The 72,089-nt window shown below is 42.9% G+C and overlaps 1 long non-coding RNA gene across 1 annotated transcript; it reads left to right on the plus strand.

Moving 5' to 3' along the window:
- The first annotated feature begins 37,991 nt into the window (after positions 1-37,991).
- On the plus strand, positions 37,992-42,264 carry LOC308535475. Its single transcript, XR_013997270.1, has 3 exons — positions 37,992-38,033; positions 39,235-39,296; positions 42,198-42,264. It is a non-coding gene; the product is annotated as an uncharacterized lncRNA (long non-coding RNA).
- The last annotated feature ends 29,825 nt before the right edge of the window (positions 42,265-72,089 follow it).

The following is a 72,089-nucleotide window of genomic DNA, read 5'->3' on the forward strand; positions in this document are numbered from 1 at the left end:
ACCTGCGGAGGATAAAGTATCTCTGGGTCCTGAGGAATGACCCTACTTGACTCCTTGTGTCTTTGAAGGTTTTGGTTGGATTTCTTGTTGTTTAGGTCAACTCTGAACTCACTATAACAGATCCAAGCGCTGCTCTGGCAAAATCGCTTTGCAAACTGATAGGAAAGTCCCAGGGTGAGACTCCGCACCTTGTCACAGGACATACCTGTTCAATGAAACCTTCTATTCGGAAAAAGGTGGGGGGCAGTGTGGGGGAGCAGTTTGCCCTAATGGAATGGCTTGATTTTGACATGATCTCAATTCAATTGGAACTGCTGTTCAAAAGAAAAGAACGGAAATAAACTCACCCAGCACATGCCCCAAAGAATGGAGTTGAAAAGGGAAATCCATCCACCCCAGGCCCCTCAGTAGCTGCTAAATTTCAGCCTCAGCGTTGTAGGCCTTAATGTGGATGAGTGGGCGCGTGGGTCTGTTGTTTTGTAATGGGAACATGTTTCCATGATGAGCTTCAACCGGAGTCACTGTGCAATTGGACCCATCTTTGGCATTTAGAAGAAAAAAAAAACATTGCAAACTCGAACCCCAGCTTGCTAGTGTCCCGGAAATTCCGTGCTTTAAAAAAATGAATGTATCTGAGCAACTTTCTCTGAGGAAGGTCACATTTTCTTCTCTTTGAACTCTTTCAGGCGCCCAACCTGGTTTGCATATTGAGCTTCCAGAACTATTTTCAACTACCCGGAGCAGCTGGGCATGAAGAGCACATTCTTATGTCTTTAGCTACAAATTGGTAAGCAAATGGGCTCTGGGGGCCCTGGAGGGAGGGGGCACCCCCCCCCCGCCCCCGCCCCCTTAAACCCAGTCTGTTTATGACGGAGGAAGTTCTGATCAGGTTTATAGTGTGAAAGTCTCCAACATATCAGCTCTGTCGGAGAGCGGGACAAGCCATGGTAAATAGGAGCCATCAAAGCAGTAGCCATTGCAATGAAATGAAGCAAATCAATTGTTTTTGAGAAAGGTGCCTTTCAGGTCTCCTTCCTCAGGTTCTGCGCTTCTGAGCCAAGTTCATAAGGAAACAACTGGCGCTAAGAACTTGGGGTTTCAGCTTGGGATCTTGGAAGGTCAGGGAGTTGGCCGGGAAACCATACTTTCCCTAACCTGTGGCCAGGGAATCAGCTTGTGACTTGAAAGCCATTTAAAGCAATTCAGTGACATTAGCCTCAGAATAAACAAATGCCAAAGGGCTCAGATGAGTATAGTTTCAAGTGTGGCGAGTTGGCTTCTACCCATCAGTTGCCTGCTATTTAATACGGCATTAATTGCTTTTCCCTCCAAAATAGGTTATGGTTGATCAGAATTGATAACTATGTCAGGTGCGTGTAGACTTAGAGATGCTATTATTTTTTTTTGCGGGGGGGAAGGGGAGGGGGGAGGAATCAAAACATCTTGGGCACCTTTATCCGAGCTTTGTGTTCTGTAAGATAATTTCAGCTGCCAAGAGGAAGCAGAGTGTGGTTTCTCTATAAGCCAGTAGGGGAGTAATTACTATATCCTGATGACTTCTTTTAACACAGCAACAGACTGCCTTTCATGTAGCAAACACTGAATCACACTCCCTCATATGTCCCATCATATGTCCCTCATATGATCACCTCCATCCGCTGTGGGGCTTACAGATCAGAATCTTGTTTTGTAAATCTTTGCTGAGCCTTAGGACCAAGCGAAGTGCCTGGCCTGTCATAGGTACTCAGTCTTTCTATTAGACTAGAGCAGTGATGGCGAACCTATGACACGCATGTCAGAGGTGACACGCGAACTCATTTTTTTGGTTGATTTTTCTTTTTTTAAAAAATATATATTTTTGATTTTTCACAGAGAGGAAGGGAGAGGGATAGAGAGTTAGAAACATCGACGAGAGAGAAACATCGATCAGCTGCCTCCTGCACACTCCCTACTGGGTATGTGCCCGCAACCAAGGTACATGCCCTTGACCAGAATCGAACCTGGGACCCTTGAGTCCGCAGGCCGACGCTCTATCCCTTGAGCCAAACAGGTTAGGGCTGATTTTTCTTTGTTAAATAGCATTTAAATACATAAAATAAATATCAGGTTAGGGCTGATTTTAATAAAGAAGATTTTATAAGTCTTTGTTTTACTATGGTTGCAAATATAAAAAAATTTCTATATGTGACACGGCACCAGAGTTAAGTTAGGGTTTTTCAAAATGCTGACACGCCGAGCTCTAAAGGTTCACCATCACTGGCCTAGAGGCCTGATGCACGAAATTTGTGCAAGGGTAGGCCTTCCTTCCCCTAGCTGCTGGCACCGACTTCCCTCTGGCACCCAGGTCCCGGACTTCCCTCGCAGCCCAGGCTTTTGTCTGGAAGGACGTCCGGTCTAATTAGCATCTTATGCTTTTATTATTATAGATAAATAGAAATCAATGTAGTGAGCATTTAAGAAAATTAATTTCAGGACTGAGAATTTGAATTCAAATGTTTAATCCTTTAGAGAGGGCAAAACCAAAGGGATGAACTGGCAGACCTCGCTTTCCCCATGTGGCCACACCAACATTCTCTCGTGTTTTGGAGGCGAAGGCCCCTTTAAAGTTGGGAGGGACTGACAGGTAAGCAATACATGTGTTTGTGTTTCAGAATATATTCAGCATAAATATGTACCAGTAGTGAGGTAGACAGTTTGGTGCTTGTCATTGTGGCCGGAAGGCAGCCGGCTGTCGGCCGGTTCAGCGGGGGTGGGTAGGAGAAGGGTTGGGGGCGGGGGGCGGGGGAGGGGGAAACTGTAAAACCTAAAAGGTTTGCCTTCCCGATTCACCACCTCGAGGCAAAGAGGGGCTTCTCAAAAATGTGTGCGAAGGAGCGTATTGGAAAGAGCCCTTAGCTGCAGGGTGGACACCGACCGGATAACAGGTACGTCTTTTAAAAGGTGGAGAAGAGGAGAGATGCAGGGATTTGAACAAAAAGTTCCGAGAGAGAAGGTTCAAGCAGGACTTGGAATTTCTGATTTGGGCCACGAGGAGGGGATGGGGTTGTGGTCCACGGACATGAGTTAGAAAATACGCTCACCTTAAACACCTGGATGGTTGGGAATTGGGATGGAATGAATACAAAATACTTTAAAAAAACCCCACACCAAATAACTGCCCTGAAGGCTTGACTTCAAATTCCAGAACTACTTCTTGCTCAGTTTGTGATCTCAGGAAGTTACTTTTCTTTCGTTCAGTTTTCTTGTTTGTAAAATCAGGCGGTTGTAAAAGTAAAGCATTGGGAAGAGACAGTGTAGCAGGTAAAGGCTCAGGCTCTGGAGTAAGGCAGCCCGAGATTGAGTCCGGCGTCTGTTGTCACCCAGCTGTGTGACGGTGGACAAGTTACCTAACTTCTCTGTGCTTCAGTTTCTCCTTTATAACATGAGGGTAATGATGACCTATTTCGATGGTGCCAGGAAGGGTTTAGTAAATAAATAGGCTGCCGTTTCTTCACTGACTCGAAATACCACCTGTATGATAGAGTCATGTACTAACTACATAATGACATTGTGATCAGTGACGGATTGCATATACGATGGTGGCCCCGTGAGGTGATAATGGAGCTGAAGAATTATAATTTCCCAGTGACATCGAGGCCATTGTAACGTGTGGTGCAACTTACTACTTACGTGTCTCTGATGATGTTGGTGTAAACAAAACAACTTCACTGCCAGTCTGACATGAAGTGCTGCATACAGTATTTCCACTGTCCCCTTTCTGTGGTTAGAAATGTCTAGATACACAAATACAGCTGTGTTATAGTTGCCTACAGTGTTCAGTGCAGTAACATGCTGAACAGGCTTACAGCCCAGGACCAATAGGCTGTACCATGCAGCCTGGCTGGGTCGTAGGCTAGACCAGTGATGGCGAACCTTTTGAGCTCAGCGTGTCAGCATTTTGAAAAACCCTAACTTAACTCTGGTGCCGTGTCACACATAGAAATTTTTTGATCTTTGCAACCATAGTAAAACAAAGACTTATATTTTTGATATTTATTTTATATATTGAAATGCCATTTAACATAGAAAAATCAACCAAAAAATGAGTTCGCGTGTCACCTCTGACACGCGTGTCCTAGGTTCACCATCACTGGCCTAGACCATCTAGGTTCGTGCGAGTGCACTCTCTGATGTCCATGCAATGATGAAATCACCTAATGACACATTTCTATAGTCCCTGCTCTTTTTTTAAAAAAAATATTTGTATTGATACAGAGAGGAAGGGAGAGGGAGAGAGAGATGGAAACATCCATGATGAGAGAGAATCTTTGATCGGCTGCCTCTTGCACACCCCTACTGGGGATCGAGCCTGCAACCTGGGTATGTGCCCTGACCGGGAATCGAACCCTGACCTCCTGGTTCATAGATTGATGCTCAACCACTGAGCCATGCCAGCCAGGCCATCCCTGTCTTCAGGTGACACATGGCTGTATATTGATTTCTAGGTGAGTCACTGGGTATTTGCCCAACACATCTGTATGACACAGGCAGAAGGTCAGTGTTTGAGGATGATGGAACTGGCACAAATCAAAATCTAGAAATTCTCAGGACGCTCAGATAAGTGTGTAGCTGTTCCCATCCTCTACGGTGGAGGGATAATAGTACGGTGTCTTGGGTGGTTAATTAGCGCTCCCACTTCTTGGTCTTGTTGGCTAATACACACTCAATAATAATTCAGCCCATCTTAAGTTATTTCCTTATCTAGATGGCCGAATTGGCAACTATAACGGGAGGAACAAATGAAACATGATTTTTAAAAATTATGCTACATATGTCTCTCCCTTTGGTACTTGGATCCGTATAAATGAAATGTGAGTGGCCAGTATAAGAAGTCGGAGGTCTTGCCCTGGCCGGTTTGGCTCAGTGGATAGAGTGTCAGTTCTCAGACTGAGGGTCCCGGGTTCGATTCCGGTCAGGGGCACCTTGATCCCCAGCGATAGTCGGGGCATGTGCAGGAGGCAACTAAATGGTGTGTCTCTTTTACATTGATGTTTCTCTCTTTTCTCTCTCTCTCTCTCTCTCTCCCTCTCTCTCTCTCTTTCTCTCTCTCTCTCTCTCTCTCTCTCTCTCTCTCTCTCTCTCTCTCTCTCCTTCCCTCCCTCCCTCCTCCCTTCCACTCTCTCTAAAAATCAATGGAAAAATGTCTTCTGGTGAGGATTCACCTAAAAGAAAGGGAAGTCAGAGGTCTTTAAATTTACATCTATTCTTTTTTATTATTATTATTAAACCCATGACTCACCCTGGTCGGTTTGGCTCAGTGGATAGAGCATTGGCCTGCAGACTGAAAGGTACCGGGTTCGATTCCGGCCAAGGGCACATGCCCGGGTTGCAGGCTTGATCCCCAGTAGTGGGCATGCGGAAAGCAGCCAATCAATGATTCTCTCTCATCATTGATGTTTCTATCTCTTCCTCCCTCTCTCTTAAGTCAATAAAGAAATATATTTAAAAAAAAACAACGAAAAAAAACCATGACTTAAAAAATAATCTACTCTTCCCCTTTTCCTGAAGGAAATATGGAAAAATGTGTCTGAGTGGTTTCTGACTATGTGACTGTGAAAAAAAAGAGACGTGGCTTCTGGCCTATAAATCATTCCTCCCCTTCATTGGCTACTGTCTATTTTATGAGCTTTGGCTGAGCCACAAATACTCGACCAGCATCAAGCCCTCATTTAGTTGAGAGGCTAATGAGAGAAATGTCTCCTACATTCTACAGGCAGTGAAACACCCTTTCAGGTAACATGGTGATGGTGTTTGCATCCCCCCGCCCCCACGCATATCCAATCATCCTGAATGAATTAATTGAGGTCCGAGAGTAGAAAATGTACAATTACCTGACACACATACGCAGCTCACAAGTATAAAATATTCGCGTTGAGCTCCACTCATCACATTTATGGTATTTCCCACATTCGTTATGACTGTAGGCTCAAATGCTAACGGCGCTTCGCCTGGCGAAGACACTGGGATGCAAGCAGTTGTGTGGCAGTGAATCCTTCTAGATTCATCTGGTTTCCACAGGTTAATGGAGAATTTAAAATTATTATCTGTCGCCCTAGCCAGTTTGGCTCAGTGGATAGAGTGTCGGCCTGTGGACCGAAGGGTCCCAGGTTCAATTCTGGTCAAGGGCACATGCCCAGGTTGTGGGCTCAATCCCCAGTAAGGGTGTGCAGGAGGCAGCCAATCAATGATTCTCTCTCATCATTGATGTTTCTATCTCTCTTTCCCTCTCCCTTCTTTTCTGAAATCAATAAAAAATATTTTAAGAAATATTATCTGTCACCTTAAAAATACATGAGTAATTCTTAGCACTGAGAATATAAGAGTAAACGAATATAAGATGAATTAGTCTTTTCGGGGAACTGGGTTGAGTCAGAATATACTATTTCCAGTTCCAGCTGAGTGGTCCTTTCCCTGAACATCCCTGTTTGGCTGATCCCCCAACCCCATGTTCGTCATCTGTCTTTTATTACCTACTAGAGGCCTGGTGCACAAATTCATGCACAGATGGGATCCTGCGGCCTGGCCGGCGATTGGGGCCAATCAGGGCCATCAGGCCCAGTCCCAAACAGGGCCATTCAGGGCCAGCTGGCCAGGGGGAGGGACCACAGGAGGTTGGATGGCTGTGGGAGCACACTGACCACCAGGGGGCAGCTTCTGCGTTGAGCATCTGCCCCTTGTTGGTCAGTGCATGTCATAGCGACCAGTCGACCAGTCATTTGGTCATTCAGTCACTTAGGCTTTTATATATATAGATAACCCTTTGTGTACCTTTCCATCGCTCTGATTAATCATATGGAAATGACCTATTTTTCTAACACATTAGCCTATAGTTGTTATTTTTCTATGACCAGTGCCTAGAAAAATACTTGATGCATACATACTCAACAAATATTTATTGAACTAACCAGCAGGATAATTTTTATAGATCATGTCTATTAAACCAAGTATTGTATGAAGATATATAAATTGAAATAAGCTTTTCTGAGTCTATAAAATATAAGCATCTCACCCGGCCGGTGTGGCTCATTGGTTGAGCCTTGACCTGTGAACCAGGAGGTCACGGTTTGATTCCTAATCAGGGCACATACCTGGGTTACAGGCTCAATTCCCAGTAGGGGGTGTGCAGCCAACCAATGATTCTGTTCCATCATTTTGATGTTTCTATCCCTCTCCTTCTCCCTTCCTCTCTGAAATCAGTAAAAATATATTTTAATTTTTTAAAAAATATAAGCACCTTTAAATCATTTTCCTCATAATTTGGCGGGGGGGAGGGGGGCCTGTATGATTAAATTTTAGAAGGGCCAGCTGATGCATCAGCCTGCAGAATGAGCAAGAGTGGCCTGGAGGTAGGTTGAGGCGATGCTGGTCAGACTGGTGAGGAGTGCACAGACTCCCAGAAGCTCAAAGGAAGATGGGCTCAGATGTGTGTCCTTACAGGTGACTCCTGACTGGGGGCTCCATAAAAGCAATAGCAAGTATTCACTAAGAATGAGTAGATCTGTGCTCTGTATTGAGAGCCCCCCTCCTCCTGCTCCCCAAATCTACAAACACCCGGTATGATAGACCCAGACAGCTCCTCGTGCCTTCACGTTGCCAGGTTGGTGCAACTCTAACCTAGAAGCCATGAGAGAAAATGTGTCTGGCCCCGTCTTACGTGAATTTGCTTGTATTCTCTCTCATCATCTTGATTTGTGTTTTCCATTGATTTTTCTCCTCTGTAACCTGTACTGGGGCATCTGTTTTCTTGTATCAGGAATTTTAGGACTGGCAGAGGGAACTCTTGTTCTCGTTGTTTGGACTGAGACTGTAAGGAGAGCCTCTTGGGCTGTTAATGGCACAGAAAGTGGGAGACTTCTGCACAGTGGTTACAGGTTTTTATTAGGTCGGGACCAGCGCCTGTGTCCATAGAACAGTTCTCTCTGCAATTCTTTAACTTAGGGTTTCTTAATCTGGCCTGCAGAGGAGAGCTCTGGGAACCCATGGGGGGTATGCAAAGTTTAATAATCTTTTGAATAAAAATTGTCTGCTTTACCTTTTCACCTCCCTGATCCTACCAAGGTAATCACTTTTAACTGTTTGTTTTAGGCCTTCATGCATTGATTCTTTTTTAAAAATTACCCATTATTATCTGAATATCTATGGATATCTATCTATCTACCTATCTAATTCCATTTCATTTTGAATGCACATGGGGATTAATTTGGATTGTACTTGGAGATAGGTAGGTAGATAGATGATAGATTGATAGATAGATAGATCTAGAATTTAATGAGCGTTTTCAGTGTGCAAATCATGTTTTTTGTTTTGTTTTGTTTTTTTTAGCTCTGGAAAATGTTTGTTATCACTTATCTGTTTCTTATTTAGCTTTTTCTATCTGTTTTCGCTTCTGGGCTTTTGGGTTTGGTTTTGCTTTTAACTCCTTTGGACTGAGCATGTGACTTCCTTGGTGCTTCTCCATAGCTCTTAACATTTACCTGGCTCACTTGCATCTCATCAGCTCTGAGAGCACAGGCTCTGCATCATCATCATTGCAACATCTCCAGCCCTTGCCTGACTTGGAGTAGTTACACAGGAAATACTTGTTCAGCCAAGGAGTAAAGGGATGGACTTCCCCCTCACTTGTCGATGCTCTACATTCTTCATTTTTTAGCCTTCACGTCCAGGGTTTTTTATATATATATTTTTATTGATTTCAGAGAGGAAGGGGGAGGGAGAGAGAGATGGAAACATCATCAATGAGAGAGAATCATGGATCGGCCGCCTCCTGCACGTCCCCTAGTGGGGATTGAGCCCACAACTCAGGCATGTGCCCTTGACCAGAATCAAACCCGGGACTCTTTGGTCTGCAGGCCGACGCTCTAGCCACTGAGCCAAACGGGCCAGGGCAACATCCAGTTTTTTTTTTTTAATAGTATTTTGATTTCAGTAATCCTATTTTTAATTCATGAGAGCTCATTCATTTTCTTTCATTGGTCTTTTCTCAAAGAAGCGCGTTCTTTTATGAATTGCAGTATTGCCTGAGCTCTCTCTAAAGACACGGCTTGAACATTTGCAAGTGTTGTCTTCTGTTCTCTGAATTACATGTTTCCTTTGGCATCTGTGTGTGCTATTTGATTTCCTCAAATCAATATTTGAATGAATATTGATTCATTGACTCTCAATATTTTTTAATGAAAGAATGGTTTATTAACATAGGGATTTGATTCTTTGTAGCTATTTCCCCCCTCCAAATAGGTGTTATTTGGGACAGGTTTGGCTGAATGAAAAATTGTTCGGATGATGAATGATGAGAGAAACCTCAAATCCCTTGTGCAGGAGAACGGTGCTTCTCCAACTTTGATGTGCAGCATGTTACCTGCGGGACTCATGAACGCAGATTCTAACTGAGTAGGGGCCTGAGATTTTCAGTATCTAACAAGATGCCTACATAGCTGCCCTGAAGATCACACGTTGAGTACCATGGCCCCAGCGATCCTCTAGTTCAGTGGTTGGCAAACGGCGGCTCGCGAGCCACATGCGGCTCTTTGGCCCCTTGAGTGTGGCTCTTCCACAAAATACCACGTGCGGGCACGCGCGTACAGTGCGAAGTTGACTTAAAACTTTAAATAAAGTTTATTAAGTTAATTTTAGGGAACGTTGTGGAGTGAAAGGAGATGTAGTGTCAAGGATTGAGAAAGGCATGTTGAGGTGGTTTGGACATAGAGAGAGGATGAACGAAAGGAGACAGACGAAACAAGTCTACAAGACGAGTGTGGATGGGAGAGTTGGAAGGGGTCGACCTCAGCGAACGTACCTCAATCAGATTGAGGACGTTTTTAGCAAAGGCCAGCTTAGGAGTGCCCTAATTAAGTTCATAACAATGTACCTACCTATATAGTTTAAGTTAAAAAAATTTGGCTCTCAAAAGAAATTTCAATCATTGTACTGTTGATATTTGGCTCTGTTGACTAATGAGTTTGCCGACCACTGCTCTAGTTTCTGAATGTTGAGGATTTTCCTAAAGCAATTATGGCCAGGCATGTAGATTGTGGTTCTGTTTCATTCCAGGTCATTTTAGAGTGGCTGTGGGGATTAATCCGGATTGTTCTTTTATACATTTCACATGAATAACACAGTGATGGTCATGGCATGACACAGTAATCACTGGGGCGCGGGGGGGAGGGGATAAAGTCATTTTAGATCAACAAGGACATATTCGGGAAACATTTCCTCCATGAACATTAAGCCTGATCAGTCTTATCAACCGATCCTTCTCTCCTAAACTGGAACACTGTTCGGCAAGAATGATAAAGGAAGCAGCTTTTGTTGAGCCAAAAGCCATCCGTGTCAACCTACATTCATTTGGAAACTCACCATCTTCTAGAACAGCGGTTCTCAACCTGTGGGTCTCGACCCCTTTGGGGGCCGAACGACCCTTTCACAGGGGTCGCCTAAGACCATCGGAAAACACATCTATAATGACATATTGTTTTTGTGATTAATCACTATGCTTTAATGATGTTCAATTTGTAACAATGAAAATACATCCTGCATATCAGATATTTACATGACGACTCAAAACAGTAGCAAAAAATGACGGTTATGAAGCAGCCACGAAAATAATGTTATGGTTGGGGGTCACCACTGCATGCGGAACTGTATTAATAAAGGGTCGCGGCACTAGGAAGGTTGAGAACCACTGTTCCAGAAGAAAGAACGGAAGTGTGCGTACCACATGTACAGGGAGCAGCCGCAGGGCAAGTGACGACAGGGTTAACCCCCAAGTGTGTGGGCCGCTGAAGCACAGGCCACTTTGGAGAATAAAAATGGTGTGTACCTTATTAAAAGCCGCCCGCCGGGGTCAGCGGCCGAGTCACAGACTACCTACCAAGAACAATTTCAATTTTAATGGGTTTTACTATGTATTTCATAAGCCGGGCCCATTGAAATTGAGTCATCAGAGCTGCCCAGTTTCCTCCAAGACAGATTTTAGCCTGAGAGCGCGGAGTAATTATCCCACTGGATGTTAGCCTGTGTCGCTATTTCAGCCTCGTCCATCATTTCACACAGCGACATCCTCTGCCTGCTAATTTCTTCCAATGGATTAGCTGCTCTCGCTTGTCTATCTTTTTTTTTTTTTTTTTTTATTTCTGGGGGTGGGGGGGTAGGGTGGGGGGGTGAAATATTGCCTGCCGCCCATGTTTTAATAAGCTGAGCCAGGCATGCACCGCTGCACCGCGCCTCGCTCCTATTTCTCCCAGCTCAAAGAGTGATCTGCTGGGGGGGGACAGCCGGCTGTGAACGTGAAGGTGAAAGCTTGGCCGGGGCTCCCTGCGGCCCGAGACCGGCTGCTCGAGAGACCAGGGCTGCAGGCCGTGCTGAGCTGGCTGCTCGGCATGGATCTGTTCCCCATGCATCCTACGCTGTGTCGCTCTGTTACTTATCTCCTGCTCCTCTCGGACTCTGATCTTCATTCCCCTCCTATTTCTTCCCCCCGCCACCCCCGTTTCACCTCTGCCCCGCCCGCCTGCCTCCCATCAGAAAACCACAAGCACCCGTTCTTTACCATAATGGCCCTGTTTGAGCGTTTGAGTTCCAGGGTCCCGTGATTTCTTTCTTCTTTGACCTCTCGGCGGGAACACAGTTTCCCAAGCTGGGACCATCACCCCTCCTCAGGTGGGAGGTAGGAAGGCAGGGGTCCTGGAGCCACTCCGACGAGGGTTTGCATCCTGTCTCTGCCGCTCTGTGGCCTGCGGTGAGGTATTCGACCTTGCGGAGCCTTCCTTTTCTCAGCCTCCTGATAGGGATAAGTACGTTTCTCGTGCTAGGGTGAGCGCAGTGGTTCTCAACCTTGCTGCGACCCTTTCAACCAGTTCCTCATGTTGTGGTGACCCCCAACCATAACATCATTTTCGTGGCTACTTCATCACTGTCATGTTGCTACTGTTATGAACCGTCATGTAAATATCTGATCTGCAGGATGTATTTTCATTGTGACAAATTGAACATCATGAAAGCATAGTGACTCATCACAAGAACAATATGTCATTATAGAGGTGTTTTCCGATGGTCTTAGGCGACCCCTGTGAAAGGGTCGTTCGGCCCCCAAAGGGGTCGCGACCCACAGGTTGAGAACCGCTGGGTTAGAGTGAACGTTAGCAAGTGCGATGGATCCTGTGTATCGGCCGCATAGTAGGCCTCTCAGCACCTGGAGCTGACGGTGTTTTCTTTACCCCCGTAATTGAACAGACAGGCTTTCCCCTTGCACTTGCTGTTCATGAGCGACTAGGGCTTTGAGCTTGGCAGTGGATCCTAGAAAGTCGGATGGAAGGGAGGCAGGAGCCGAGGGGGCTTGCTTACAAGTCTGGTCTCACGGTCACGGCCGTTTCCGGGGGGGGGGGGGTCTGAAGCTCTGTGGAACCTACCCGTCTACAGGACTAGACTTCTCTCTCAAGATCCCATTTGAATGTCTGGACGCTGGTTTGAAAGACACATGTGCCCGGCCGGTGTGGCTCAGTGGTTGAGCATCAACCTATGAACCAGGAGGTCACGGTTCAAGTCCCAGTCAGGGCATATCCAGTAGGGGGCGTGCAGGAGGCAGCTGAGCAATGACTCTCTCTCGTCATTGATGTTTCTATCGCTCTCTCCCTCCCCCTCCCCCTCTGAAATCAATAAAAATATATTTATAAAAAAGAGGAAAAAGAAAGGCGCATGTTTTCCCTGATTGAAAACAGGTAACAAACAGCCTGGCCAGTATGGCTCAGTGGTTGAGTGTCAACCTATGAACCAGGATGTCGCTGTCCCACATGCAGGAGGCAGCCGATCCATGATTCTCTCTCATCATTGATATTTCTTCTCTCTTTCTCCCTCTCCCTTCCTTTCTGAAATCCATAAACAATATATTTATAAAAGAAGGTAAAGGGGATGGTGGACGGACCGCTCTCTCAGATAAAGTCTTCAAACCGATCAAGGCCAAAGTCACGGAAGCTCAATCTTCCAGCCTTTAGAAAAGGCCAGGCCCCCGAGAGCTGGCAAGTGGAGGAAAGGCTGATGCGTGGACTCTGGGCCCCAGAACTCTCATGTAGCTGCTGATAAATTGGAGATGGATAATTTCTGTCCCGCACAGGAGGAAGTGGGCAAGACAGTAATTGGTAATTCTTAGAGAGAGTGGCTCAGCTCCCAAGTCGCTCTCAAGGGAGGTCTTTGGAAACGTGCTATCATTTGGAATTAGATTAATAAGAGCACCGCCTGGCATCAGAAATGTTGGAATTGGTTAGAAGTTTTTCTTTTTTTTTTTTTTCTCTCTCTTTTTCCCCCTCCACCTCTGCAGAAACATAAAGCGCCCATACTCTTCATTTACACGTAAATTATAGAAGTGGATAAAATCCTCCTCATTAGCGAATGACCTTGATGTTAGGACACATTGATATGATAGGTGATGCTCTCTGAAATTTTGCAAATTTTTGACATTAGTGATGGTTCAGCGGCAGTATCGAGATCATTAGTGTTGAGTCAAATACTTTTGTATTCGCAAGGCAGTAATTAAAATGACGCGTTCCAACTATTTATCTGTAGTTCATCCAATGAGATGTTATAGAGACTTACAGAGGGATAGTTCATCTTCAGTTTGTCACTCTCTGTGGGCTCTCCTTTCCTTCCCCCGTTTTGGGGGCCATGGGTGAAGTAGGATGGACAAGCTGTATCCGTATTGGCAAAGAAAGGGCATAACCCGAAGTCTGGCTAGAGAAACTCACCCACCCCACGGGCCCTTCATTCACCCCACTGAGAACATTCCCAGCATACGTGTTGCTTTCTTTACTTTTCTTGCTCTCCCTGCTCCCTCCCTTCCCCAACCAATGGAACAATGTGAAACAATTTTATTAAGAAAAAAACAAAACAAAAAACCAACAACACTGTCAATGGTCATATCATGATCTACTACTCATTTCATTTCTGTTGAACTTTTAGGCTGTTTCCAAACTTGCTGTTATAAAAAATATGCCTTTGTATGTAGCTCTGATTTTTTTATTTTTATTTTTAGGATAGGATTCCAGAAGTCATATTACTGGGTCAAAGGCGGTGCCCTTTTAGGAATTCATGTTTTTCGTTTGCTTTCCAGATCAGTCATATCAAGTACAGTGGGGCCTTGACTTACAAGTGTCCCGACTAAGGAGTTTTTTGAGATACGAGCCGTCTCTCGGCCGATTTTTTTGCTTTGAGTTGAGTTGCGAGCCAAAATTCGGGTTACGAGCCAGCTTCAGATACCCCACCGCTAGTTGGCGCAGCGAACGTCACAGTGATTTGACATACGAGTAATTTGAGTTACGAGCTCCGTCACGGAACGAATTAAACTCGTAAGTCAAGGCCCCACTGTATACTCTGACAGTACCTGAGGAGCCTCAACTCATTGCACCCTCAATATTTTATTTTTGTTAATCGTCACCCCAGGATATTTTTCCCATTGATTTTTTTTTTTTTTTTTAGAATAGAAAGAAGGGAGGGAAGGATGGATGGAGGGAGAGAGAGAGAGGTGCCTCTACCAAGGCCTGGGATTGAACCTGCAACCCAGGAACTTGCCCACGACCAGGAATCGTACCCTTCAGTGTGCGGGTCGATGCTCTGACCACTTGGCAACACTGGCCAGGGCTCACCCTCCATAATATTTAATCACATTTTCAGATTTTACTACTTTAGATCATTGACGTGAAGAATGACAGCTCATTTGAAAGGTGTTCACTCTTTTTTTTTTTTTTTTTTTTTACTTGTGAAGCGTCCTTTCGCCGTGTGCTTCTTGGCTGTGTGTAGCTTTCCATTCTGCTTGTTCATGTTCTTTGCAAGCTGGTGGTTTTCTCAGTGATCTGAAAGTCATTTTCATACACCACACACTTCATTCTTCATAGTTTTGCAAATTTCAGTTGCCTTTTAATGTTATGGGTATTTTAGCACAGAGAGTTCACATCTTCATTTAGTCGGATATTCATGTTCTTTCTTGTTTCTTTATTTCTCCTTTACGTAGGTATACTGAGACTAAACACAGGTTGACCTTTATTTTTCTAGTTTTACTCACCCCCCCCCTCCTCCCCCTCCCCGTTTGTGATTTAACTCTTTAATTCTGTGGACTTGATTTTGTCTGTGTTTTTTCATTTTCCCTGTGGCAGGCCTTTTTTATCAAGGCTACACAGAAAGCCAGGGAGCTCAGGACATGGGCTCAGCAGCCAGTTACCAGGGATCTAAGGCTTTGGAGAGTGGGGTGCAGTGCCCATGGTTTTGAGGGATTCAAAAGTTATATGTGGATTTTAGACGATGGGGAGGGGGGGTCGGTTCCCTTAACCCCCACATTTTTCAAGGGTCAACTGTATTTTATATCGCCAATCATATAAAAAGGGACTTTATCCTATGTGCTCAGATCTATTTGAAAACTCATGGGAGACAACATTAAAAAAATGTCATCTTATTTTCAGCTAAATTCGCTGTGTTTCATGCACAAATACATACACATGGGTTTGTATGTACAAACATTGTTAATATGAATACTATCCCTAGCCAGGTGATCTTGATAACAGCCTGTGGGTATAGCCACATTGAATTGTCCCAAGTTCAATGGAAAGTCGCGTTGAAGGCACTGTAAGGAATAAAAGCATAATAATATTAGGTTTAGAACTTCCACATTTTTGGTCTTCAAGATCCTTTGCCAGTGTTAATTAATTAGTATTCATAGTGCCTTGGGAAGTAAATATTATCATCTCAATTTTAAATAAAATGGGAGAGCGAAGGTTAAGTGGTTTCCCTCCGGCTGCAGCGGGATTACGTTTTATTTTTTATAAGGAAAATGAAAATGACTATCTAATAACATGTTAAATAAGATCAAGGATGTGGAAGTCCTCGTTTCCAACACCTGGCACCTAGTAGGCTTGCGATAAACATCTTGAATTTTTAAAATCAGTATCTAGTTAAGGAGAAAAAGGTCACTATATCTGTTTCATATAGATGCATATATATTTTTCTGTTACTTTTACATATATATTTAGTTATGGATTTGAAGGAACTAGAAAAAAAATTGAATGCATAAACTAGTTTATTCTTTTCTCTTTAGAAAGATGTAGCCTCTTTGAGACAAGAAGGCAGTTATATTTTTCAACATCTCCATAGAGTGAGATTATAGAGTCTTTTTTAAAAAATGTTTTTATTGATTTCAGAGAGAGGAAGGGAGAGGGAGAGAGAGAGAGAAACATCAGTGGTGAAAGAGAGTCATTGATTGGCTGCCTCCTGCATGCCCCCTACTTGGGATTGAGCCCACAACCCGGGCATGTGCCCTGATCGGGAATTGAACCGTGACCTCCTGGTTCAGTTCAAACACTGAGCCACACCAGCCAGGCTAGATTCTCTTTAGTACCTAATGACACCCACATTGATATCAAATTGTGTGGAAAATTCAATCAGGTCAATAAAAAATTCAGTAAATCATGAATAGGCTTTATAGATCTAACTATAGGCCCGGTGCACGAATTCGTGCACAGGTGGAGTCTCTTGGCCTGGCCGGCGATTGGGACCGATCAGGGCTGTGGGAGGTTGGCCGCCAGGGGGAGGGGCCTTGGGAGGTTGGCTGTGGGAGCGCACTGACCACCATGGGCAGCTCCTGCATTGAACGTCTTCCCTCTGGCGGTCAGTGCACATCATAGCGACCAGTCATTTGGTCGTTCGGTCGCTTAGGCTTTTATATATATAGATACCACCATATAAATGGCCTGGTTGGATTTTTCTCTCTCTTAATCCAATTGGCTAAAATATGATCTAAATGTATTTGGGAGTGTCATGCTGAAACAGTCTCCCTGTCAGGCTCTTCTTCCTTACAGCTAGCCTAGATCTTTCTGACACCTTCTTGAATATTTCTTCTGGTCTCTGTCGGCCAGGAGCTCGGGAACGGGGTTCTGTGGGTCTTGAGGGACATCGCGAAGAGCCTCCTTCCCCACTGTGGAATTCAGTTACGCACCATCCTCACCCTCCTGTGTGGTCCTCTCCTCAATCTTTCCTGCCTTCTTTTATAGTAAACAGTGCTTTCAGCTGTGTTGTTGTATGAAAGAAATTATGACTTAAAACTGCTTTGGGGGCTAGTCTCATCCATCTAAACTCACCACCTCCTTACTTGTTCAGGGATGTTATTTGCTTTAGATAGTTATGAAGTTTCCCAGTTCTCCTGTGGATGCTTGAATCCGGCTGTTGACTGAACATGTGATATCAGCAGAAAGCAACCAGATGAACGATGGAGATACAGGGTTCAAGGCAGAGTGCGGATGGGCCCGGAACCTGGGCCTGCTCCACATGTGTGCTCCGTGTCCTTAACTCCTTGGGGGCAGCTTGTATTGTGTCTGAGGCCTTAAAGAATAAAACATGTGACATCATTGTTTGAGGCCTAGCTCATAAAAGGGATAGAAGTGAGGTACCACTGTCAGATGGGCTCATCCTCCACATTTGCAATTGTATGTATATCAGGACATTTCATCACCACCAAACTAGCTCTTAAGGAATAGTGGAGGCTTGCAGATGTTAACATCTGCTTCTTTATAATACACTTATTATAAAAAGTGAATTTTTGGAGAAATGAAGGAGAGAAATGTCTCTATCTAATTATAAAAAGTAAGCCCCATAGACTTGCCTACCATAGTGATTGAATGGAGTCCTAGGATCAATTTATCCAGATACTTAAGGACCCAAATGCCCTCATTCAGTAAGAACAGTTTGTCAATTCTTAGCTAATAAGCTCCCTTTCTTGACAAAATGGTCTATTAAATAATCCAGGTTAAAAAACTGAGAATTCACTGTATACATATATAGTTATGTATACACATGTAGATTATATTAAATCTATACTGTAGTATATATACTATAGTATACATATAGGACGATATAGTATATATCCTATGGTATATACTAGGATCTGAATACATGTATACAAATACATATATGTAGCTTATACGGTCAATAATATGTTCAAAGTAATTGATTAAGATAACGTGTCAGTCTTTTCAATAAAGTGACTAGTTGTTTCAGTTTATCACTTCATTTTGCTAGTAAAGTTGGTTATTTGGTCCACTTACTAAACTCTTAGCAGGAGGCCCTGGCAGATGCTCTTAACGAATTACTTTAGTAATGCGTTAAACATCTTCACCAATTGGAGAAAGGATGATGGAGCCCGAGGCTATGAAGTAAAAGGCTAGAGAAAACTTTAAAGTTGCTGTGGGTACAGCCTACTCCCATAAACACTTGTGTTTGTGGGTTTTTTTTAAAATATATTTTTATTGATTTCAGAGGAAGGGAGAGGGAGCGAGAGATAGAAACAACAATGATGAGAGAGAATCGTGGATTGGCTGCCTCCTGCACACCCCCCTACCAGGGATTGAGACTGCAACCCAGGCTGTGTCCTTGACCAGAGTCAAACCTGGCACCCTTCAGGAGGCAGGCTGATGCTCTCTCTACTGACCCCAACCGGCTAGGGCTTATGTGTGTGTTTTTAAAGAGCTATTTAAATCTTACTCTCATCCTGATCAATATGAATTGCAGGCAAATTGGGAGACATTCTGGTCAAATTTTGTCGTGGTTTTGTTTTTTTTAAAGCTACATCTATTGTTTTTTAGTGCAAGCACATAGGTATATTAAGAACCATAAAATCACCAAATTCTGCCAGTATTTAGTTACATTTTATAATATGGTATATCAGTTCTGACTTAAAAGAATAATGTTATATACTATAAACTTGCATTAATATGTGCATAAAAATATTCAATGGGACCTATAGTTGTTGCAGGAAAGTATTCCAAGGGTTAAGTGAATAGCACAGTGGTTTCAAATCCTTGTTTAAAATATGCCCCTTCTTAGAAAAAAAAAAAAAGAGAGAAGAAAAATGATGGGTATTCACATGATTGACAACCTTTCCAAATAGAAGTGTTGCTGTAATTAAGCAATAATGTATGAGTGAGTGTACATTATGACAAATTGGAAGCTTGGCTGATTAGATTGAGCATATAAGTTGTCAGTATAATTATCATATTTTAATCATTTTTCTCCATTTTTTATAACAGCATTGTCTTCAGCCTCATTTGGTGCTTATTAGATTGATATTCTAAGAGGAATTGTACAACATAAAACATGTCCTTAAACAGGATGAACTTTAGATAAGGCTTTGGGAACGTCTATAAACATTTATAATGATGGCTGTTATGTTGCTACCTTCTTCTAGCCACTGTTTGCCTTTGTGCAAAAATGGAGATTTCTTTTCAAGATAAAGTGGGTAATCTTGAGCCTATATGTCTCTGTGAAACATCGCTATATTTCAATAGAAGCAGCCAAAATATTTATTAAAACTGCCTTCCCCATATAGGGTTTTCCCCATCCACTGCCTGTTCTTATCTGCAGACAGATCGTTCAGATGGATAACGCAATCCTTAGAGTGGCTTCTTTGCTTCTCTTGCTTGGTTTGACTCTCTGCAATCAGAAAGGCTGAATCTGCAAGACACACAGGAAAGGCACTTTGCGGGGAGGAGGTAGATGGAGGTGAGGGGCCAGCTTCTGCTTCCTCCCCAATGAGGAGAGGATGCTAAAGGGAATGGCGAGACACCACTTAGTAACCAAGGTTTCAATTTCAGAGCCTGAAAACGGGTTATCCTCACGCTATGACATGGACATTTAGGAAGCACATTAAGTGACTTGAATGTATATATTTAAAAAATATTTTTTTATTGATTTCAGAGAGGCAGCGAGAGGGAGAGAGAAGAAACATCAACGATGAGAGAGAATCATTGATCGGCTGCCTCCTGCACGCCCCCCACTAGAGATCCAGCCCACAACCCGGGCATGTGCCCTGACGGGGAATCGAACTGTGACTTCCTGGTTCACAGGTCAAAGCTCAACCACTGAGCAACACCCACCAGGCAGCCACTTGAATATTAATGTTCCTTTTCCTGCCCCAAATCAGGATGTTAGCTCTCAGTAGTCCCAGCAATCCCTCCTCCTACCATGGAGATAAAGTCTTCACCAGGCTCCCAGATCTCTCCTTTTGTCCTGGCGAGTCACAATGAGTTAGAGTCGCCAGAAATGTAGGGTTTGGGGTGTATAAGAATGTGCACGTCTAGAACCTGGTAGAGTCTTATTTCCTCCAGTAGTTCAGGCTCGAAGAGAGAGATGAGGGCTTTAAGGACCTCCCTCCAAAGAGGCATGCCCTTTCCTTAATGAGTGTGTGAGCTACGATATTTTCTCATTTATTCATAATCTTTGACTGAAGTCCCCACTCCCCACCACCACCACCAATGGAACTTGTTAGAGACATTTGTTGTATGGACGTGAATGATGTGACGGTAACGTCATCACTACCTTACAGTAAGAGTGGTCTGGACCACTAGTCAGTTAGCATCCTAGCAGATCCACCCATCTCTGGCAATAAGTGGAGGATACATCACTCCTCAAGACGCCCAAATAGCTAGACCAGGGGTGGGCAAACTTTTTGACTCGAGGGCCACAATGGGTTCTTAACCTGGACCGGAGGGCCGGAACAAAAGCATGGATGGAGTGTTTGTGTGAACTAATATAAATTCAAAGTAAACATCATTACATAAAAGGGTACGGTCTTTTTTTTTTTTTTTAGTTTTATTCATTTCAAATGGGCCGGATCCGGCCCGCAGGCTGTAGTTTGCCCACAGCGGAGCTAGACTCACAAGCTGCTTTTCTGTTGTCCATAAGCCCATTTATAAAAAGATTTAGGAATTACATTGAGAGATTGTCTATATTTATTTTCATTAATGTTTTTCCCTCCATCAATGCGATGCATAAAACATCACAGCGTTTTACATTTTGTTCTGAATGACATGGACTTGGTCATTGACATGTCTGTTCGACCGTGGTCGATTTCACTGTTTCTTAATTTTATAGTTACATCTAACATTTTACTTCTAATTGTATAAAACAGTGGTCTTATACCAAAATAGGAAGGGTTATATTGTTTAGTCACTTTATGGCTCTAAGGTCTAGAGACTGAACTTTTAAAAATATGTCTTTATTGATTTTAGTGTAAGGAAGGGAAGGGGATGGAGAGATAGAAACATTGATGAGAAAAACATTGATCAGCTGCCTCCTGCTTGCCCCCTACTGGGGACTGAGCCCACAACCCAGGCAGGTGACCTCCTGGTTCAGAGGTCAGTGCTCAACCACTGAGCAACACTGGCCAGGCTAGACTCAACATTTTTAAATTAAATCTTTATTGTTGAAAGTATTACATATGTCCCCATTGTCCCCCCATTGTCCCCTTCTAGCCTGATCCCACCTGCCACCCCAGGCCTTCATCACCCTATTGTCTGTGTCCATGGGTTACACATATATGCATACAAGTTCTTTGGTTGATCTCTTCCCACCCACCCATCCACCTGCACCTACCCTCTGAGATTCCACAGTCCATGTTCCATGCTTCTCTATCTGTGGATCTGTTTTGTTCAACAGTTTATTTTGTTCATTAGATTCCACATATGAGTGAGACCATGTGATACCTGTCTTTCTCTGGCTGGCTTATTTCACTCAGCATAACACTCTCCAGGTCCCTCCATGCTGTCGCAAAGGGTAAGAGATCCTTCTTTTTTACTGCTGCATAGTATTCTGTGGTGTACATGTAGCACAGCTTTTTATCCATTCATCTACGGATGGGCACTTGGGCTGTTTCCAGATCTTAGCTATTGTAAATTATGCTGCTAGGAACATAGGGATGCATACCTTCTTTCTGATTGGTGTTTTGGGTTTCTTAGGATATGTTCCTAGAATTGGGATCAATGGGTCATATGGCAGTTCCATCGTTAATTTTCTGAGGAAACTCCATACTGTCTTCCATAGTGGCTGCACCAGTTTGCATTCCCACCAGCAGTGTACTAGGGTTCCCTTTTCTCCACATCCTCTCCAGCACTTGTCATGTGTTGATTTGTTGATGGTGGTCATTCTGACAGGTATGAGGTGATACCTCATCATTGTTTCATTTGCATCTCTCTGATGATCAGTGACATTGAGCATTTTTCATATGTCTCTTGGCCTTCTATATGTCCACCTTAGAGAAGGGTATATTTAAGTCCTTTGCCCATTTTTAAATTGGATTGTTTGTCTTCCTTTTGTTAAATTGTATGAGTTCCTTCTATATTTTGGAGATTAACCCTTTATCAGATGTATCATTGCCAAATATGTTCTTCCATACAATGGGCTCCCTTTTCATTTTTTTTATGATTTCTTTTGCTGTGCAGCTTTTTATTTTGATGGATTCCCATTTGTTTATTTTCTTAGTTTCCTTTGCCCTCGCTGTGGTCAGCAAACTGTGGCTCGTGAGCCACATGCGGCTCTTTGGCCCCTTGAGTGTGGCTTTTAGGAGTACCCTAATTAAGTACCCTAATTCAGTTAATAACAATGTACCTACCTATATAGTTTAAGTTTAAAAAATTTGGCTCTCAAAAGAAATTTCAATCGTTGTATTGTTGATATCTGGCTCTGTTGACTGAGTTTGCTGACCACTGCCCTAGGGGATGTGTGTGCAAACATATTGCTACATGAGATGTCTGAGATTTTGCTGCCTATGGTTTCTTTTAGAATTTTTATGGCTTCACAACTTACATTTAAGTCTTTTATCCATTTTGAGTTTATTCTTGTGTCTGGTGTAAGTTGGTGGTCCAGTCTCCCCATTTTGGCTGCCTAATGGGGTTTGTGTCTATGTATTGGTAGATCTGCTATGACACTCAATCTCTAGTGCAGGGCAATGTTAGACACTGTTTCTGACTGAACCTGGGTCCCCTGTTTTGGGCTATCAGCAGGCGACAGCTCGTGGCTCCCTCTGCTGGGGCTGGGTGCCTTTGGAAAGGACCAAGAGATGCCCCAGGGCCTGCTTTCCTTAGCCCTGCGCCCAGAAGGAGGTCAGGCAAAGACTGAAAGCCTCCAGAGATCTGCCTCTGCCTGCAGTCTCACTGTTCTCATCGGTCCCAGGCTATCAACCACAGGGTGGGGCAATTGCCTTCCCCCCAGGAAAAAACTGCCTGGATAGCAAAGGTCAGAAGGAGAAAGCTGTCCTCGACAGGATGAGGGAATTACTCAGCCCAGGAGATGGGGTGGCTGCCTTCTGAGCTCCAACCCCAGAACCCCCCACCCTGGACTCTCTTCACACAGCTCCAGTCCACTCTGCCCTCCCTCTGCGGGAGTCCAAGGTGAGTGGCTGCACACGAAATTGTGTGTGTTGGCCCTTTAAGAGGATGCCTGCATTTCCAGCCGCCTCTCCCTGGCAGACAGCAGCCCTGCTGCTTTTCACAGCCAGGTGTTCTGTGGGCACCTTTCTCAGTTCCGATGCACTGGGCTGGGGAGCCCAGCTTGGGGTTTAGACCCCAGAGTTCTCAGTGGGGACCCCCACAGCTGAGATATCCCTCGGGGACTTCAGCTGCTGTGTGTGGGAGCCTGGCCAACCCGTTCACACCTCTGCACTTCCTACCAGTCTCCATTCCGTCTCCAGTCTCCATCCTTATTTATTCCACGTACTCCGATGCCATTTCTAATCTAGACTCAATATGTTTAATGTAGAAACAGCATCAGCTGCTTATGGAAACATGGAAAATGGCACCGAACTCCTGGCGAATCTTCACATGACGTGACCATCATCAGGCCTCTTTCTGCTATGAAAAGGGCACCTGCAAGGTCTTTTTAAAAAAATATACATTTTATTGATTTTTTACAGAGAGGGAGAGGGATAGAGAGTTAGAAACATCGATGAGCGAGAAGCATCCATCAGCTGCCTCCTGCACACCTCCTACTGGGGATGTGCCCGCAACCAAGGTACATGCCCTTGACTGGAATCGAACCTGGGACCCTTCAGTCCCCAGGCCAATGCTCTACCCACTGAGCCAAACTGGCTAGGGCTGCAAGGTCTTTTTGCCCCTCCCCCCGGCTTCCCCGCTCGGGTCTCCTGGAATTTGCATACAGATTCTCTCTTCAAGCCTTGTCCTCCATCCTCCTGTAACATTCACAGATTTGCAGGGGGAATGAAATACTGCAGCGACCTTTTTAATTCCCCCGACTTTTTACAATCTTGGAAAAGTTAACGCAACAGCAGGAGTTTAATCATATTCACGGACGTAAAAGACAAAATAAGGCACCTCAGCCTTCTGAGAGCAATGCGACCTCCAGGCATCAGACACTGTCCCTTGGGAAGCAGGAACCGAGCTTGCGCGCATCTCTCAGGACGCATGGCGCTATCCCCGGCTGTCATCCCCGGCTGCCGCTCACACGCCCACATCTGGTCTCTACCTTGAACTTCCTTCTGCATTGCCTGTTTCTTTCCTAAGCACGTCATCTTGATTGATTCCGAGTGCTCTTGATTCACAGGCATCTCGTTTTGGAAATGTATCCTGTTACACTGGATACGTAAAGTTTTTCCAATACCAGGGGCCCTATGGACATGGCGCTCGATGCCAGATTCTCATTTGTTTACACGGGTGTCTAACAACTGGTGGTGATTCTTAAAAATCAAACGCAGTGGTTCCTGCGATTCCCTGGGGGGTCTCGCAGCGCCCCATCATTTAGCCAAGTGTCATTGTGTGTGCTGTTTAGTCTTGGGTCTCAATTGTTGTGCAGTTGGGTTGATGGATGAGATGGCCTAAAGAAAAGTAGGAAAGAAAGAAAAAGAAAAAAAAAAGAACAGTATTCTTCGCAGAGCCCACGGTGACAGAGCAGATCGGCTCTCTCAAATCCCCCGTCCACACGGCCATTGTCACCGAGGTGATGGATGGAGAATCCCATCGGCTCTGAGCTGTTGGTCAGCCTGATAGGGAACTCCAGTCCTTACAGCCCTCACCGTGTTCCTGCCAACAGTCCTGAGAGGTCAGCAGCCCGGACATCTGTGCACTAGAGACGGGCTTCTGTCCTTCAGATGCACGCGAGATTGTCAGCTGGCGTGTCACGAGGGTTTTGCTTTAGGGGTAGTCGCCTCTAAAAAGCAGAGCACTGAATTGCTCATGTTCCGTAACTACTTCAAAGTCTTAAATCGAGCTCTGCTAACGAATGTAGATGTGTTAGTGCGACTGGGAAACTGATATTAATTTTTTTCAGCTTGTGAACACTGTCTACTGAGTGTGTTTTGTGGATTATACGGAGTCTTGCTGCCCTTCCAGGTCACAGTTACCCTCTCAGACACGGGTCCCCATGAAAGCTGGAGGGACAGATGGATGGACTACACATGATTTACCTTTTATTTTATTTTTTTAAATTATATTTTATTGATTTCAGAGAGGAAGGGAGAAGGAGAGAGAGAGAGAAACATCAATGATGAGAATCATTGATCGGCGGCCTCCTGCACACCCCACACTGGGGATCGAGCCCACAACCCAGGCATGTGCTCTTGAGTGGAATCGAACCTGGGACCTTTCAGTCCACAGACCGATGCTCTATCCACTGAACCAAACCGGCTAGGGCACCTTTTATTTTAAATGTTTAACTTTTAAATATATTTTTATTGGTTTCAGAGAGCAAGGGGAGAGGGAGAGAGATGGAAACATCAATATTGAGAATCATTGATTGGTTGCCCCCTGTACCTCCTCCCCCCACTGGGGATCGAGCCAGCAACCTGGGTATGTGCCTGACTGGGAATCGAACCAGCGACCCCCTGGTTCCTGGGTTGATGCTCAACTGTTGAACCAACCGGCTGGGCTATATGATTTATCTTTAGTTCTGATGTTAGTAGGCTCCAGGCATGATATGTTATAGATGCTTGAAGAAAAGATTTTTATTTCTCTTTATACTGTGAAACAGATTTCCAGGAAATCATCAATTAACTCAAACATAGGCTATGTTAGCATAGACCAAAATTAAGTATGATTGCAAGAATATATATTTAGTGAATGTATAGTCATCTTAATCTTTGATAAATATTTAAACTCTAAAATATCATCTATTCCTTATCATTGACCTGAAGATTTTTGACAAGGGAGTCCTTTCTCTCTATTTAAAATTGCTTATTTCTTGGTTGAGCTGGAAGATACTGAAAGAGGGGGGGGAAAAAAAAAGGTGTCATTGCTATGATCTGAGACTGGGGAACTTCAGGCTCCATAAATTTGTTTTATTTGATTTAGATGAGGCAGCAGGTAATGTAACTGGACACAGTTGACAAGAAATTATTTTTTATTTAAAGAACTATTTGAAGAACACGCTCATTAAAGAAAATTTAGGAGGAAAGTAGAAACGTAAGCGGAATGTACAAATACACAGATAGTTCTATCACTCATATGGGCGATATGGACTAGTATTTTAGAAGTGCCATGCGTATTTTAATGTTTTGAAAACAAAAAAATATTAAGATTGAAGGTCAGTAACAAACTTGGGGGAAAAACAAAATTTTAAAAGCAAATCCTTATAACAGTTCATTTTCACCGATTATGTCTAGTTATAAATATATATGTGTGTGTGTGTGTGTGTATATATATATATATATATATATATATATATATATATATATTAGCATCTCCCTTCAAAATGTTACTACCAACAACTTTGTGTGATATGGCTGGTGACATGCATTATTTCATTTCAGAAGCTATGCATCTGATTGATTATTTAAATGTTTATAAAGAAAACCCTTGCAATAAGAAACTAAACGTATATGTTAGAAATAAACAAGCTCTCAACACACACACACACAAAACTCTTTTATGAGAATTATCTTATTAGGAAAATACAAAATCAATCCAATCTTTCAAAAGACCAGAGAAAAATGGGAACAAAATGCAATTCCAGGAGATGGTGGTAACATCCAGTCTTATCTGTAAGTAAACCAGATGTCATAGGCTCTTCTTGGCAGACTGTCCTCATGCCGTGTGACTCTGCTGAGGCCATCCATGTTGTCGTATCTACAAGAACAAACACACACAAGTCCATTTCACAGGTGTTTCTACATCGCGGACCTCTTCTGGGGTGATGCAGAAGGGGGTAACATTGTACCCCCTTCTGTTTGAATTGCCACAACCTGGGGCTTCCTCTGTTCCGGACCAGGTTTCACTTTGGTTCTTTTTGATCTTGTACTTCTTCAGGTATTGTGCTGAACACGTGTTATGACCATAATATGTTTAATGATCTGTCTCCTGTTTGACTGTGTGGACATGAGAGCTAGGATTATCACCTCGCAGAGTGAACAATGTCAGTAATGTTTTAGTAAAAGAGGGAAATAATTGTGTGTGTGAGTGTGTGTGTGAAAGAGAGAGAGAGAGAGAGAGAGAGAACACATATTGGGAGAGGAATTAGGTAGAAATTGACCTGGGTTTGTAGTCCCATAGAGCAAATTGGACCTGGTGAGAATGGACCAGCAAGACAGGTTTTCAGGTCATTACAAGAAAGATCTTATTAAAAACAAGAGCTTTCCCACAATGACTCGGGTTGCCTCAATATGTGAACCTCCGGAGGTGGAGATGCTAGCAGGAGCCACGTGAGTATCTCACAGGGATGATATAGAATGAGATTAAATGAACTCTAAACTCCCTTCTGACACCACGAATCTAATTCTAGTAAGGTGTCAATTCTAAATGGAGTGGCTAAGGGCAAATGACACGACTGAATAAAAAAAAATTAGTTTAATTAAAAATGAACATGTTAAATTAGCAGCTACTATACGCAGTCATGGTTCTAACCATTTTGGATACCCCTCTGAAAATGGCAAAAAGGTCCCTGTCCTTAAGGAGTTTAGATGCTAGTGAGGGAGATAGATGACAAACAAGTATGAGAATCACACAAAATAATTTTAGATAGTGTTTAGTGCTATGGGAAAAAATAGACTACTGTACAGAGAGTCACTGGGGTTGGGGCCGGCTAACATTAGATGAACCATCAAACAAGAAATACATATGTTTAATAATATAGTCTGTATTGTATTTCCGTAGCATTTCTAGAAAAAACAATTTCCAGGACATACTTAGTGTTGGCACTGCAAAACGTTAACATTATCTCTGGGACGCTGGTTCTGTGGATTAGGTGGATACCACAGAGGGAGGCAGCACCCTGATCTGGAGAACTTAGAACCATTTGGGTTTAAAAAAAGTTTGTTCTTGCCAGAACTGGTTTGGCTCAGTGGATAGAGCATCGGCCTGAGGACTGAAGGGTCTCAGGTTCGATTCCAGTCAAGGGCATGTACCTTGGTTGCAGGTACGTCCCCAGTAGGGGGTGTGCAGGAGGCAGCTGATCGATGTTTCTCTCTCATTGATGTTTCTAACTTTCTATCCCTCTCCCTTCCTCTCTGTAAAAAAATCAATAAAATATATTTTTTAAAAAGTTCTTATTCTGATATAGCAATCTTTTTAGAAAGTATTACAATATTAATAATGTTCAGTCATCAGAGGAAATGCCTTAGTAATATTTCAGAAACTAGATTTTTCTATTACTTTTATTCATTTTCTTTTTAAAATTGTGATTGTGATTTACTTACTGCATAATTGAAGCAGGGTTACTGTTAGATAGTATAAACATATTTCACTGTAGTGGGCTGTTAGTCTTGGGACATAGTTTGCTGAACCAATTTTGTGATTCTGTGGACCGTTTAATAAAAAGGTAGTATCATGGCTAAGAGCACATTACTTCTCAATGCTTCTTTCCTATGAATTGTCTTTTTAATGTTTATCAGGAACGAGGGGTAACTTTGAACTGAAAGTTGAAAATCTTCATGTTGTCATTCTTTATGTTCTCACTTAAAAATGACTTTAGCTGTCTTGGTGAAGTTTAAATGTTTTCTTTTGTTTATTGGGGAGATTTAGAAAAGGTTCATTTATTTTTCAAAGGTGTAGTATAAAAATAACTTTCTATAAATCAAGTATTAAACTATTTCTAAATGAACATTATTTTACAAATAACTGCAAACTAATATTTTCCATCCTATTTTTAAAAATATCTTGAATACAAACAATACTTAGGAAATAGAAATATAGAAGAGGACTCATGGTAAAATCATTCAAAGGAGGTTATGTTCAGTGTCTAAAAAATAGAATTCTCTAACTTTTTATTTAGTTTTTATTATATAAAAGCCAGGAGATGCCTTCTCTTCTGATACTCCCCTTTCCTGCCACCAGGTGGCAGACTTTTACTGCAAATCTAAATTCCTGCCTGGCAGTGTAGATTTAGGTATTTTATCTGTAAATGCTAACTGTCCCGAAATCATTTCTCTTTTTCAATTCCAGCACACGACTTAAAAACTGGCCTTTGAATTGAACTCGTAGACATTGATTTAGCCCTTTTCAGACCCACACTCACAGTTTCTATGTAAGTACTCCTCTTCCGGTTCCCTCTTGTGAGATTTGTATTTATTTTGAGATGTCTGTTTTTGTTCATACATGCACATCAGTAAGAGAGCTCTTCGTTTGAAAAGAAGTGACATAAATTTATGGCAAAAATAAGGCTATATTTAAAACAACATAGAAAAAAATGGAAAATGAAAATTTAAGAATATAAAAAATGTTTTTTTTTAATTTGAAAAAACCTGGTGGGAAAATACTATTTGAGTATATTTTTTACATGAAATCTAACTATTGCATGGGTGTTATTTTTCACTAATATCTTAAAGTATATATGCCAAAATTCCTAATTTTCTTATTGGAGAAATAAGTATAATTTGATGTAGCATATTTAATTTAGCATTTTTAAATGGCAAAAATTAAACAGAGTTCTATACTTTTTATTTTGTATATACTTCGGCTCAAATAAATAAGTTATTAAAATTATATATAACTCAGTAAAAGAATAAATTTATATTGTGTTGAGAATATTGAATTTAGTGTAAGACTATACATGTGTTTAAAGGGTCAGGATTTTAATTTTTGTATATAATGCCTGAAATTAAATAGTAATATAGTCTAAGAAACAATATGTAAAAATAATGAAAGAACATCAGTATTGTAGTTTTTATGTATATTAAGACTTTAATAGGTGCTGGTTTAATTAATATCTGATTCTATGTGATGCATAATCTAAATAAGAAGTGTGTGATTGAAACAGGATAAACCAGAAAAAAAGCAGATCTTGTTTAGATCATTCACAACATTTTTGTGTTTTTTCTTTTAACATGACACACAAACCCTGTCATAAGCGTACGCACTGAAGTATCTTAGAAAATTGGTAAGGGCACATACTGGCCACTAGAATTTATGTTTCCGCTGTGGCATTTACAATAGTAAATTGTAAAATTACTAAATAACTAGTTATGACAAATTAACAAAGGACGGTTATGTGAAAAGAAAGAAAATCAAGCAGAACTTGCTGGAATGTGCATGAGGGAACTCCATTATTTAAACCCAGTCTCCCCATCCTGCTAGAATCTGCCTGCCTCTGGGCAGTGTTATAAAAAATGGTGAAATTAATGTTTTTCTCCTCCTTTGGGTCTGTGAAAACTTTGCATCCCATTGTTCTCCTCAGTTGGAAAATATCCATTTCCAAGAATTGCTGAAACTGACCATGGGGTGTCCTAATTTCTTTCTTGATTGTTTTTTATTTTGAAAGAGTTCAAAATACAAACACAAAAAAACCACTTTGTTATTTTTCATTGTTCATACCGTTATTTCTCAATCACAAATATATTGCCATTTCGTGAAATAGGCTTCTGGAATCTTCCTCTTTTTGACATAAACTAGACAAATTTATCATCGATTTTTACCTTTAATGGGGCTACTAGATGCCCCTTTTCATGCCTGTTTCAATCTGATCTCTTTTAACGAATATCCACATGTACCTTAGGACGTGGATAAAACTTTGCTTTTCCTAATAGTCAGGAGTTAACCCTCATCATTGAGACTCTGGTCAGATTTTCATTTTAGAATCCCGAGTTTGCTTTCGCATGATCTACGCAGGGGCTCTGCTTACAATAATTGATGCATCCCACACTTCAAACCCACTGATCACACTACAGTTATGGGAAGGCATCCTGGCTATGGCAGGGTCGACTTACATCAGAGAAAGAAAGAAAAGAAAAAAAAAAAGGATGGAGACACCACCTACCCCCCTTTAGATTCCTGCAAAATGTGAAAGAATTAGGTCATATCATGTATCAAAATAAAATCTCAGTACTGACCTTTCTAGACTCAAAATGTTGCCCTGGAAATATAAAAGAGTAAAACATACATCATTTGAGCCATATTTGCCTGCTTGAGAAGGGAAATATTTCCAACTTCATTATCTTTCTGTACCTATTTTTCCATTAGTAAGTTTACAGTGTTAAAGGGGCTGAAACACAGTTTGAACTTAAATGCTTAGATTTAAGTGAGAGTCCACAGAGAAGCTCTGAGAACCCCAAATATGAAATACAGTATTTTAAGTGAACTGGCTGAATATTATGAACAAGCTGGCTTTTCTTTAAAGCATGTAGATGCCCTATTTCTTTATTCCAGATACTGTTCTATGAAAACAAATACAAATATTTTTAAAGCCAATTGATCCTACTACCTATGATCACTGTCCCGAACACTTTGTTTTTACTGAATTTTTACCAAAATCCCTAAAAATGGATACAGACAGAGCTGCTTTTATATCCTAGTAATATTTAATAAGATAGAGGCTCTTTGGTGAAGGAAGGACTGGTTATACAAAGCAAACTGAAGTAGCATTTTTATTTCATAAATCATTTAAGGGCTAGTTAGGAAAGAAGGAATTTTTTTTTTTTTTTACTTTTGTTCATTTCATGGAACTTTCATTATTACTGCAAAGCTTAAAAGCAATAATTAAGAGTAACATTGTCGTTTTCTTCACAGTGGAAAACATGTTTTGTCAAGTGAAGGGGATATTTCTCTAAGAAGCATTCCGAAGCAGCCACACAGAGCTACAGGAAACGAACACTGCAAAAATCAGGTTGAGTCCACTTAAAGTTTATTGCGTATGAAACGTATTCTGAGCTAATAGAATGGTTCCTGCGAATTACCGTCTCCTGCTATGGGAGGGCATTTATCTGGTGGGAGAAAGAAACTTGGAGTTTTCCTGTCAACTGTGAATATTCTTGATTTGGCTGAGGGGAGTCCATCTCCCAATCCTCATATCTTCCCGTGAAAGGAAATCTAATTCATTAACTTTTCCTAACGCTTTAAAAGTTTCTTTTCATCCGGGACCACTTTGACCTTCTTTATCTATACCACTCGAGAGATCAGAAATACAAATCACAATAAGTGGTAGCCATTCGTTTGTGGCTCAGAAGCCAACGCTAAAGGTAAATTATCTCTGTACCGAAAGACCCATATTCTAAATGAACTGCTAGGCTTGTGATACCGTGATGACGAGTATTCTCAGACCAGCTTAATGTTATTTTTAAATGTTTTGATTTTTAAAATGTGAGACAAAGTAGTTTCTAAAATGTGTTCATAACAAAATGTGTTTTTAAATGTCCTTAGAGAATTTACTTGTCTCTCTTCTCTCATTTATGTGTTTAAGCCAAATATTAAAAGCAAAACTAACAAATGAACAATCCTTAGCAGAAAAAATGGGAGAAATAAGTCCTTTAGGCCTGGACAAAAATGAATTAAATTTACATATATGCCTTTTTACTGAATAATCTCTTAATACTTAGAACCTGAGTATAAAATGCATTTTAAATAATTCAGTGGGTAATATCAGATGCATTTACCAAGAAATTTTAATCACTATCTAGAACTATTTTTATTTAATACTGCAAATAAAATCATCATTTAAAAGGTTTACAGTTCATTTGTTACAAAATCATCGCGTTATAAGCCAAGTAATGTTATGCAGAGTATTGATAGAAACAGAATGGGATTCTTGTGAGTCATATTTAGAATATATTGGAATTTTGCAGAGACAGTAAACAAATAATGTAAAGATTTTTAAAGATTAAGACAAATGAAGACGATATTTCAAGGTTACTTATGCTTTGGGGTGTTGCTATTGAATTTTTTAGATGTCAAATTTACATTTTTTTTTAGTTTCACAAAGCTATGTTATAGGTACCAAAGGGGAGGGCAATATAAAGTGAGATTTCTTTGAACTTTTAAAAGGTAAATGTTAATATAAATGATGTGTTACTTTCCTTAGCCAACTGACTTCATTAATGTGAGAGAAAGTAATAAATCTCAACACTAAGTTCTTAAAATAACGAAAGTTAGCATTATCTAGAAAATCTATTTTGAAGAACAACATTAGTGAGAAAAACTATAAAAATCCATCCATTGTTTTAGAACTGAATCCCTAAGAGATGTCATGGTAAAATGTTCTTAAAACTTACCTAATTTTCTATTAGCTGTGCCTGTCCCTTTGGTCTCATATAGCATTTAGGTTTTATATGCTCTAATGGAATACACTTTACTGAAATTATAAAACATGTAATATTGCCCTTAAACAGATATATGATGTAAACATTTCAAAGTACAGTAATCCTTAAAATGCCTCCCTCAAAAAAATGATTTAAAAGATGTAAAAATAAATTTCGACACATTAACATCACTGTAAGTTTTGCATCGACTAAAACATGTATTCATTGCACACTTTTATTTCCCACAATTTGTTGAAATAGAAGACACCCCTGCGTTGACTTTTGTTATTCACTCTTGTAGAAAAGACTTCCCCTTTTCAAGAATAACTACCATCCTGAGATCACCCTCCCTTCCCTCCGTAACTGCCACCATTGAGAAGCATTTGTGTGGCTCTGATCTCACCAGGCAGCACCTACAGTTGGTCTGTACCTGACAAAGTCTGGATTATGTCTTCAGTTTGCACAAGGCTTCCTCTTTCCACGTGAGTGATTTTCCCTACTTCCCTGGTTTATTTCCTTAACCACCGCTTTCCAGATCTGTCCCAGGAACCACAGTGGTGAGGACAGACACCGGGTACCTAGACATTTTCCATGGTCACCTCATAAGGATCTTGCGTTATTTGGGGTGCTTTCTCGTGTCCCTCTACTGTGCTCCTTCCTTAGGGCTCTTACCTAACGGGGACCCGCCCTCTCTGTTAACTGTTGATTTTATCGCTCACCCCCCAAATCAAATGCTGAACCGCTTGAAGGTCTCCTCCCATGAAAGTTACTGTGCCTGTCTCATTTCTGTAGGCGGATATAGTAACTTTAATTTAAATATGGGATTTCTTGCCCTAGCCGGTTTGGCTTAGTGGATGAAGCATCGACCTGCGGACTGAAGGGTCTCAGGTTCGATTCCGGTCAAGGGCATGTACCTTGCTTTCGGGCACGTCCCCAGTGTGGGGTGTGCAGGAGGCAGCTGATGGATGTTTCTCTCTCATTGATGTTTCCAACTCTCTGTCCCTCTCCCTTCCTCTCTGTGGAAAATCAATGAAATATATTTTGAAAAAATAAAAAAATGGGATTTCTTGTTGGGAATTGGTGCCCTAAAGCAATCTCTCTGCGTTGGGAACCGGGGTATTCTTCTTTTCCACGCCCCATCATCATGATGCCACATAAGGTGGCACGGAAGAGGTTTGATAACTTTAGGTCCACACAGTGGCTTCCTGTGTTCATGCCCATTTCCTGAGCAGGATTTTAAGGAAAAAAGAATACGCAGAGAGGAGCCCCCCAAAATGGTTGGCATTTTTTTCTCTCATTTGCATAGCAAGATTTAATTTCCATCCCTTAAATATGACGAATTGCCGAGATTTTCTCCAGTTAATGCTTTTAACAGCTCCCAATAAACTCCATTAATCAGGCGAGCTCCAGGCCCAATGTGCAGCCGGGAAGCAGCTAATTTGCTTGATGAGACCCCGACTTTGGTGAATAAACAGGTGGATAATCTGAGGGCTTTATGGCCTTAATTACAGTCTAATCAGTTCGGCGGTTGGCAGGCAGGAGAGGAAGAAGAAAGGGGGTGGTGATGGGGGGCAGGGGGGGCAGGTCAAAGCTACATCTCCTACAAGTGGAGACCTGCACCCTTAAGACACCTCGCTTACTTCTCCAATGGAGTTCCTCTTTTCCTTTCCATTTTTTCTTTTTCTGTCTCCTCCCCTCTCCTCTGTCCCTCCTGCTTCTACCCCCGCTGACCTGGCTGCCCCCTGGGCCACCGGCTTCCCGCCTCTGGCCCTGCACCCCCTCTTCTCCCTCTGCAGCTACTCCCTCCGCCCGCTACTCCCTCTTTCCTCCCTTCCTTTCCCGCCCCCCCCCCCCTTGCGCCCCCCAGGGCCTGCCCCCACCCCCTCCCCGCCAAACAGCCTGGCCGTCACCCGCAGGCCGCCTGACAGATCCCGTCAAGGGCATCCCCGCTTTGAAGGACGGACGCAGCCTCGGCATATGGTCCAGGCCCCAGATGTGTCTCCCTTCCCTCCATCCCGCCTCCCCTTCCCGGTCCGTTCGCGCCGCCTGCCCTGCCGGCTCCGCGCGCCCCAAGTTCATTGCTGGTGGAGAGGGTGCTTTCTGCCCGCCAGGCTTTTGTTTGCCGGCTCCCCTTTCAGCCGATCGGTGATCTGGCGGAGGACCGTGAGGTTCCTTTGAGCCTCAGGGTTTATGGGGAACTTTGCGCGCAAAGGGAGTCCCCCCGAGTGAGGCGCAAAGGGGCGCACCCCGCGGGCTGCCCGGGAGAGGACGTGCGGGGCGGTCAGGCGCTGCCCAGCTCTGTCTAAGGGCCCTCACCCTCTAAGGGGAGAGCTGGGGGCCTTCCGGCCCCCCCCCCCCCCCCCCGCACCGCTGAGAGCTGGGAGCCCCTCTTGAAAGGAGCGGAGGCCGCCCCCTCTCCACCCCCCACGCCTGCACCTCCAGGCCCCGCAGACAGACTCCGACTCCGGCTGCTCAGCTGGGGCGGGGGTGATGGCGGAGCGCCCCCACTTTGGGGGTGGAAACTGCCGCGCCTTGGACGGCAGGGGAGGGGGCGGCCAACTCCAGGGGCCAATCCATCCCCCCACGCCACCAGCCGGGAAAGGGAGCGACAGGCCCCGCAGGAGAAGGGGGCGACCCGCAGCCAGGCCGGGAGCAAGTGCCCCCAAAGCTCCCGACTCTCAGCCGAGCGCATGGCCCGCGGATCCGCCCGCCTGGCTCCCCATTTCGGGGCGCCAGACCTCCCACCTGGGGTGGCCGGTGGCCCGCTGCCAAGGACAGGGGCTTAGGGTCTAGAGAGGCGCGCCCAGCTGGCCACCAGGGTTTGGGGCGAAGGCTCTGCGGTTCTTGCGCCAAACTGGCCCGCACTTGACTTTATTCCACACCCTCAGCCTCGGCCCCCCCCCCCTCTTCCAGGCACCCGGAGAAAGCAAACCCGACCCCCTTTCCTTCATCAGCCGCCTCCGTCTATTTATATTCGCGCAACTTCGCTGGCGACGGGTCAGCAAAGGCGTGGAGCCTGGGCCAGTCCCCGCGGTGGGGACGATGGCGCGAAGGGACCTGTGTTTGCACACGCGCCACCCTGGGAACCCGGCTGTCCTCCGACTCGCGGCGCTCCGCACCGCAGCCCCTCCATGTCTTCCTCCCGATCCCACTGGCCTGCACTCAGGGAAGGTGAAGGTCACAATCCCGACGAGGAAAGATAACGGGGCCACAGTCCACTCACTCGCCAGCACATTTTTTTTTAAAAAAAAGTCCAAGCGTGTGTGTGTGTGTGTGTGTGTGTGTGTGTGTGGCGATGTGTTGTATGTGCCCCGGGGAATGGGTTCAGACCAAGTGGAAATGCTAACCTGAGAAATGGAGTTTACATATCCAGATTGGTTGTGTTTTTATTGTTAATGGTCTCCCTCCTGCCCCTTTGGGGAAGGGGCTTGAGTTTTCCATCAGTGTGGTGGGTGTTTTTCTCTTTGTGAGACAGTCTTGACAGGTAATCTTATTTATTTTAACAAAAGCATTCATGTAAGTTAGTTAAGAACCCCCAACTCGAATTATGTGAACACTGTATATAGTACAATATAGTATCAATATGTTTTTCTTCTGTAATAGAAAAAACACGTTTCTACTAAGAAGGCTCAACCCCAAACCCGAATGCTGTAAAATAGGCACTTTAAAAGACATTTTCACCATGACATGCTTTCAGGAACTGGCTGAATTAGCAGAAAATGATTTAAACTGTATACACTGTAATTTCAATTTCTTAAAAAGCAGATGATGCCACTTAAACCATTTAAATAACTTGATTATGATATTAAACCAGAGGTTTCCAAAATATGGAGGGAGAACTTCAATCTGGAAAAAAAAAATGGATCCCTTGCCATCCTAAACTACGTCGGATTAGATCGCCGTTTCGGACAATCGGTGAGCTTTGACCTTTTGTTCTTTTTCTTACATGTGATCCTAAAGGAACAGATATCTGTTTCATGACTGGGTGAGTGAGACGTCTCCAAAGGAATGGCCGTGGTCAGCATCCCGGACTCATCAAAGCTAAATTACCGCTCGATAATATTGCATTTTGTGCTGCACGGATGCTCTCGCACACCTGAGCGGACCGGGGCGCTCCGCTGCCTAATTTCTCCTTTGTGGTACGTCTCGATAATCAAAATACATTATTATTTCTCTTTCAAAATACAATGGGGATCCCTGCTTCCCTGCCCCCAAGTGCTGAAAATTCTCAAACAAATACAAATGCGCCAGGCGCCAGGCGAGGCAGGCCCCGTGTTCAGCACTCAATCATGGCCTGTCACAGGTGCAACCGCTATGCATTATCCTGCCGTGATGGATAGAGTGGGTCTGGGCTGCCCGGGGAGCTGGGGCTCAGGTGGGGGTCCTGTCATCTGGGCTCCCTTCCCCACTACCTGTGGGGAGAAGGGAATGCTTTGCAGGGATTGGCTGTGGCATGAGTTTTAAATTTTAGTTCCTCGTATATAGAATAGGAAGGTCATTTTTTCTAGAAGTTCAGTGTAGCGCTGAGCTTGATCTCAGCATCAACTTTAGACTTCATTTCGTGCTGACCACCTCATTTCCCGTAATTACATTAAGTGTAAAAGGTATTTTCCTTAAATCTTAGTTTTGTTGTGTTTTCTTTTTTGGTTAATCCTCACGCAGGGATTTTTTTTTCCCCCATTGATTTTTAGGGAGAGTGGAAGAGAGAGAGAAAGACAAAGAGAAACAGCGATATGCAATCAAGGTACGCACCCTTGACCTGAATCAAACCTGGGACCCTTTGGTCCACAAACCGAGGCTCTATCCACTGAGTAAACCAGCTAGGACTTAAATCTTAGTTTTTAAACAGAAAAAGAACTTAGACATATTTGGTTTAATGTATATATACTTAACGCCTGTATACGTATACTTAAGCTTAAGTAAACAATTACCTAATGTTGAACTTGATGTCTCTACATGAGGTAAAAACTGTACTTGCATCATGGTGAATCACTTTACTACACACTGAATGATTCACTGTTTCATTATATGCCACTCAATAATCCACTAACATAGGAAATACTATGTCAGATAAAGCAGGGATTTTTATCTTAGATTGCGGCCCTATTTCATATTAGCTGGGCACCAGATTTTGGAGTCTGCTTGCGCTATGATCAGTCAAGATCTTAACTAATTACTGTCAGATCAAAGTTGACAACAGTCTCACCAGTGTTCTGTAAAACCCTCTAGGTCCTTCATTTCTTTTTGAAATGGCTCAAGGCAAAATGATTTGCATGAGGAGGTCTCAGATTTTAAAATGTGGAACTTCTTTCACTGGGATTATTAAGTGGCTTCCAGTGATGCCCACAGATGTTCACACGCCCACTGAAATGCTCTACCATTTTTCCTCATGCTTTTTAGGTTCAGCCTGAGAGATGGAATAAAATGATAGAGCTGGAGTGGGCAACACAACAACCTTTATTTTATTTTTTTAAAAATATATCTTATTGATTTTTTACAGAGAGGAAGGGAGAGAGATAGAGAGAGAGAAACATCGATCAGCTGCCTCCTGCACATCTCCTACTGGGGATGTGCCCACAACCCAGGTACATGCCCTTGACCGGAATCGAACCTGGGACCTTTCAGTCCGCAGGCCGACACTCTATCCACTGAGCCAAACTGGTTCCGGCCACAACCACCTTTAAAATGTTCCCTTTTTTGGACACCAAAATATTCTTTTAGAGCAGTACATCTGAATTTTATAATTATAGCAAATATTAAATGTGTCCAAAAATTTTTGCCAATTAGATTATATTCTCAAACACAAATTTATGCTTTTTGTGTAGTTGTCTTACACTGGCAAATTATATGTAGAAGGGATTAAGCATTTTAGCTGATAAACATCTTTCTAGAAAGCAGGCCTGTACCTCTGAAGCATTTTTGTTTTTATATTCCACCTATTATAGCAACAATCTGGCGTAATCCAGGAGTTTAAACAACCGATGGGCCAACTGATCCACAATTTGGGGTAAATATTTATATAAGAACATTTTTGAAGATATCCTGATAAATCAAGTTCATTTATATTGCCATTTTCTCTGTTTAAAAAAGAATTAAAAAGGAGCTTAAAATGGTACATGTTTTCTGGTAAGCTTCTAATGACTAGAGAATTAGTGATATTTGAGCGATCGTGATGTGTAAAACGTGCCGTTTGCTGTGTTTGTGGATAGATGATGTGTGAGTGTAGTACAGACAGTGCCAACCACTGTCTTTAAGAAGAAGTGCATTCGTTTCATTAAAACAAGACTCCTCTCCGCCCCTACACACACAGAACTTTAAATATGATTTGGATGACCTTTACAAATTGTAGCTATCAGAACAGTCCAGTTTAAGAAGCAACTTTATATGCACATGACTTTATTGTAATTAGCATCAGGCTATACTAGATTGATAGCTAATTCTGCCCATTTCTTTTATATTAACCATCATGCAAGACCAGTAGTTATATAGTGTTCACGATACAGAATGTTCCTTGAGCATGCCGTCCATTATTATAAGATGAAAAGGTCCTCTTCCTTATATTATAATATCACTGTAATAAGGTTCTCATTCAATAAGAAATACCTTTTATGTACACATAGAGAAACGCCTGCTGTTTTCTAGAAGAGCATTGAGTTTCTGCTCTGCTACGACTTACCAATGAAGTGGATACGGACAGAAAGACAATCAGGCTAAACAACACAGACACCTTATGAGGGGGTGAAAGAAACTTCGGCATGGGGTGCGAGTCTGTCTGTCCTTTTACACTGGGTTTTTCACATCTTGCTTAAAGAGGATAAACAGACCCAAAAGTCGAGAGAGAAGCCAAAAAGATAGCACACAGGAGGGAAGTGAACCTCCTTTTGCCTTTATAAATCAGTGGCACACTCAGAAACTGGCCCACAGCTGCCACGGTGGCCGGCCACTGGGTGTGTCAGCAAAGAGCAGAAGCTGTCAGAGGGAAATGTGTTCATCGTCTTCATCGCTGCTGGTTGTGAGATGACCTCAGAGGCAGGAAAGTGATAGAGAGTACTGTTCAGTGACTAAAGCATCTATGCGTTTCCATTTTTCCCCTCAAAACCACACACACACACACACACACACACACACACACACACACACACACACGGGCATTCTTTAAGGAATGCCGTAATACCACATTGGTGGGAGTAAAAAAGGAAAAATTTATATATGTAAAACAGGAAAAGCTGGAGTCTCAAAATGCATTTGGTCTGCTAGAAAACTTCATACTATCTGTCGTTTGCTTCCATTTTTGTTTTGGGGGGCTGCAGCACCTCACTGTCAACTTTGGGTTGAGAGCGAGGCTAATGCCTTAAAGATACAGGTAGAAGGGACAAGAAGCCAGAGGGAACCAACCACTGCCGAGCTCTCCACCGGAAAGCCACGAGTCCCACTTTCCTACATCATTTGTTTTCCCCAAATCCCCGTGCAGCTGTTTTTTTCTTTTTGTTGAAGTCCTTTAGCTTTTGATTTCTTTGTGGCTTATAGGCTGGCTGTCTTGATTTTTTTCCATAAGGTATTATGCACATAGCTTGTTTGTGCAAATTTTTTTGAAGACTGGCATAGTGATTTATTAGTAATAGGATTAATAATATACACAGGACTCTTTCTCAAGTGAAAGCAATATAATTAGGATATAGAGCAGTGATGGCGAACCTATGACACGCGTGTCAGAGGTGACACGTGAACTTATTTTTCTGGTTGATTTTTCTTTGTTCAATGGCATTTAAATATATAAAATAAATACCAAAAATATAAGTCTTTGTTTTACGATGGTTGCAAAGATCAAAAAATTTCTCTATGTGACACGGCACCAGAGTTAAGTTAGGGTTTTTTAAAATGCTGGCACGCCGAGCTCAAAAGGTTCACCGTCACTGATATAGAGACTGTGGAAAAGACAGGATCCCAGTGCCTGTCTGAGAAAGAGGCAAGTAACATGTAACCAAATCAGGATACAGACCATCTACCCTTTCAATTCAATGCATCATCTCAGAATATTAGACTTCCTTGCTTCCTTGCTAGCTTAAGAGTAACTTAGAAAGTTTTCCGTTTCATGGAAGAGAGGATGGGTGCTTATTCAAAAAATAGGAAAGCCAAAATGAAGTGTCTGTTTGTCCTAAGTGAAAATGGAGTTCCAAGCAAATGGAACTGCTCTTAGTTGCAAGTAACAGAATCCTGGAGAAACTGGCTGAAACCCAGAGCATACTCAGGTTAAAACGGAGTGGTCTTTGGGCTGGCATCTGTTAAGGCCTGAGTAGCTCAGTGATTCATCAAATGTCTTTTTCCTTCTCTTTTCCTATTTTCAAAAGTGCCAGCTTCATTCCAGGCCTAGCTTTCTCCTAGTCCCGCAGAAGCTCTTAGACCCGCGTGCTTGCTCGTGCATAGGAAAAGAGAACATCTGTGCCCCAGCATTTTTGCAAAATATGAATGAATTTTGTATGTCTGTCCCTAATCCAAATTTGCCATCAGTGTGTTAATGAGTTAGTTCAGGTTTCGAGTGGCAGTATTAGAGCTGAGGATGCAGTCAGCATCCTTGGAACCACAAATCTTAAGAAGGAACTGACTTCTGAAATAAGGGCCGAATAAAGGCTGGTGTAATCAAGGAGGACTTCTTGTGAGAGGTGGCACCAGGCTGGCTGCAGAAGGGCTGGTTCAGAGGAAAAGAATAAGCACGGATAGTGGGAATCAAAGTAGTCCTGACGAAACTAAGGCATTCAGTTGGAGTTTACTGTCGGTGTTTGGGGTCACCTTGTACGGGAGACACCAGCTTAGATTTCACGGGACAAGCAACAGGGAATTATTCAAGATTGGTTGAGTGTGTAAGTATCCCCTTATTCTACTCCGTCCTTTCTCAAACCAAATTACACAGGTCCCTATTTTTTTGGAGCAAACAATTATGTGTGAGGTGCCGGACATACCAAGATGAAAACGCAGAACCAAGTTGAGAGTTTCCAGCTCAGTAACCTCCATCCAGGTACCACCATGCCCAATCCCTGTGCAACTTCTACCACACTAAGGCATTGATTAAAAAGAGAAAAATGGCCCTAACCAGTTTGGCTCAATGGATAGAGCGTCAGCCTGCGGACTCAAGGGTCCCAGGTTTGATTCCGGTCAAGGGCATGTACCTTGGTTGTGGCCACACCCCCAGTAGGGGGTGTGCAGGAGGCAGCTGATCGATGTTTCTCTCTCATCGATGTTTTTAACTCTCTATCCCTCTCCTTTCCTCTCTGTAAAAAAAATCAATAAAATATATTTTAAAAAAGAAAAATGACATAAAATAGGATTTCGTGTTTTTCTAGAAAATAATCATATTCCCTGAATCTTTAGATCTTCTGATGTAAACAGGCCTTGCTTGGTCTCTGGCCACATTCAAATAAACCCTAAAGGGCTGTGTGTGCGAGGAAGAGGTTGAGAAGCCTAAGGTAGGAGAGGACTCAAGTATTTTTTTGGGAAACAAAAAAATCAAAACCCCAAACTTGCAGCCATGCCCTACAGAGGAAGGTGCAAGGCTCCGGGCAGCCCTCCTGTCTCCCAGGGGTGGACAGCCTGGCCGCCCACTTCTGGGGGAAGGTGACAGGCGGGGCCAGGCCGTTGACAGCAGGTGAGTGATTGCGCCTTCAGCTTCCTGCCGCGATCCATCACGCGGCCGCAGCCGCTGAGGAATCACAGCTCCAGCAAGGTGCTGAGCCCAGCAACATATCATTAAACAAGGTTACCGCCAGCAGATCTGTTCCCATGATCAATCTGGTCAATAACCGTTCCACCTCACTGTCCACACCCCCACCCCCCAAACATAAACAAGCATTAGGGAAGCACTTGCAGAACAATGTGAGGCCTGGCGAAGTCTTCATTTCTCCCGTGGCATTCCGCAAGCTTCTTTCAAAACCCGTGTAAATCATGAAAAATAACCTTTTCTGCAGGATACATCCTCCGGCAGGTGCTCTACCCGAATCCCATATTTTATTACCTGATACTGACTGATTTTTTTTTTCTCTCCAATTGATTACCGAATAGCATCGGGACAATTTCTTTCTTTATGTCCCCTCGAGTCTGCATAACTCACGAGTTTTTTTCCCACGTAAGAAGTCCCAGGTGAGAGGGAAGTACGGCAGCTATCCCTGTTACGGCTCAACTTGAGTTCTTGTGTTTTGCATTTAACTCTTCACACTTGGTGGCATTGGATTCTTGCCTGACAGGTAATATCTTGGCTTCTTTACTGTGTCGTGGAGACTGGTTAATAGTATAATCATTAGGATTTAGAAAAGCGAACAGGAATAGCATGAGAACAGTCTCTTGGACTCTCTGTTGGTGAGTTTGAAACAAAAGGTCTTAGTATGTATGGGAATAAAAAACAACCAATGAAAAAATCTACAAGTGAGAGGGGTTATTCCAGAAAAAAAACACACAACAACACACAAGACTTTCCAAATATAACCCCTTTCTGGCTGGGTCCCCTTGAATATTTTAGGAATGTATGGTTGTAAGTATATATCCATTGAATTAAAATATGTTTATATGATTAAAATAGACACACTGGTTCTTGGCCTATTTTATTGATATATTGATCAATATATTGGGAATAATAAAGTAGTCCTGATGAAACTAAGGCATTCATGTTGGAGAGTACAGTCGGTGTTTGGGGTCACCTTGTACGGGAGACACCAGCTTAGATTTCACGGGACAAGCAACAGGGAATTATTCAAGATTGGTTGAGTGTATAAATATCCCCTTATACACTCTGCACATTTTTTTGATCAATAATTATTGATTAATATATTATTGATTTCAGAGAGGAAGAGCGAGAGATAGAAACATCAATGATGAGAGAGAATCATTGATTGGCTGCCTCCTGCATGCCCCACACTGGGGATCAAGCCCGCACCCCAGGCATGTGTCCTGACTTGGAATCCAACTGTGACTTCCTGGTTCACAGGTCGACACTCAACCACTGAGCCACCTGGCTGGGCGGTTCTTGGCCTTCTTAAAAACAATGATAGTTTACCTAACAGAACTGATTAACTGATTGTGGAGAAAAATCACAAATCTGAACTCAAAATCCATTCCAACTTCTAAAACTTGCATGACTACAAAAATAAAGTTCTTTTCCCTACCTTTAGGCAAGGCCCCCTTACACTGTTCCAGGGAGAGGGAACAGATTTCTTTTTTAAATCCTTCCAAAAGAGGGTTTCTTAAAAGCCCCTGGTAAGTAATTGCATGAAATAATAATCCAGATAGAAATTCAGTTACCTAAACTAGTCTTTTTTATTAAAATCATTTCCTTCCATCCATCCATCTTCCTAGTGGAGATGAATTCCAAGTAAGTGTATTTCTGTGTAAAACACCATTTAAATTAAATGATTAAGTTTATCTTAAGCATTTGTGGATGGAAGTTAATTCCCTTAGATCAGTGGTACTCAACCTGTGGGTCGCGACCCCTTTGGCGGTCGCACAACCCTTTCACAGGGGTTGCCTAAGACCATCCTGCATATCAGATATTTACATTACGATTCATAACAGTAGCAACATTACAGTTATGAAGTAGCAACGAAAATAATTTTATGGTTGGGTCACAACATGAGGAATTGTATTTAAAGGGCCAGAAGGTTGAAAACCACTGCCTTAGATGCTCATGGTACAAAACATACCAATGGCTTGATAAGTCCGAGACTCCTTGCCAAGTAAAACTGTAAACATTTAGAGAAAGTAGAACTCACTGTTGAGACTTCAGAAACATATTGTTTCTCCTTAATAATGGGTGATATAGTTCCTCCTTAATAATGGGTGATATAGTTTCCTAAACATGAATGGAATGCACTCAACATTATTGTTTAAAAGGGTTTATTCTCTGTTTGTGGCTATTTGTGGAGTAATCCTTGCCAGTGAAGCGATTTTTTAGAAAAACAGCTCACCTATATTGACCATTAAGAAGCTGATTGCCTATAGGTGTAGATTAAAAGTGTACATTATTCTTTTAGAAAACGTGTTAGTCTATTCTCTTCTAACGTGCGTTCCAAATTCCCTTCGAGAATATCATTTCATACATCAGGGCTGATGACATGATAAAAGTGTTATAGATTGGGAGCTCTTAATTCACATATAAGAGAAAAACAGCAGAGATTTCCAGTAGGTCCCGGTTCTATCCTCCGCTTAACAAATATTTATCGAATGCCCACTGTGCATGAGGCACTCTGTCTCCGTTTTTCCTTATCTTAAGTCCGTGGTCACAGATTACATTGCTCTGTTCAGAAGATACTAAATCTGAGTCATGTAGTCGAGACTTAATTTGGTTAAAACCTAGATGACTTATAGGCGAGATGCAATATTCATGGCAGCTTGGTAATGGGCTTAGGTGGCTCCTATGGTACAATAATGCAGAAAAATGGAAGGAAGCGATTGCTTCCATAATACACTATAATTTCACTTAGGCTCTGCGTAGATATAGTCATCAATAACTCCGTAAAAACAATTTCACATCTAAGCATCTAACGACAAAAACGCCTCAACTCTCTGCAGGAAGGTGATGGAAAAACAAAGCATTCCTTCTATCATCCGTTACTCTTCTGCCATTGATTGAACTAATGACTGAAACTCACATTTAGAAGGACATAAATGAAAAGCCATACAGATAAATGAAAATAGATTCGTTATAGCTGGCTGCAAAGAATGCTTTTGTAGCATTTTTAAATATAAGATTATTTTCAAGCATTAGGAAATATCCAAATAGTGTTAAAGAACAGCGTGCCATTTTTAATTCATAAACATTTTCTTTTATCACCCTGGACTAGATATATGTTCCTATTTAAGGATCTTGTGAAACCTCCCCATTTCTGTGTGTATATGTGCGTCTTTTTATGTTTCCCGGGGTGCCCATTGCAAAACCCCAGGTGTGCTTCTCACAAATTAGATAATTTTCAAAAGCCCTCCAACATAAGAAACAGTCAAACTCACTTAAGTTCTATTCTCAGTGGAAATATTAGAGAGAGTCAGACAAATACGTTAGAGAGTCTATCATGACATCTACCTCTCATTCTTCACTCACACATCTTTCCTAGGAATTGCTCTCACCTCAAATCACATGCGTTCCTGGGAAGGCACTGTGAATCCTCAGAGTCACTTAATCAGTGACCATTTCGGCCTGCTTCCACATTTGTTTTTCTGGGGGTCATTCCCTTCAGACGCCGTGTATGGTCAATGCAACATCTACCTATATAAAAGCCTAATATGCAAAGTATCCCTTTGGGAGTTTGATTGCTTGCTATGATGTGCGCTGACCACCAGGGGGTGGCACACAATGAAGGAGGCCCTGGCTGGCAGCCGGCAGCCACTAGGGGACCCTACCCGTGCACGAATTTCGTGCACTGGGCCTCTAGTATCAAGCCTTGAGCTTAACAGAAATCGACCCCCTTTCCCATCTCTGGTACATTATATATTACATATTGGCATGAGATTCTGGGCCAACTTATGTATTTTAGGCCATTCCCTTCTGACTATTTTGAGTTCTAATTTCTTCTCGGTAATAACATATCACATATGTCCTTTAGGTACGACAAAACAAGCCCCCCTCCGAGACAAAGAGAAACGGGTTTAGCTAAGCAAGGATGACGCTCTGGGTGGGGATTAGGAGTTCGTGGGAAGGCAAGATTTTTGTTTTTGTTTGATTTTTAAATTCTCTTCAAGACTGAAAGCAAGCACGCGGAGACATTGCATGTGGATGACTTCAGCGCTATAGAGACAGACATTTCCTACGTGTTTTGGATGATGCTAATGAAGAGGTCAATCAGGTTATCTCTAAAGACTTTGTCTTGAGTGTCCTGTTGTGACCCTTTAACTTCCAGCCACCAGAGCTTGCATACATCCTGGTTTCTGCCTCGTTAAGTCAATGACAAGTAGTCTGCGCACAGAGGCCTGGGCGCCCCGGTAACACCAACTGGAAGATCCCCAATAGATATGATGCCAGACTTAGAGGCCTTCAGTTGGTAACACTCTGACCTAAGTTGAGATTAAGGGTCATACAGGGTACCTCTCCCTCCCCAACATCAGGCAGCTCTGTGGTGTGTTTGTTCTCGTTTCTGCATAGAGTTGTGCGCACCATGGCAAAGCAAGACTAATTGAGGGTTCCGTGTGCCCCATCAGCCATGATGCATGAAGAAGGCTAACCGTGAGCAGCAGGGAGCTGCAAGTTCAGGCCCTTGCCATTCATCTCACTGGAGTAGACAAGCTGCAGGATCACTTCCACTAAAGCCCTAAATAAATACACTTGATTTTGCCGTATTCTTGATGTTCTGCTTGCTGGCTTCATTCAACAAACACGACGGGGGCCTTCTGCAGGCTCTGAGGTAACTGGGGGTCTAACAACACAGCTCCAGAAGCTCAGAGTCGAAAGCAACTACCAGAAGAGGAATGAGACCATCCCAGGGTTACATGGTAAGAGCAATGACATGGGTATGCACAGGGAGGGTTCCCCGAGTGTAGGAGTCACCCCGGTTTGGGGAAGGAGTTAGCTAATACTTTAAAGTTGGAGACTGCCCCCCTCCCCCCCCCTCCCCATACACACACCAGAGACGCGGGCAAAAGGAATAGCATATAGAGGAGATATGGATAAAGCCAGCCCCCAGCCCCAGCAAGTGCAATAATGCTGGTGAGCCCAGATATAATGGCTTGTAGAGAGACAAGGCCTATCAATGGGCAAGACCTCTCCTTCCTCAAGAGATGGGCTGAGAAGTCTAAATAAAAGGCTGAAAGGGAGCCAAGTAACTCATCTGTGGCCTTAGGAAAGGATTTCCCCTCCTCGGAAAGAAGACTTTAATGTAAGGCACCAACATGTGTTTTAAAAATGTGTTTCTCATAATATCACAATTGTAAAAGCAACTAATTCTCACCGTCACTTCTGAAAAGCCTTGTTCTTCCTTTATTGGACTGGCTAAGACTTCCAGGGCAGTGTGAACTAGGGGGTGTGCAATTGCCGTCCTTGCTTTCTTCCTAGCGGGGAAACGCGTTCTGTCTTGTACCACTGGATAGGCCGTTACCTGGAGGTTTTTCAAAGATGCCCTTGATCAAGCTGAAGACGTTTCCTTTTAGAACTAGTGTTCTGATTATGATCCTAAAGGGCTGTTACATTTTAAATTGAATCAAATCCCTTCCTGAATTTATTGAGATAATCATACAGGTTTCTTTATCTATTAAGACGGTGAAGTACATTGATCGATTTAAAAATGTTAAACCTTGCCCAGCTGGAGTGGCTCGGTGGTTGAGCATTGGCCTATGAACCAGGAAGTCACGGTTGGATTCATCGTCAGGGCACATGCCCGGGTTGTGGCATGATCCCCAGTAGGGGGCGTGCAGGAGGTAGCTGGTCAATGATTCTCTCTCATCATTGATGTTTCTATTTCTCTCCCCCCCTCTCTTCCTCTCTGAAATCAATACAAATACATTTTAAAATAATAAATAAAAATGTTAAACCTTGTATTTCTGGCATAAAGTCCACTTAGGGTAGATTATTGTATCAGTTAGGGTTTGATCTGCTCTAAATCGTACACAATGTGGGATTTATTAGAGGAATTTAACTGTGGGGAACTGTGGGGGCAGTCCAATATTTAATGTACATCTCCTACTCCTCCCCTTGGAGCTGGGACTGGCCCAAGAGCCTGGAGAACCCGGAGTGGGAGAAACCACATGAGCTGGAAGAGTCCTGGGCTTGGCGGCGGCCCCAGGAGTGGCGCGTGTTGGCCAAGGACTCGGAGAACCTGGAGGAGGAACTCTGGAGGGAGCTGGAGGAGCCCAGGCTCAGCTGCCGCTTCCAGGGCTGCACACTCTCGTCCTGGACTCCGAAAATCGAGCAGATCCAGTAGGAGCTGAAGGAACGGAGGGCCCAGAAGGCGAGCTAGCAGGTCAGTGACAGCGTGGTGCGCAGCCATGGCGCGCAGGGAGCCCCGTCAGCCTGCCACGCGGGAAGGCAATCCGGCGCATCCTGCCTCCTCGCAGACCTCCTGCAAAGTCTCTCTCCGAGCCAATGCTAACTTCAAATCAGGGGAGGATGAGAGTTCTGAAAACTCGGTTCTATTATCACAGAAGCTCTGCATTTTTTTTAGACCTTTTCTTTGGTGCTTCAGTTTGGATAACTCCTATCGCCATGTACACGCATTCACCAATCCTCTCTGCAGAATGGCATCTGCTATTAATTCCGCACAGTCCGTTTCTCATTTAGGATATTGTGTTTTCCACCTCTAAGTTCTATTGGGTTCCTTTATTCCTCTCCTCAGTGTAGCAATGTTTTCTTTTAATCCTTTGAGCGGGTTTCAAATAGCCCCTCGGAGTCCTTGTCTGCTTGCTCCTCCATCTCTGTCATTTCTGAGTTTCTATTGATGGATTTTTCTTTCTTTTAGGGTATCATTTCCCTGCTTATTTTGTATGTCTGATAATGTGTATGAGATGCTAAATATTATGAATTATACACTATCAAGTGCTAGATTTTATCGTGTCTATTTAAAGACTGTTCTGGTTGGAAGTTAAATGAACTGAGGATTATTTTTTAGACATTTTAAGGTGAGCCTAGAGCAGGGTAAACTATTCCTATGAAGACCTAGGTAGTGAATATTTTAAGCTTTGCTGATCAGATCCAATCTCTGTTGCACACTCTATATCCTTCTTTCTTTTCTTTTCTTCCTCCTCCTCCCTCTTTTATGTTCCTTATTTTTACAGCTTTTTAAAGATGTAAAGAGATTTTTAGCTGTGGATCCATACAAAGAAAGGTCAGGGACTGGATTTGACCTTCGGACCATTCTTCCTCAGTCTCTGATTTAGAATATTGTTGACTCCAGGCCTGGTTTACCCAAGTGTGACCTCTTTGGGGAACTTTTCACCAAACAGCTCTGGAGTCGCTATCTGTCTGGCCTCACGTGTAGTTGAATTTTCAACAACAGATTTGCCGGGCGCCTGGAAGCCTTTCCCCACACAGCTCTCTCCTCTCTAACCACCTCCAGCTCCTAAAGCTCTGACCTGTATTTTCTCCACCGAGACTGCCATCCTGTGTACGGGACCCCTTTCCCCAATGCCCCACAGGCAGGAAGAAGCCCGGGGAAGAAATCAGGGCGGGCATATGGCTCAAGTCCTGGATTTCCCTTCTCTCCTGGATGAGGCCTGCACTTGCCAAAAACCACTGCTTCCTCCTTTTCCCACACACGGTTCTAGCTGTTGCAGTGGGAGGTGTAGTTGGTCCCAGGTGGTCCAACATGTCATGAACGGAAACTTCTCCCCCACAAGTATTTTAAAACATGTCCATTTATCTTGAAAACGAAATTCAGAAAAAAATAAATAAATTGTCATTATTGCTGTTTGAAAGTCTCCCAGATTTCCCCTTTGTTCTTTATTCTTTCTGCTGTTACACAAAAACAGCCTGGTACAGCCTCCTTTTTAGACTACTGACGCGGCTAGATGATAAAATCTTTTAATCCAATGACTCTATCTTATATCTGTGATCTTGACTAGATCCTTGCTCTCTCTTCTCTCAGCTACGTCTAGGCCAGGGGTCCTCAAACTACGGCCCGCGGGTCACATGCAAATACAAATATTGTATTTGTTCCCCTTTTATTTTTTTTTTTTACTTCAAAATAAGATATGTGCAGTGTGCATAGGAATTTGTTCATAGGTGTTTTTTTTTTTTTAAACTATAGTCCAGCCCTCCAACGGTCTGAGCTGGCCCCCTGTTTAAAAAGTTTGAGGACCCCTGGTCTAGGCTTTTTAATATATACTATTTTTTTTTCACGGAATGGTTTATCAAAGTACCAAACACCTGAACTTTGAAAAGAAGAAACCAAGTAAGGTTAAAAACCAACAACAAAACAGGTGAGGGACTATGAAAACAATATTTATAAATAACAATGAGAGGTAGCATGTGTTGAACCAGGCATTATTATATACCTATCTCATTGAATCCTCACATTATGCTCCTGCCATAAAATATGTTAATGTCTACTTGAAGGGTTACATTCAGTCTCCCCTAAACACCATAAGTTTGGTAGATCTCAATTCGCCACTTTTGATCTCATTAATCAAGGGACTGGAAGTCCAACCTCGGTCACCCACTGTGACTTTGCAGACTGTGTAGCTTGATGATTAACAGCTTAAGCTGAATCCCAGCTCCATCATGTCCCACACACACGGCCCTGGCCAGGTACCCTCTTGGTATCTTTCTCAAGCAAGGGATGAGTGACAGGAGGCGTGTTCTCCGTGCTTACAGGCTCATGCCTGCAAATGCATTTTCTCACCTGGAAGGGCTACTCCCACGGACAGCAATGGCAGCTCAGAGGAGATGTAGAATTATGCAACATTCTGGCAGAATGTCGCGAGAACCTTCCAGAAAAGCTGGCTTCCTGGCCTCAATGCCTTCCCCATTGAAAATAAAACAAATTGAGTAAACTCCACCTTACTCGTGCGGATTATTTATCATAAAATAACTTCCAATTCAGCCCCGATTGGCATGGTTGGGGGCAGCTGTGCCCTGAAATTAGGAGACTGTGTCAGGAATGAAGACCTGCGCTGTGGCTCCAGGAAGAGAGAGCCATTGTCACCATGCCATTGTCTACCCTTCGGAGCACCGCATCTGGGAATACAATGCTTCTGCCTACTCTAGCTTTAAAGGTGAATTTTGCAATTTTTGAAAAGGTCCTTAGAATCACATTGCAGAATTAAAGGGTGTATTATAATTATCAATATCAATAGTAATAAAAGTTTATTAAAGGTCATTAAAATGAAAGGGGATGGCTCTCGATCCCATCAATCTGAATTGACTCCCTCCTCTTGTGTTAATTAGAAAACTCAGATAATGGTTCTATGGGGGAGTACAGGGAAAATTTAATTACGAAAGTTTAATGGGCCACTCTCTACTTCCTGCCAGATTAAAAACTGATGATTTACACAATTTTAGATACTACCATGGGCTTTTCTAACAAAACATGTTGCAGACTAAGGTAAAAGTTTGCTGCTGAGAGTTCTCCACTTATTTCAAAACAATGCCAGCAGAAGCCACACCGCATGCTTCTTTTAAAAACAAGCCACCACAGACAGCCTCTTCGATAAATGGTGCTGGGAAACTTGGCCAGATATGTGAAAAAAAAAAAATGAAACTAGACCACCAACTTACACCAGGCACGAGAATGGATTAAAGACTTAAATGTAAGATGTGGAACCATAAAAATCATAGAAGAAACCATAGGCAGCAAAACCTTAGACATAGCAATATGTTTACCGATACATCTCCTAGGGCAGTGATGGCGAACCTATGACACGTGTGTCAGAGGGGACAGGCGAACTCATTTTTTTGGTTGATTTTTCTTTGTTTAATGGCATTTAAATATATAAAATAAATATCAAAAATATAAGTCTTTGTTTTACTGTGGTTGCAAATATCAAAAAATTTCTCTATTGTAGAGGGTACACATATGTAATATCTTAATCAATAAAAAATATTAAAAAAAAAAAAATTTCTCTATGTGACATGGCACCAGAGTTAAGTTAGGGTTTTTCAAAATGCTGACACGCCGAGCTCAAAAGGTTCACCATCACTGGTCTAGGGCAAAGGAAACCATCAACAAAATGAAAAGTATGGCAGAGTATATTTGGCCATGATACATCCAGTAAAGGTTAATATCCAAAATAGAGAAGGAATTCATACAACTTAAAAGGAAGACTAACAATCCAATTAAAAAGTGGACAAAGGTCCTAAGTGGGCACTTCTCCAAAGGGGACATGCACAAAGCCAAGAGGCTGATGAAAAAATGCTCTAAGTCACTGATCAGCAGAGAGATGCAAATTAAAATGACAATGAGGTATCACCTCACACCTGTCAGAATGGCCACCATCAACAAGCCAACAAACGACAAGTGCTGGCGAGGATGCGGAGAAAAGGGAACCCTCGTGCACTGCTGGTGGGAATGCAGACTGGTGCAGCCACTATGGAAAGCAGTAGGGAGTTTCCTCAAAAAATCAACTATGAAACTGCCATTTGACCCAGGGGTTCCAATTCTAGGAACATATCCTAAGAAACCCAAAACACCAATCAGAAAGAATGTATGCACCCCGATGTTCCTAGCAGCACAATTGACAAGAGCTAAGATCTGGAAACAGCCCGAGTGCCCATCCATAGACAAGTGGATAAAAAAGCTGTGGTACATTTATACCATGGAATTCTATGCAGCAGTAAAAAGAAGGATCTATTACTCTTTGCGACAGCATGGAGGGACCTGGAGGGTATTATGCTGAGCGAAATAAGCCAGTCAGAGAAAGACAGAATTACACGATCTCAGGCAAATGTGGAATCTAATGAACAAAATAAACTATTGAACAAAATAGATCCAGAAACACTGAAGCATGGAACAGACTGTGGAATCTCAGAGGGAAGATGGGGGAAGTGGGTGGGTGGGAATATATCAACCAAAGACCTTGTATGCATACATACATATATGCATAACTCATGGTCACAGACAATAGGATTGAGAAGGTGGGGGTGCAGGGGGGTTAGAAGGAGTCAATAGGGGAAAAGGGAGACATATATAATACTTTCAATAATCAAGATTAAAAAAAATAAAAATAAGCCACCACAGAAAGTATAGGGTGTCCCCCAAAAATGTGTACACACTTTAACAGCTGATAACTCACTTAATTTTTACTCTTTTTTATCTTATTTATTGTTGATAATTGATATAATGAGCATAGCATGGTATGAGCTATGGTTGATTAGACTTCATTGGTTTTGAAAGTTTTGGGTGAATACTTTGTAATGTAATGACTTGAAGGTCTGGCTTTAAGGCCTTAGCTTATCACAGGGTTTTACAGAATGTCATAGCTGGAAAGTGGTACCTCACAAAGATGGATCCAAATGGAAGAAGTTCACTCTTGGCTCATCTTACTCAATCATGATACTCATTTTTCAATCCCAAACTCCCATTATGCAATGGTATTTACTGTTGGCAGGCCTGTCGGGTAACAGACACCCTCACACATTGCTGGTGGGAGTGTAAACTGGTACAACATTTATGAAGTCAAGTTGGCAGTATCTTTCTAAACTGCACACACACACACTTTTGGATCCAGATACTCAACCTTCTAGGAATCTATCCGAATGCCATACGAGCATGTGTTTGAAATGGCCCACGAAAAAAGTCCCATGCAGTGTTGTTTGCAAAGCAAAAGGCTGGAAACAACATACATACCTATCACTTGGAGGTTGGTAAAACAATCTGGTATATCTTTAAAAAAAAAAAAAAAGATTGTGCAGTCATAAACAAATGTGAAAACTCTTTAGGTACTGATAGGAAACTGATAGGGACATAGGAAGTGAAACAAAATTAAGGCGGAAAATATGAGGCTGCTGTGATTTCTACCATAAAGGAGAGAGTGAAGGGGGAAGATGGAGCTCGACCAGCCTGTTGTGTAGGCACTGATGTCTCTGGAAGGATCCAGGACAAATCAGTGCCTCTAATCACCTCCAAGATGAGAAGTGAAGGTTAGAAACGAGAGGGGCAGGGCACGTTTACATACTTGATGCTTTTAAGTGTTTTAGATTTTGTATAATGTGAAGGTATTACCTGTTTAAATTTTTTAAGTTATTAAAGGGAGTCATTGTTATAAAGTTAACATCCTATAGCATAGACACTGCAATATATTGCAGTGGGGAAGTGAAGAGGTAAGGGTTGGCCTGTCTCATTTTGTCACTCTCCACCCTTCTCTTAGGCCACATCAGCTTCGATATGTTACTTCTGGACCAAAGGTGTAGGCCAAGCATGTCAAACTCGCGGCCCACCCAATAGAACGGTATATCAGAAACATTTTAATAAAAATTTCATAACTTAATTTTGTACAATATCTGTTATACATAATTATTAATGAACTACAATGTTCACTAATGACTGATTACTATAATCGTGTTGCATTCATTTCCCTTACGTGCAGGCGCACCATTTCTCTCCACTAATACTCGCAGCGAATATTTTAGCAGCCGATGGCCACGTCATTAATCTTGGACTGACTTGTTTGGTGTGCGCAACAGGAAATATTTCCTTTTTGGAGAACAAGAAAAATAGATTTTTTTGCATTATGCTTATTAATTTGTGCAGTTATTCAGTGTCTGGTAAGATAATGTTCAAGAAAAAAAATACTAATTTTTATTAAAATGTTCTATATTTTATGTTAATGATGACTCATTTATTTCGGCCCGTTGTATTCAGCGTGTCTCTATCGAAATAAACCTACGTTTCTATGAAAATGGAAGCTTTTGTCTTTTTGCGGCCCACAGACACTTAGACCTTGTTTACTTGGCCCGTGTTAGCCTTTGAGTTTGACATGCTTGGTGTAGGCAGTGTCAATCCCTATATGAAAGATCAGTAAAGCTTTTTGTTTTTTACAATTTATACTTAAAATAATGATCCATAAAAGTGGTACTATTACTAGGTTGTTCTTCCTAAGGGGTTCACACCAACCTTCCGGATGCGGGCGCCCTGCTCTGAAGGCCAACCCAAGACCTGTCAAAAGTCCCGGTACCATTGAAAACACAGCCACCCATTCGCATAAACGAAGAGGTAAGAATTTATAAATGTGTCCTCCATATCCACAACAGCCAACTTCCCCACAACATGAATTCTCTATAGCGAGAGCCAGACACCAAGTCAGCGGCAGGGTAACGGACATCTCCGAAGTTCCCCGCCGCCAACCGTGGGCGACACTCGGGTCCCTGGGACATGGCAATGGAATAATGGCTCTTGCTTCATCATATGAACGTTAGAACTATTTTCTTTTAAAAGAAAGAGACATTTTTACAGAGGACAACGCAGGAGGTGCCCCAAAGCAAAACAAGGGGATAGAACGACACGGTTTGTGCTGTTGCCATTACTGGCTGGGTTCTAATGTCCCCAACTGCAGAATCCCGCGTTACAAACCCAGGGCTGGCTGTCAGTTCTAATTTAGGGAGTTGGGGACAGTTTCCCACAGTAGCGCTCTGGCCTGAAGCCATCTGTCTGACTTCTAGACATTGCTGTGTCAACAGCGTGCCCTTGAACGTTTCGGGTGCCCAGCGAATTAGTGGTTCGTACCAGAGACAGGATCCTGGGGACTGAGACACCAGACAAGAGAGGCATCTGGGGAAGGTAGATTTTAGAATTTCCTGCCAGTCTTATTTTATAAGGCCGATGAGTCCAAGGACCCAGATGGAGCACAGGAAAGTGGGGATCCCCCGAACACTTGGTCAACACAGTGCCAGGAGCTTCACCGAGTACTCAACATTTTCTAGGAAGAGGAAGGAATATGACTAATCAGAAGAGCGTAAAAATGAAGGGGAAAAATGGTCAAGTATGTATCACAGGACTAACTGTGCCTCCCATGTTTTTATTTGCAGGCTTTAAACTGATAACCAGACTCGTACTCCCCATCTTGTCCATTTGGCCAATACTTTAGTCATCCTCCAAGACTCTTCTTGACTGCAGCCTTCGTCAAACTGATCAGTCCTCACTCCAGTCTGAGGGATGCATGTCAAGTGCTCCTTCTGTTTCAGTCGCACTTTGGGGGGCAATGTCTGTTCTTGCTCAGAGATCTTCCTTCTGGTCACTCCTGAGAGCAGACAGCCTTGGCCCTGCAGGCGATCTTTCAGGCCACGCCGGATGACGTTCAACTACTGAGCCACACCAGCCAAACAGTAGCTTGCCATCTTGACATTGTGTCCCTCCTCCCTGGGCAGAACCTCATTTGACAATGACCTTAGGCATGGAGTTCTCCAGCTCGGTTCTGAAGCTGTCTGTCCGACTCCTAGACATTGCTGTGTCAACAGTATGCCCTTGAACGTTTCGGTGCCCAGGGAATTAGTGGTTCGTACCAGAGACAGGAGACTAGGGACTGAGACCCAGACAAGAAAATACTAGGATTTTCAGACCCAGGCGTCTCTGGTCTGAAAGAATGCTGGGGTGGGGGGATAGGACCAGGGATTGGTATTTAAGCCTGAATTTCTCATGTCCCCGGGTCAGAGTAAGTTATTGTCCCTGCATCGGAATAGCTTATTGGTCAGCCAGTGGTGGGTCAGAGGACTCCTGCCCTTCGCTAATGGATCTGTGTGTGACTTGGGACATGCTTTCCAGCCTGTCCCTGTCCTTCTCCGACTGGTGCTGTGTAGGTGCAGCCGCTGCATACACACAAGCTTCTAGACCACAGAGTTGACTGTGACCCCTGGAGGCGCTTCTTGGCTAAATGCCTGGCTGCACTGTGATTCTGCTTGTTTCTGGGAGCCAGCAGACTCCTCCTAATTGTGTTCTCCACCACGATCTCCATTGTCTTTGACAATGACCTTAGGCATGGAGTTCTCCAGCTCCATTCCAAATGCAGCCAGTCCCTCAGGTGGAGCTCTAGAGCTTGCCATCTTTTCCTTCCTCCCTTCCTTCCTCCCTCCCTCACTCCCTTCCCTTCCTTTCTCTCTTTCTTTCTCTCTTTCCTTTTTTTTTTTTTTTTAAAAAGGGTCTTTATTGATTTTAGAGAGAGGAAGGGAGTGGGGTAGAGAGATAGAAACATCAATGACGAGAGAGAAACATGGATGGCTGCTTCCTGCACTGCCTCTACTGGGGATGGAGCCAGTCACCTGGGCATGTGCCCTGACCAGGAATCGAACCGATGACCTCTTGGTTCACAGGTCAATGTTCAACCACTGAGCCACACCAGCCAGACAGGAGCTTGCCATCTTGACATTGTGTCCCTCCTCCCTGGGCAGAACCTCAGGGCCACTGCACCACATGGTCTACTTCTCCTGGACTGACACCTCTGCAGACCTTGCAGAGGAGAATACCGGCTCCTGCTCTTCTAGGCTGGCCCCGCCCAGTATGGCATCCCCGGTCCGTAAGAATGCTGGGGTGGGGGGATAGGATAGGGGTAGCTGATTGGGACACGGAAGCTAGCATCGGGATTCCACCTGAAGAACTGGGTGAGGAAAGGGGGCGCAGTCCTCTGGACTATGGCCACCCAGAAGAGAAAGTCTGCAACACAGAGCTGGGGGTGAGACGGAGGGATGAGGAAGGAGGGCCAAAAGCTGAGAAAAGCTTCTCTGATAGACAGGGGAATATAGGGACAGCTCATGGCCCACATGCACCAGGGTCTTGTTCTTACCGAGATAGAGAGGATTTTCTTTAGTAATGTTTCATGATTTGCTACAGGCTCTTATGTCAATTTCCAAACACTTTGTTGTTGTTTTTTTAAATTATTTTTTACCAGTTAAATGGTTGCTTTACTGAGAAAAAGCTTGGCCAAGCAACTCACAGAGCCATTCTAGAAGCGCTGGCTCTACAGATGCAACATTTTAATGTTGGAATATTAGGAATAAGTTGATGCCAAGAAGTTAATCAATGTGGATGAAATGAATACATTTCTTGAAAACCACAAGTTATTAACATCATTACAAGAAGAAACAGATATAGTAGCTAAGATTCAGAAACAGCCCAAGTGCCCGTCAGTAGATGAGTGGATAAAAAAAGCTGTGGGACATTTACACAATGGAGTACTATGCAGCTGTAAAAAAGAGAGATCGCTTACCCTTTGGGACAGCATGGATGGGCCTGGAGAATATTATGCTAAGTGAAATAAGCCAATCTGAGAAAGACAAATATCACATGATCTCACTTATTTGTGGCATCTAATGAGCAAAATGAATTGACCAACAAAATAGGACCTGAAGTAGGGAGGCCTGGAACAGACTGACATAACTCGATGTGGGCATTGTGGGGATGAGAAGAGATAAACCAAAGAACTTATCCTGTATAATAAAAGGCTAATATGCAAATTGCCCCCTTGACCCAGAGTTCAACCGGGAGTTCAACCAGGGGGCGGGGCCGGCTGGCCAACCACCCACAGCCCCTCCCCCCTGGTTGACCCCACCCCCAATTGGCCCAATCACCTCCCACTCAGGGCAGGCCAGCCAGAACCCACCCATGCATGAATTCGTGCACCGGGCTTCTAATATACTTATATGCATAGCCCATGGACATAGGCAATAGGGTGGTGAAGACCTGGGGCTGGGTGGGTAGGGAGAAGGGGGGCAAAAGGGAGGGAGGACTAGGATATATCTATAATACTATCAACAATTTTAAATAATATATATGTTTTTAAAAAAGAAACAAATAACTCTGTAAGTTGATATATTTTATTTAAATATTATAGCTATTAAATACTATTTAGATATTGTAATTGATAAAAGATGCTGCAGCTTACAAGATCTATTAGAATGCCTATTGATAAATAGTTGGAAGGAAGTGGAAAGAAAACCACACTGTCCATTTAGTTGATGTTTCATTTAGTTGATGTTTCATTTAGTTCTTTGGGGAGCAATTCTGCTATAGGCTACCTAGTTGGAAATATATATTTTAAAATAGAGCATTACTTCTAATATCACTTAAAGACTTATATTTATAAATAAAAATGTTAACAATAAATTACATTAAAAAGAAACCATAGACATATTTTATAAATAATAAGTCATTTGCAAACCAAAAACATCAATTATTCTAGTTCTTCAAAAAGACCCCAGGAGTGGTTCTAAGAGAGCTGTTTTGTGTTTTTTGCTATCTCACCGCTACTCTTGAACACCTTGAGATCACAATTTTCAGATCTGCCCAATCCATAAAATTAGTAGCGGGGAGTGAGTTTACACTATTTTCTGTTGTTGTAAGGAAGGCTTTACTAGAGATGATGGTATGGAGGGAGCCATGAAAACAATTCGAATCTAAAAATACGACGGAGAACACATATGTAGTTTATTCTAAGTTGCTGACTTTGTGAACTATTTCTACTCATGAATAATGAAGTAGAGAATGGCTACAATTTTCCATACAAAATGTTCCTAAAAGTTCCAAGTATTCCTGTTTCAGTAATGAGGCTGCCGAAGGGGAATTGAACTTGGATATGTGTAAATTGCCTCCGTTCCCTAACACACGGAATGAGGAGACACCACCTGAGGAGAATTAACGGAGGCGGGGATCCTATAGGTACCTGACAGCTGCTCTTCCCAAGACTGGAAACGGCATCATTAAGGATGATAAATGACAAAGTTGAAGGACAAGAGGTGAAATTGGCAGGTTATCCTGAAATATGGTAATGAAATGTTATAATCGCACTTGGATTGGCTTCAGCTAGACTGTGTGCAAAAATTTCTGACGCACCTGGTGTCAAATTATGGAATTTTATCTCCAAAAAGGAGCGATATGAAAATGTACTTCGCTCCTACTGGCAGTGACAGGGACTTAAGAAGAAGTCAGTAAATAAACTTTTGAAGTTTGTGTTAATGCTATACAACACCATTATTTGGGATCTTTTGCAGATCCTCAATAAAAGCTCTTTTTTAAAAATAAATGAACTTCTGTCAAAGACTCCCCATACCATAGTTAATTGAATTTTTCGTCCATTATTCTAGTCTACTGAGCCTTGTTGAAAGCCTGCTTTGATGATCCAATAGATAACTCCAGTAGGCACACTGTGACCCAGTTTCCTTATCTATAAAATGGGGTTAATACTAATATCTAATCAAAGGGTTCCATATAGTGAATGCGTTAACACATGAAAAGTTTATAGTACACTCTCAATATTTAAGATATTATTGTTCATTAAATTGATTTAGGATCATGACAAACTCAAACCAAGATAAAACTCCACATGCTACTACACATCTTTTTCCAGGGAATAATGGTCTGGCAATCAAAATTATTTGAGTTTACTATTTTTGCCAGTGACAATCCATGTCACGGGATCCACTGCCAGCCAATCCAGTGGTTGGACCAACACTCGGTCCATCTCCTTCTATCGAGAATAAAATGATAACAGTTGTTATATGTGTTGCTTAAATCAAAGTGCCCTATGTATTCTCCTGAGATCATTAATAACCCTAACACAAACATAAAACATAATTTCAATATATATGACTTTTCCTCTGTGAATATCTGGAATACCAGAGACCTCACTCTCTTTCATAAAGGTTTTGGTATTCTTCATGAATTCATTCTTCCTTTCATTTTAATGAGTATGTTCTATGAGCTAGGCAACGGCCTACATATTTAAAAGAAATTGATGTATATTATTGTCTTGGATTTCTTCCAGTCTAAGGAAATATAGGGCATTGTCATAATTCTATGGAGAAATTATGACTAGGGCCATGCAAGTCCAGAGGGTCATGTGAGATTTCCTCAAGGATGTGACATGTGCTTGGTCTTGAAGACGAGTGAACCCCAGAGAAAGGGGAGGGCGTTCTAACAAGTAAGGTGTGTGTAAAGGACAGAGGTGTGTGAGATGTGCAACTGTTGAGACAAGAGAAATAGTGGGACCTATAGGGCTGTTGGGAACTGGCAGGATATGATGCTGGCGTGATGGGAAAGGTTGATATAAATTACTTAGGGAACATCACAGTAGAGTGCATTCCTTAGTGCCTGATTCCTTGTGAAAGACTGTGATGTGAACGAAGTTCAAGGTCAGAGATGGGAAAACTTAAAGAGGCTTGCTGGGCAATGTCCTTAACCCCTAGAGTGCCAGGGAGCGCTATCGAGCTCCTCCTGCAGTGTCATTATCAGATGCTAGTAGTTCACTCTTTATTGACAGATGGCACCTAAGTGCAGATTACTTATGATGCTGAATGTTTGTAGTTCTAAAATTGACCACTGGCATTTATCTGCCTAATTTTTTACAGGTACTACGATTTTATGAAGTTTACTCCGATTTTGTAGCCCTAAAGCTTCGAAATGGCGTCCAGTTCTAAGTCTGCTTTTATTAGTGATGATGATATTGCTAAATATGTCAATTCTTCCTGCGAAGATGACGATTTTGTGGAAGATATTGGAGAAGGGTGTCCCTCTATTTTAACATTATATGTTTTGTTCAAATTTTCTTTCCTACTAGTATTTTATAATACAATCAGCAAACAATGTATGTCAAAGATGAAAACAAATGTAGTAAAGGTTTCCTTAAGTTTTTGAATATGTAACTTCATTTACTTGCGATTCATAATTTTTTTTCCTAAACTGCTGTAAAATCAGCAAAAATGCCTTGGCAATTTTAGCGTAGCTCCTAGAATACTGGTTGGCACTCAAAGGGTTAACTCAAGACTCTTAACCTCTAAAGACCCCTCTTCTCTGGAAAAAGGTCATGAGGTCACCATGCTCCGACATGGGTGCAGGTCTTGAGGCCCAGCGGGTCTTGAAAGCTCTCATCCACCACCCATGTGGGTGGGAGGACTGACTATGGCATTTCCTGTCCCCACTGGTCGCCCTCAATGCAGGCAGCCCCATGTGAAAGTCGTTCACGTCTTCCCCGAAGAGGCAGGAACTAATACAACTGGTGCCTTCTTGCACACCTGAGTTCTTTTGTTCTCCACACAATGAGAAAGAAAAATCTGTGAGAAGCACAACTGAAGCTAGAGTGGTTGTCCAATTTCAACCCATTCTTACCTCAGGCCTCGCTTCTGTCTTGCAAAACTTTCTGTTTGAATCTCATAGTCCCCCCCGCCTTTTTTTTTTGAAATGATTAAAATAATGAAAATAAGATGCTCTTTACAGAAATTTTAATTCAATAAATTTCCTAGGGCCTGGCCATTACAAGATGGGGGAAATTTTCCTGGAGTTCGAGCCAAGACTTCGCTGAGGGATGTCATATTAAGGGTCCAACAACATCACCAACCACTCCCACCAATTCTTTCTTAAGCCCACCCCGCATCAGTTTTAAGAACCCGGGAAGTGTCTCACTTCTTAAGATTGTTGTTGTCACAAAATCTTAATAGTCCTTTCAAATGAAAATGTACCTCCCAGGCCTAGTAACTGACCTATTTGGTTCCACCATAGATCATCCTCATTTGACATGGTCACTTATGTTCGAGTTTGATTGCCTTCCTTGCCTCCGGGTGCTGGAAGAAAAAAGGGATTTGTGGCTGAAAGGGTTAAGTGGGTTTTATTATAATGTGCTCCCGTTTCATTTCCCTCCCTTCAGCTCCTTCACAAAATGTTAATCTAATTGTGATACTATCACTTTGATGACAATATGACAAGACAGACAAATTTGATTTTATTCTCCACAGAGCAAAGCATATGCTGCTTGGAGGTTTTGACAGAGAGAAGGACATAAAACAAATGGCGTTCATGAATATACAATTTTTATTGTACACAGTAGCGACATCCAAACTTCGGAGACGCTGGTGGGTGAGACAGAGGCTTTCCTATTGAGATTAATGGGTACGCGAAGCCGGGCCAACGGAGAATACCACGGTTTATGTGAAAAACGTCGATGTGGATACGAATAATTTTCTTCTCAAGATGAATGATACACTAATGGCTGCGAGACACTTGTGCCCAGTAGCGGTTCGTCCCAAGTAATTTTCCCGTTGTTATTGTAAATTGTATAATCTGAACTGCAATGCTAGTCCTGCTTAGGTAAAGGTCAGGTTAGTGCTGTGGGTGGTTATAAAGCAAGGAGGAAATTGGTGTGTGGGGTCCCCTGTTGATAGCTTATGAACGATTCCAAGATGATTTTTTTGGTAACTCTATTTCTCGTTTAATGTAATATAGCGAGGGAAGACGGCACACATTAACAAAACACAAATTAGATTTTTTCCAAGTCAACATGCGTCTTCCGAAGGAGTGGAGGGTTGTTGGGGAAAGGACAGTGTGAAGGTCAAAGACACCGTGCAGAACCGGGAGCGGCTTGTTGTCAAGAAAAGAAGAGAAGTGAGAAGTGCTGGGAAGTTCTCATGATCGGACTTGGCTCATCGCAACACAGAAGTCCAACGGGAGGTCCTGGCCTTTGCCTTGAAGAGCCTCCTTGGATATGAAGTGAGGTCCAACCCACCTGGCCTTAAACCAGGATTGAAATGGTTGCATATCCTGGTTGCTAAATTGTAGTTTGGATCTTTATAGGATAATGAGCTCAGAGAGACTTGGCACAGGTCAAATTTGAAACTCAAAGTTTCTTCTTAATGTTTTAAAGAATAAAGACCCAAATGATAACATGAAATGCAAAAGCAGATTGTCAGACTTTAAAGACTTCAAATATGTATGTGTGTGTGTGTGTGTGTGTGTGTGTACTCATTTCCTAACATTACAGACCTGAAAAAATATACTTGGAATTTGGTAATATGTCTCAAGAAGTACAAGACTCTATAGTTTAACTATATAACTTCCTTCCACTTAAGCATTCATATGACTCCCTGGTCAACAGGAAAACTTTCATACAATACAATGTTAAATGGAAAGGGTTAGACTAGCCTTGGCATTGAAGGTCTTTTTTAAAAAAAAATTTCTTTTTTTATTGTTTAAAGTATTACAAATAGTAGTACATATATCTCCTTTTTTCCCTCAGTTGACCTTTCCCCAGCCTCCCCTAACCCCCGGCACGTGCCCTCACCCACCTCCCAGTGTCTTGTGTCCATTGGTTATGCTTATATGCATGCATACAAGTCCTAATAACTAAGATATTGAAGGTCTTCTAAGATCATCTAGTGTAACCATAGTTTCCCCCCCTCGAGCTGACAGACCCTCTTGGCCAGCCAGAGTCCATTGGGGGAAATGCCTCTTCTTGAGTCAGGTAGGGCTGACTCCACCCGGACGAGAGAGTGGGCCTACGACGCAGGCATGCCCTATCCACGCCCTCCTGGCATCTTCAGTGGAACACTCTGGCAATAAGCACTATCTTTTCTTCCTAAGCAGTTGGCCTCTATGTAGCCGAGGAAGCTCTTTGTCACCACTTGAGGGGACCTGCTTGACAGTGACCCCAACACGAGAGAGAGCAAATCTGAGAGGAAGAAAAAGTGGCGCACAGGTCCTGGACCAAGCCGTAGCTACACGACTGAACACCCCAGTGGCACGAGCCATCAAGTTTCTTTCTCTGTGAAGCAAGACAAAGCTGCGTTTTCCATCCTTTATACAGGAGAGTATCCCAAGCAATCCTTTGAAGACCATTTCTGCTAATTCTCCTGTAATGCCCCTCATGTGTGAGTGGAAAAAAATAAATCAGTATGCTAGGAAAGATTAGAGTCTGTGAGTAGCTTTGTTACTGACATGCTCTCTCCCTAGAAAATTCATTTGTCTTTGCTGTCTGGTCCTTCAAGAAATTCTTGTCTTATTTCTTCTGATGTATCTAAGAAGGAGGTCGTGTCTGCTAAACCCACCAATAGATCACAAAGTCATTTTCCTGTTTTCAAATAATTGAGTAGGCTTACATTTTTGGTCATCAGAGTTTTAGATCGGTGGAGATACCAGTTCTAGTGTTCTAAATTCCAAATTCCAGCCAAAAGCAAATTTAAAATAAATAAATAAATAAATATATATATATATATATATATGTTTTTATTGATTTTAGAGAGGAAGGGAGAAGGAGAGAGAGATAAAAACATCAACGATGAGAGAAAATCATTGAATCATTGATTGGGTGCCTCCTGCACGCCCCACACTGGGGATCAAGCCCACAACCTGGGCATGTGCCCTGACCAGGAATCAAACCATGACCTCCTGGTTCATAGGTTGACACTCAACCACTGAGCCACGCCAGCCGGGCATCAGTATTGTTGAGAGCAAAAGATGATAGGCACATTGACTGGTGACCAGCAGGTCGCTACCACCTGTAGCCATTGCGGCATCATAATGCACAGAGCAGTATTTCTCAACCTTCTGGTCCTTTAAATACAGTTCCTCATGTTGTGACCCAACCATAAAATTATTTTTGTTGCTACTTCATCACTGTCATGTTGCTACTGTTATGAATCGTCATGTAAATATCTGATATGCAGGATGGTCTTAGGCGACCCCTGTGAAAGGGTCATTCGACCGCCAAAGGGGCCGCGACCCACAGGTTGAGAACCGCTGGCATAGAGGCTCTTTGGTAACTGAGATGATAGACAGAAATGAAAGAGGAGAGCTGTGAGGAGGCTAGCCTGGTAGCAGTTCACCTTACTGCTAGTCAGACCACTGTGCTCCCAGGAGCTACGGAAATAAAGTTGTTTCAATATTTTCCACTATGACTGTAAGCACTCGGTCCACTTCAAAACATGGGAGGATTTTTTGCCAACACATTTAGGGATCCCCACTGCAAGGAACCCCCGTGTTCTCTGGGAGACCCGTCATGAATCCCTAGAGTACAGAGCAATCAACGGCCTCACTGGTTTCCTCAGATTCCTGTGTGCCCAGCTGCCTGCTCCTAAAAGCACAGTCATTTCAAGAAACCTGTGTGAACTACATTTTGCAGTAGGACACAGTGTCCAGAAGGTCCCTGGCCAGCATCATACAGACAGTAGAAGTCCATCAGACGGCTACTGTGGCAGATGGCAGCTTTCTTGCAACCTAGTGACGTACGGTCTATATTCTCTGCGGTGAGCGTGCTGGTCACCCCATGGCCGGACCGATGCACCAGCCAGTTCTCCCGGCCTCGGGTTCGGCTGACACAGATCGCTATTCCTGAAGCATCATGTTCTCTGTGTCTCACCCCCATTCAGAAATGGCAGCGCAAGGGACTAACATGTATTGTGCATCACCCGCCAGGTATCACCCTGCTGGTGGCTTTCTCACATGTTACCTCACTGAGGGGTCACAAGAGACCCACGAGGAGCTCAGGGATCTGGGATACCATGTTGGTACTACTCAGGTCACATTCCAGCTCCTCAGATGCCCACTGAAGGCAGACGGCCAACCCAGCTCTTACTATTCCTGTATCGTTCCAATTTTTAGTATATGTGCTGCCGAAGCGAGCACTCTTATTATTCCTTATACTAGTCCTTGGTCACCTAGGGTAGTCCCTCCATGCTTGTGCTGCGTGTTTTCTCTTTGCCAGAACACCCTCCTTGCCCTCTCCACCTATCCAGGTTTTTAACTCCTTCAAGGACCTCGCCCACACCTCCTTCTCCAGAGCCACTTTTAACTGAAGGCCGCTTTCCTTTCAAAGTGGGCTTTTTCCTCTCAGACGTATCCATCTGTGAGTCTGTACCTTCTTAGTACAGACGTGCTTGTGTATTATTTTGAATAAATAGTTGTCTACGTTTTTTCATAACTGCCCCTTTGGGTAGATTGCAGTCAACTTATAGACCTTATTTTCTCTCTCTCTCTCTCTCTCTCTCTCTCTCTCTCCCCCCTCCCCCACATATGTGTGTTGTTGTTTTTTTAATTTATAGGGTGGCTCTTGTAGTTTCAGATGCTGAAGTTATTCATTGAATTGCATCCTATGCCTGTGAAAGAAAATTTAGGTGGATTTGCCTTGAGCGTCAAGTTCCATGGCTCTGAATAGGAGGATGATCACCTGAACTTGGGTGGGAAGGATCATTCAGTCAGTGGGCTTCCTGTGTGGGGTTGCCTGGTTCATGAGGAGCCTCGGGAGGGTCATTGCTATTGTCTCAGATGTCCTTCTCTGCCCAGAGTGAGCAAAGAGTCATCCCCATGCATGATGTCATTCCTCCTCCATGAATGATGTCATTCCTCCTCCATGAATGATGCCATTCCTCCTCCATACATGACGTCATCATTCCTTCTCCAAGAATGATGCTGTGGCAACTCAAAAGTGCTTCAGACACTCAAGCCTGTTCAATCATGGCGAGACCAAGACGGTCAAGCCAATAATTTGAATGAGTATTTCTAGTACCTTCTAGAAAATGAATCAGGGCCTCAGGTCCTTTGGTCACAGCATCAGAAAAGACTTCGTTGGGCAAAGGGATACGTACTCTCTTGAAATCAAATGTCCTACATCAGCGAGAGAGGGTGTCTTGGTGCAGACGGAGGGTGCTTAGCCAGAGAGAGCATCTTAGAGTTACAACCCCTAACTCGCAGTTGCTTCGGACCCATGTCCATGGCTCATCTCCACCTTGTTTTTTGTGGCCATTGAGACGATAGTTCCCCCGTGTCTGCTCCACTCAATCGGAATGAAGCAAAGAAGCCGGGGCATCCCAGGGTTTGGGGCTGGCTACTGTCTTTTCAGCAAAGATGCTGGAATTCATTCTCATCTCATTTGCTGAGCGCTCTATCATTAAAGTGTCATTGAGAACTGACACCACTTAATTTTAGCAGCTTTCCATTCCCGTTTGCAGCCAGAAGAGCTTTAAATGGAGAGGAGTGCCAATGACAGAGAGAGGGATATTTTTACACCACACTCAGCATTTTATCAAACAAAGCAGCCCCCCGGGGAACGGAGGACAATACATTATCAAACCAAACTCTCTTCTGATCCCGGTAAATGGGTATTTAATCTTCCCATTGCAGGCATCCACTCTGATGGGCCTGTAATGAATATACTGGCAGGGACATTATCTGAGCTGTTGTGCTTTCCGACTCCTTAAAATATCCTTGGTTTTTATTTGGGGTGTGGTCAAAATTAAAAAAAAAATTAAAAAGAAAGGAAAAAAGCTTCGGGGCTCAGCTGTCCCCTGCAGGCCATGGCAGACCCTTTACCTCTCTGCAAATTACACAGCTCTGGAGATTTTTCCCCTATTAATTGCATAATTGCTTTTCCTGCCAAAGTAATTTGAACCCTTGGGGGTTAAGAAAATCACTTACTGTGAAATAGTGGCAATTTTTAACCCATTCGGCTGAAGTTTCTTTGCCCAATTAAATGTAAAATGGCTGTTTGCTGCCCATGGTGTGTGTGTGTGTGTGTTTCAGATGCTATTCCCACAGCTTTGCACTAGAAGCTTCGAGTATTTCAACCTTGATGGACCGATTACGCTGAGCTCTCTCTCCTGTGTCCTGGCTCCTCTCATCCTTATTTTATGCAGGAAGAAAATTTTCTTCAATCACTGGCTGATCTCTAATATGTGTGTCTGTCTTTCTGTGCATGAAAAAAAATAAAGCCATCATCTGTGAGAGGGAATATTCAGGCTGCTGGGAAAATACCTGTCGCGGGCGGGCTTTGAGAGCCGCTCGGTGGGTTTTTACAGAAGTCCGAGTTATTATTCCATGTTATAAAAAGGTCACACCTGAAGTCAACTTTCGCGGTCCCAAATTAGCCCTGCCTTTTTGCCTCTTTGTTTCTTGCCTTAGCGTAAGTCACATCCTTAGAGCAGGAACCATTCGTAAGAAGCAATTTAACCACAAGGCTTTACGGTTTTCACCACTAGATGTAATCTGGTGTTCTGAAAGATGTAAATTTTGCCCGCAGCGAAGACTTTAAGCACAGGAATCCATTCAAAAAAATGAATAGCATCCTGGGATGTGAGATCTGGAAGGCAGTTAGGATGACAAATTTGAGGCTTTATAGACGCAGAGACGGAGTATCAAAGAGATCCAGGCAACTGACTTACCTGAGGCTTTACAGCTAAGAAGGACCAGTGTTGGGGCTCAAGTCTTGGTCTTTTGATTCCAAACACATTGCTCATTTGCTCGTGGCTGTGATTAAAGTGCCCAGTGACAGCCAGCTCTGTGTGGGGGGCTCATTACTGAAGAGCCTGGTCAGGCTGGACATCCGGCTTCCATCCTTCATTTCCGGTGGCCACTGCACTCTTCCCTTATTGCTGAAGTTGGCACATGATGAGAGTAGATCTAGCCAAAGACCGTAGCAATGAGAGTAGAAATGAGAGGGAGAGGAAAATAAGTAACCCGGAGAGGAATGATCATAATATTTTCGGACCATGGGCATCCGTGGGGCCCTCTGAGATAAAGACACCATGGAGAGGAACATGGTGACAAGTCAAGGTTGTCCCCAACCCTGTGGTTCTGCATTCCTGCAGCATAGAGCTTCCGGGTGCTTCAGCCTTGATTTGTTCGTGTTTTCTTGGATGCCTCCTGTACCTTGCCACTCGCCAGTGTCACGTGGGACTCTTTCACTTAGCATCACAGCATGAAATGCTTTAGTGCAGCGGTTCTCAACCTGTGGGTCGCGACCCCTTTGGCGGTCGAACGAGCCTTTCACAGGGGTTGCCTAAGACCGTCCTGCATCTCAGATATTTACATGACGATTCATAACAGTAGCAACATTACAGTGATGAAGTAGCAACGAAAATAATGTTATGGTCGGGTCACAACATGAGGAACTGTATTTAAAGGGCCAGAAAGTTGAGAACCACTGCTTTAGCATAAACTGATGCTCAACAGGTCTGGGCTGCTCTTGCAGGCAACACTGGCCATATGCCCGGCTATGATCAGAGGCCGTTGACAGAATGCATAGCAATGAGTCTAAAACTTAGGGCACTGTGACGTGTGCTTGGAACATTGCACACAAACACAAACATTTCCAATTTAATTCTATGCTAGATGTTGAAATTGAGTAGTTTTCACAGTGTTTTCCAAGAATTTTTTTTTCCATTCCAATAATTTAACTAGAACTCCATTTTGACAATATAGGGTGTTCCCTAAATTTAGTATTTTATTTTACATGATAAGGGAGCAAGTACCATGCAGACTCTGTCTTATGACATTTTCTCCTAAAAGAACCTGAAATTCCACAGCATGCTATGTATGCATGTACATCTATCATCATGCAGGTCATAGATTAATCTGCTAATCTTTTTTAAAAAAATATATATTTCTTTATTGATTTCAGAGAGGAAGGGAGAGGGAGAGATAGAGAGAGAAACATCAATGATGAGAGAGAATCATTGATCGCTGCCTCCAGCACATCCCCCACTGGGGATCGAGCCCACAACCCAGGCATGTGCCCTTGGCCGGAATCGAACCTGGGACCCTTCAGTCCATAGGTCAACGCTCTATCCACTGAGCCAAACCAGCTAGGGCTAATCTGCTAATCTTCAAAGCTTGCATCACAATCATCTGTTTCTCCAATGGGCTTTTATCCTTTGCATCACCCTTTGGAATTACTTGAACTCTAATGGGCATGGGCTTGTCCTGATCCATCTACCTGACTCATACAACCTTCTTTCAAATGATGTCTACTTCTAAGGAAGCCAGGAGGAGTTACAGGTAGAGCCTTGAGTCAAGGAGAGAATGAGACAATACAACGCCCAACTGCAACCCATTGTTTTAAGCAACTAAATCATCCAACCAAAAAAAAAAAGGCTACTGAGGTGTCACTAAAATACACTTAGGCCACCAAAAGGGCTGATATTGCTGATGTCTTTCATCTAGTGCTAGGACAATACGATGGATGCTATGTCTCTTTTTTCTTGCATCTCTGACCCCTCCTCCTTCACAAACCCACTGAATCAGGACATCACAATTCCCTCTGCTCCCTTCTCAAGTCCTAGTGTTAATTCCTTTATCATGCTGCCGCTCATGGTTATTAGATTCCCCTTGGACCTTTATTCAAAAAGGTAATACATCAAACATACAACTCCCCAAACTTCTCTACATACGGGGGGAAAAAATGTGCTTTTGTGTTGGGAGTATGATAGGCTAACCTCATACATAAATATATTTGAAATCGAAGTGTCCTCTTTCAGACCTTTTTTAAAAAAAAAAAAAAAAAAAAAAGCCAGAAAGTAGATCATGGTTGGGAAGGATGGGGATGGGGAGGAGTGCGAAAATTGAACTTTCCGAGATCAGTACTTAACATAAAAATTTCATCACAATCTTTATCATCTTGCAGCGGTTGCAGAAAAGGCCTGGGCCCCCCTCCACCTTTAACTTCCTAAAGTCGCCTCTTTTACCTTCAAATCTGATGAAGTGTCAAAGTCATTTACCGGTAATGAGTTCTGCTGCAAATTTTATTTTGCTTGGAATTTAATTAATGGGCCAAAGACTTTCCATTGTGATTTGAGCAAATGAATAATAAATCAAGAAAGGAGATTTGTCAGGGAAGGAACATCTGTTTCTTACAAGCGTTACAACATGACTACTGCTTGGTT

This window comes from Myotis nattereri, assembly GCF_964212035.1.
Source record: "Myotis nattereri genome assembly, chromosome: 20".
Classification (NCBI taxonomy): domain Eukaryota; kingdom Metazoa; phylum Chordata; class Mammalia; order Chiroptera; family Vespertilionidae; genus Myotis; species Myotis nattereri.